This window comes from Fopius arisanus, unplaced genomic scaffold (assembly GCF_000806365.1).
Source record: "Fopius arisanus strain USDA-PBARC FA_bdor unplaced genomic scaffold, ASM80636v1 scaffold00013, whole genome shotgun sequence".
Classification (NCBI taxonomy): Eukaryota; Metazoa; Arthropoda; class Insecta; order Hymenoptera; family Braconidae; genus Fopius; species Fopius arisanus.
The window spans coordinates 1,089,901-1,160,764 of NW_011887752.1; the positions used below are offsets into that span (position 1 = coordinate 1,089,901).

At 37.0% G+C, this 70,864-nt stretch overlaps 7 protein-coding genes across 10 annotated transcripts; 1 reads left to right on the forward strand and 6 right to left on the reverse strand.

Annotated features, from left to right (window-relative positions):
- The first annotated feature begins 2,501 nt into the window (after positions 1-2,501).
- Positions 2,502-8,127, forward strand: slf (C-type lectin domain-containing protein slf). Of its 2 annotated transcripts, none has more exons than XM_011299194.1 (4): positions 2,502-2,604; positions 2,686-2,821; positions 6,929-7,108; positions 7,534-8,127. In XM_011299194.1, exons 2-4 carry the CDS (start codon positions 2,692-2,694, stop codon positions 7,914-7,916), a joined length of 693 nt encoding a protein of 230 aa, XP_011297496.1. In that variant the 5' UTR covers positions 2,502-2,604; positions 2,686-2,691; the 3' UTR covers positions 7,917-8,127. The 2 variants fall into 2 exon arrangements, with proteins under 2 accessions (XP_011297496.1, XP_011297495.1); XM_011299193.1 differs by having other exon boundaries at positions 2,692-2,821.
- A 47-nt stretch (positions 8,128-8,174) lies between these two features.
- Positions 8,175-12,810, reverse strand: l(2)37Cd (general transcription factor IIIC subunit l(2)37Cd). Its single transcript, XM_011299195.1, has 6 exons — positions 12,600-12,810; positions 12,300-12,467; positions 11,253-11,862; positions 10,126-10,703; positions 8,451-8,634; positions 8,175-8,384 (listed from the first exon to the last, which is right to left on the reverse strand). Exons 1-6 carry the CDS (start codon positions 12,717-12,719, stop codon positions 8,224-8,226), a joined length of 1,821 nt encoding a protein of 606 aa, XP_011297497.1. The 5' UTR covers positions 12,720-12,810; the 3' UTR covers positions 8,175-8,223.
- Positions 12,811-14,021: 1,211 nt separating this feature from the next.
- tkv (thickveins) lies at positions 14,022-21,541 on the reverse strand. The gene is made up of 4 exons (XM_011299196.1): positions 21,076-21,541; positions 16,226-17,225; positions 15,465-15,780; positions 14,022-15,023 (listed from the first exon to the last, which is right to left on the reverse strand). Exons 1-4 carry the CDS (start codon positions 21,170-21,172, stop codon positions 14,895-14,897), a joined length of 1,542 nt encoding a protein of 513 aa, XP_011297498.1. The 5' UTR covers positions 21,173-21,541; the 3' UTR covers positions 14,022-14,894.
- A 9,087-nt stretch (positions 21,542-30,628) lies between these two features.
- LOC105263164 (60S ribosomal protein L34) lies at positions 30,629-32,602 on the reverse strand. Its single transcript, XM_011299197.1, has 4 exons — positions 32,567-32,602; positions 32,332-32,403; positions 31,611-31,808; positions 30,629-30,759 (listed from the first exon to the last, which is right to left on the reverse strand). Exons 2-4 carry the CDS (start codon positions 32,394-32,396, stop codon positions 30,663-30,665), a joined length of 360 nt encoding a protein of 119 aa, XP_011297499.1. The 5' UTR covers positions 32,397-32,403; positions 32,567-32,602; the 3' UTR covers positions 30,629-30,662.
- A 753-nt stretch (positions 32,603-33,355) lies between these two features.
- LOC105263167 (serine/threonine-protein kinase 16) lies at positions 33,356-37,001 on the reverse strand. Its single transcript, XM_011299202.1, has 4 exons — positions 36,768-37,001; positions 35,175-35,409; positions 34,605-35,099; positions 33,356-34,067 (listed from the first exon to the last, which is right to left on the reverse strand). Exons 1-4 carry the CDS (start codon positions 36,875-36,877, stop codon positions 33,951-33,953), a joined length of 957 nt encoding a protein of 318 aa, XP_011297504.1. The 5' UTR covers positions 36,878-37,001; the 3' UTR covers positions 33,356-33,950.
- Positions 37,002-37,111: 110 nt separating this feature from the next.
- Positions 37,112-45,926, reverse strand: LOC105263166 (odorant receptor 13a-like). Of its 2 annotated transcripts, XM_011299201.1 has the most exons (7): positions 45,368-45,926; positions 44,581-44,797; positions 40,652-40,764; positions 40,498-40,597; positions 40,332-40,442; positions 39,602-39,757; positions 37,112-37,626 (listed from the first exon to the last, which is right to left on the reverse strand). In XM_011299201.1, the coding sequence occupies exons 1-7, from the start codon at positions 45,868-45,870 to the stop codon at positions 37,564-37,566; spliced, it is 1,263 nt and encodes a 420-aa protein (XP_011297503.1). In that variant the 5' UTR covers positions 45,871-45,926; the 3' UTR covers positions 37,112-37,563. The 2 variants fall into 2 exon arrangements, with proteins under 2 accessions (XP_011297503.1, XP_011297502.1); XM_011299200.1 differs by having other exon boundaries at positions 37,112-39,757.
- Positions 45,927-50,028: 4,102 nt separating this feature from the next.
- Positions 50,029-57,833, reverse strand: LOC105263165 (odorant receptor 94a-like). Of its 2 annotated transcripts, XM_011299198.1 has the most exons (12): positions 57,218-57,833; positions 56,935-57,154; positions 56,763-56,872; positions 56,608-56,707; positions 56,434-56,544; positions 56,211-56,366; positions 51,906-52,051; positions 51,641-51,803; positions 51,251-51,504; positions 50,766-50,979; positions 50,438-50,701; positions 50,029-50,112 (listed from the first exon to the last, which is right to left on the reverse strand). In XM_011299198.1, the coding sequence occupies exons 1-7, from the start codon at positions 57,709-57,711 to the stop codon at positions 52,001-52,003; spliced, it is 1,242 nt and encodes a 413-aa protein (XP_011297500.1). In that variant the 5' UTR covers positions 57,712-57,833; the 3' UTR covers positions 50,029-50,112; positions 50,438-50,701; positions 50,766-50,979; positions 51,251-51,504; positions 51,641-51,803; positions 51,906-52,000. The 2 variants fall into 2 exon arrangements, with proteins under 2 accessions (XP_011297500.1, XP_011297501.1); XM_011299199.1 differs by lacking the exons at positions 50,029-50,112; positions 50,438-50,701; positions 50,766-50,979; ... (1 more) ...; positions 51,641-51,803; positions 51,906-52,051 and having other exon boundaries at positions 56,253-56,366; positions 56,418-56,544.
- Between the last annotated feature and the right edge of the window lie 13,031 nt (positions 57,834-70,864).

The window sequence follows — 70,864 nt, forward strand, 5'->3', positions numbered from 1 at the left end:
TTAATAACTAATGTTCTGGCTCATCCAGGCCTCTAAAAATTTAACTGAGTAATTTTTGCATTAAAATCTATCTGTATATAAGTTTTCATCAAAATCTCATCGTTGCTTCGATATACTGAAATACTACCTTAAGGCGATTATTAAGGAGCCATTGCCGATATTCTCTCATTCTTAAAGTTTTTGAAATAAATTGTTGGAAAACCGTGGATCAGATTGTCCTGAAAAAAATGCCGTTGTTTATTGGTGCCCCGAATCAATGACTCACAAATTTCCATTTTTGATAATGTTTTGTGAATTTTTGCAAAGGTTCAGTGAGAACGTAGAAAAATTCTGCCAAAAGTAATGAAACATCGTGAGACATTGAATCATAATAAAACTTGAAAACAGTAGATTTCGCGTGATTCTCGCGTGAATCGCGGATTACGGGCCCAATGACATAAAATAGTGTACGAAACACGTGCCTTATGGATTATTGACTCGTGGGACTCGCTATTGGCTCGTGTTACAACCCTCCGACGAGCCAAGAAATCCATTACGCACTTGTTACGTAATATAGTATTTTTCGCGTGAATTTTATCGAGCGTTCCTCAGAAATTTGGAAAAAACTTGAAAAATGAGAAGATATCAGCAATAACTTCTTAGAATAGTATTGTATTTTTATTTTGTGTTTAAGGGTGAATAAGGAGAAAATCAATTCAACAAATATTAAGGCCCACGGAGAAAATACCAGGCGCGTAATTCAATGTTGCCTTTTAAGACGGATGAAAAAGGGGGCTGAGATAATTGCGAAAACGAAGAAACGAGATTTGCGGGTATTGCAAGGTCGACGACGCGCCTCAACGGATGAATATTCGTCACGTGCCTCATTTTGAATATCGATTTAATCAAGCCGGCTTTTTAATCGATAAATACGCGAAGATGTTGATTAATTCAGAAATAAATCAAGTGGTTGTCGAAACTAACGAATTCGTACTGTTGAAATGATTTATTTGCAGTATGGTTTAGTGCTGATTTTTGGTAAATTTCACGATATTTGTCCAGGCGATTAAATTGTTGACATTAGCTGATACTCTCATGAATTTTTATTCTATGTGTCGCGGAGGTGAAAGTGATATGCAAAATGATGATTCTCAGGAGGAAATAATGAATGTTCGTTCTCTCATTGACCCCATTGAGTAATTATGCGGATGAGGGATGAAGCGAGGCTGCTCTGAATTCTCCAAGGATGATTCCACCTGTGGGAATGGACAAAGTCGAATGAGTTAATGAAATTCTTCGGTTATTTTCTCGTAAGGGTGTGCAGAGAAGATGTCTCTCAAGGGAAAATACCATTTTCAGAATGTCTTGATTTAAAAATGACAACAAAAAGCTATAGATTTCTCTGGAAATTCTTGTGAATTTCTGGTGGAACTCCATAGAAATTCTATGAGCATTTTATTCAAATTTTAATGATTCCCCGTTTATATTCTAGTCGGATTTTCGGCTGATTTTATTCAATTTTCATAAAAACAAGTGATTTTTTTATTTTTTATGTGTTTTATTTGTTCGTGTTGATCGTCAGTGGATTATTATACTACAATGGAGAAAGTTAATAGATTTCTAGTTTTTTTATGTGAATATTGTTTTGGGATTTTTTATGTAAAATTCGGAGAATTCTGATCCTGTTGTGCAACAATAAACAAAATACAGCGGAGAAAACATGAACATTCCACACGAAATTCTTAATTATTTATTGATTTATCAATTACCAACGTTTTCTGAATATTAATAATTTTTTCCTCGACGTGAAACTCAAAAAAAAATTATTTCTATCGATGAAAGATAGCAGTCGATGAATTTATTGATGGGAATTTCGGAAAAAGATTTTGGTAAATATTTGTCCAATCACTTGTCCCAATTGAATTCACGTGGCATGGATAATTTTTCTTCCGATGACAAAGACAAAAGACAAAAAGTAACTGGAATTCTCTGATAATTTGGTGGTGAGGGTGTCTGCACCTGGAGTTATGTCACCTGGTTGCCGTGTCCGGCGCCAGGTACCACAGTCCCGGGATCTCGAAGATCCCATCTGATAAACTTCTCAACTATCACAGAGAGATGAATCAATACCGAAGAAATCAGGTTTTGAAAGCCTTGAGATAAACATCCTCGGCACAGCGACTAATCCAAGTACTTTGAGGCCGTTAGACGATGAAAAATATTTTTTTCCATCGACAGATACCCTTTCTATTGGAAAAAAAATTGCTCAACTGCCCAGTAGTGAGTTTATAGAGCCATAAAGTAGCAATTATCCAAAGTCTTGCAGTTTGGGATCTGTGAAATAATGAAAACCATTTTTTCTCTTTCCATTCTGATACGCATCAAAGACATCAGACGCCTGTTACCCTGAGGCGGCCCATTGGGGCCCCATGGATGCTGCCCATTCTGCCCCACCACCAGGTACCCCACGACACGTCTATATAACCAGACGTTCTCCAAAGCCTCGCCTCATTATTCCCTCGGGTGGATTTTCTCTTGTGTTCTCGACTGACGAGAGATCATTTTTATTTTCTGTTATTTTCACCAGTTTTTTTCCCTCAATTTGTTGATTTTTTAAATACCAAGGTGAGTTCGACTGGCTTTTCCTAACACAATTGTGGTGATTTATTCAAAACTCGTGGTGAGATTCTAGTTTGAAAATTGGAGTTTCAGATGAAGCTGGCCTTAGTGGTCGTACTGGCTGTTGCCTCTTGTGTTCAAGCTGCTGTTAAGGATGCTAGACCCCACAGCAATCGTCCTGGAAGATTTCTCTCGTTGCCTGTTGCTCAAAAATGCGCCAATCGTAAGTTTTCAACTTGCTCAATCCATTAATAACTATAACTATAAAAGCAAAAATTATTAACAGTTCTCATGATACTTCACGATACGTATGTCTTCAAAAATTCCCCAATTCCATAGAAACGAAAAAATCATTTTATTTGTAACAATTTTATTCAGCCTTATCTCTTCAATCAAATTAAAGAATCACTCCTTTTTATTGAATAACCACTTATTCAACACATTCTCAACAATAATTGAGCTCGCGTTCAATTATTCAGCTGACACCTTTGGAGATGAAACAAGTCCATTCAAGTATTAGAAGCCGAGACTAGCCTCCGGAGTTTCACACTTTCGTATCGGTGTCATGAGCTTGGAAGACGTGAAAAAAAAAATCACGACGTGCCCCATGCAGTTGTACGCGTACGTTAATGGTTATTTTTATTCTCATTGATTATAAAAAGATTGGAATCTACAACAAGTAAAGAAAAATGATGGATTACGTTGTGGCATGGATAATCATTTGAGACATTGAGCAGCTGAAGGTCAGAAAAATAATCAAACAAATCCGATGGTAGATGCCATCGAAAGCGCCTCAAGAATATTCTCCTGGTGTTGTAACACTTTCCCCCATTGAATTCAGACCACGAAGCGAATCCAATGTATATTCACGTAACCCGTATTACCATAACACGAAACCGATTGAACCGTTGATTCAAGCGTTTAAGGTTTTATCATTAAAACCAAACAGCCAATGATCAGTCAAAGAAAGAAAAAATTGTTCTTTTCTATGGATTTTGAGACGCTCCAAATGTACTAAAATGTCTCATATGTCTCACAAGTCTCATAGATAATGTTAACGTCAACGACATATCAAAAAATATCAAACATGAGAACGACTCGAGTAAAAACCGCTCACGTCTGATAGCTCTCGTAAACGCGAATCAAATTCAGACTGATAAATTCAGTAAGTCTCATGCATTCGAGTGATAACTTCTCCAATCACTCTCTCACCTTAATATTCACTACGGAATCTTCATTGATTTTGAGACATAAATCTCGTAAATCTCGTGCACTCACCTGAAAAGGTGAATGAATTGAATTGAATTTTATTATGAAACCTCAACAGTCTGAGAGATGAGACTTATTAATGCCTAAAAATAGAGTTAAAATTGTATCACAATAGCTATCAATAATTATTAATTATGAGAAGACCTACGAAACAAATCTCTCAACTCTCAACTGTTTGAGCCTCTTAACACTAAGGAAACCTGAATACACCTGAGCTCTAATGAATAATTCATGTACCGTCGTGAATTTGAAGGAACGATGAAACATTGGGAACGGAGATATTACTGCTGTGAAATTATTTGTCAGTGTGAATAAACAATAGAAGAAAGTAGTAAAATCATTATTTACGCTGTAAAAAAATGGTTGTTTGTTGGTGGCCAATTGAAGAGTGAAAGTTCTATGGTCGTTTGACCTATCCATCTCCCTTGACTTTATTCATCCTCGTGCAATTATTTTGTAACAATTATTATCACATTATGCCTTACGAAAATTACCAATGTGAATCGCATCTCCAGGCATCACAAACTTTCTAAAAACTGTCCACATAAAGATTCGTTGGCTCTTTTCTTTTTATTTCTCTCACTGTCGTGGATTTTTTTGTTTCAAGGTGGAATTCCCCTGGTTTCTCAATGCTTTTTTATATATTAAAAATGGAAACGGAGGAAATAGTAAATATTTTAACCTTTGGGATGACGGATCGTGTGGTTTTGTGGAGACATGACTAGTCACGATTATCATTACCTTTTTTTTTTCTCTTTGGGGAACGACTTTCAATGTAAATAATCTTGACCTTTTGCGTCATCGAATTCTTCAGGTTTTCGGTGTTTTTAACATTGTTTACGGATGCTTCGGGAATAGAAATTTGTGGGATGTCGCGGAGGCTGTTAAATTCGTCATAAATCAGTTGAATCCATGGTCGTTGTTAAAAAGGCGGAACTCGGAGAGCTCGGGTTTTGCTTTTATGGATTTGGTTAGGAGTCGATAAAAGCTTTGGTTGAATAGGTAAATGGTAATTTCACCTGGTATTTAATAAAAACGTGAGAGAAACGCTTGATGGATAGCCAGTATTTTTCACAGGCCGTGGGAGTTTTAGTGTTCTCTCAGTACAACTCCTTCTCGTACCTTTTGCGCTACCCAGTCTCTTTAAAACGTCCTCATCCAGAATTGTTTCGTAATTCACCTTACGACTTTGTTCACGGCACCGAGTTACGGATGTACCGTCCCAGACTCCGCAATCAACTTCACTAATGATCTTACATGCATTACCTTTCCCTTCGATCTTTAAAATATCCATTTTTCTCTTCTCATCGTTCCACATAAAACTCAATACAATGTCCTTTTTATTAATTCAAATTCAAATCACCGATATTACCAATCTCTCTCACATCCTCATCCAAAATATATGCTCATAATTACATGTGACATATATATGACATTGCATTTGTGCCCCTAAAAATATATATCTCATGTATATGTCAGATACAGTCCAATAATATAATTGCAGTGCATATAATGTATATTATAATTTTATTTTGCATTTTTTTTCAATTTCATTTCACCTTTTTTGCAGTGTAACCAATTTTTTTTTTCTGAAAAAGAGATTTCACAATGTAATAGTGAAGATTATTACCTGGCGAGGTAGTTTACGATGACCAATTGCTCACTGGCGAAACATATTTCCGTGCCTGTAGAATTTTGGAATAGTTGAATAGTTGAGAAGCTGAATTTTTGCTGTTTTGTTTTTCTTTCGGGTTGAAATGTCGAAAGAATTTGAGGAGTGAATTTACGATCAATTTAGTCGATTGGGTCAGACATTGTTATTCGAGATTGCGCCAACGCACAAGTATTAACGGAAGAGAATCCAAGTCGACAGAAATTTTTAGACAAAAGGAAGTACATAAAATGAGGGATTAATGGAAAATTAACGAAGAATACAATGAGGGGATTCTAATCTCTTTGTTGAGGCTTGCCTGGGATTTTTTATCGCTGATCTACAAGGATCTCTGTGAACTCTGCAGTCACTCTCGCTGTTTTACGAAATTATTTTTCTGGTTAAAGACAATACTTATGGAAAAATTTCATAGAAAAACTAAGTGAATGCATTAAACAATTCTATTGAAATTTTGGTTACTGTACATCATATTTAAACGATTCTACTAAAATATTGAAATTGCAAAAAGGCATTAGAATTTGATTTTGCCCAGCAACTTCTTCTATTGAGATATTTTCTACAGAATTTCGTCCACCCAAATTAATCAATTTTAGCTCTTTTATTTTTTTTACGAAAAAAGAAGTTAGTATAAAATATCTGCGTAGAATAAATTGAATAGAAAAATGTAATTCCATTGCCTACAGAATATTTTTGATTGAGCATTTAGAGAGAATCCATTGAATTTTCTAGTAAAATTGGTGCATTTTTGAATTTATTTTATTGGTGCATGAATTTTTTAGAATTTCATGGATAAACTTACGACCGAGTTCTTCAGCTATCAACGCTTGCATGATGGAGATGGAGAATTTCGCAATGGAACATCTCCTCACGGTGGCAATCATCGATAAGTTGAGAAGAAAAAAAAAGTAAAAAACAAGACAGTTGACATTTTCGAGTTGAATATCTCCGTGTGTAACCGATGCTTACTGTTGTTTCCAAGTTTTTTTCTTTATTTTTCTCAGGCAACTCCGCCGATTTGTTTAATTTATTCATTTATTCATTTATCCTTCTTTGAGTGACAAATGTCTCTGATTTATATTGACCGCACTTTCTTATGGAGATGTCATGAATTTTGTTGAAACACTTCTGACGTTAATTAGACAGTAATTAAGTAATTACTCGAGATGGTTTTTCGAGTAATTTATTTTTTTTCCTACGGTCATTTTTAAACGGCCAGTCGGAGAGAATGGGTTTCTATTTCAACATGCTGACGACCTGTGACCTATACGGGCTGATGAATTGTCGTTAATAGATAATTCGATGTTGTAAAGTGATTCCTTGCATTTTACTGTTAATTCGTTCCAGACAATCATTGAATCTATTATTTTAATTGGCTAATCCATTTTTTAGGGCCGAAGGAGTTCAATTACAAAGGACACAACTACTTCCTGAGCAGTCATGTGCCCGTTCATGCCAATGCTAAAGTTGACTGGTTGGACGCCCGAAACATCTGCAGAGAGTACTGCATGGACCTCGTGTCCATCGAGACACAGGATGAGAATAATATGATCTTCAAGCTTATTCAACAAAGTAAATTATTTTTTTACATTCAAAAATATTTGCCGTTTTGTTCAACCCAAGAATTAATCAAGGCCAGGGACAGAACAAATTCCATTGAAACCCCAAAGAATTGTTCAACTGCGAATATTCACGTTTGGAAAGTTCGAAGGAACGATTTGCGAATTTTTAGAAACAGATTAATCGAAAAAACAAACGATTGAAACTACGATGTGGGCTATACAACCCAGCGCCGCCATCTTGGGAGCCTCTCTGGACAACAAGATGACGGATAAATAGTCGTCCACCTCGCAGTTTTAAAACTTAATTACAATTGATTATCTCCTCCAGGAGAAATGAAATTGGTTGTATCAGACTGCGAAGATGTGAAGAATTGTGAAGCCTTAATTTTCGCATGTGATAAGAAATAAATTAATTGGTAATTATGAATTTTCTAGACGACGTGCCTTACATCTGGACCTCAGGCCGTCTCTGCGATTTCAAAGGCTGCGAAAATCGTCGCGATCTTGAGCCAAAGTCCCTCTACGGTTGGTTCTGGTCAGCTAATCGTGAGAAGATGGCGCCAACTAACCAGACCCCAGCCGGATGGGGCTACAACCCCTGGTCTCAAACGGGACACAAAAAACAACGTCAACCCGACAATGCCGAATTCGATATCAATGGCACCACCGAATCTTGTCTATCTGTACTCAATAATGTTTATAATGATGGTATCGCTTGGCACGATGTTGCTTGTTATCACGAGAAGCCATTCGTCTGCGAAGACTCGCAGGAGTTACTCTCTTACATTGCCAGCACCAATCGTGGAATTCGTTTGTAATTTTTTCTGTGAAAAGTGCCAAGAAAAATTAATGGTCTTTCCTTTCGAAAACCATTGCTTTTGAGAAAATTGGTTTTTCATTTGAAACAGAATAATTTCCACATAAATTTCATATAAATTTTATAGATTATACGATAACTACAGATGACTATTTTTAAATAAATTAATCACAATTTTTGATATCTTAAGCGTTATTAAAAGTTGAAAAGAAGCTCTGGTTTTCTTTACTTTAATGACATGTTTAGGTCTGTTGACGTGAATAATATATTAATTGAATGTGTCGAATGTTTATTGGTGGCTTCGTTGATCAAGTGTCTTGCCAGTCTGGGTCAGATTCATTTGAGGAATTGCTGGATCGTTTCTTTTCTATTGTCTTGCTCGCCACCAATTTTCGTCGTTTATCGCCTCTGCTGAAAGGTAGTTTCATGCTCAATCTGCTTCTTCGTTTTCTGGGAAGAGTTGTTGGATCTGAAAAAATATAATTATTTTATATTTTCTCCAGCGATGTCAAGTGAAAATACACAAATCACTCACGGTCTTCAGGAATGTTCATTTTCTTTCTCAGAAGAGTTTTCACTTGTCGATTTATTATCTCCCTGCACTGGTCCCCAAATCCACTTGGAAGCCATCCTCTTTTCTCATGACATTTGCTACCTGGTGATGGGTCTGGTAGTTTATTTAGCATAGCCTGTATTTCTTCGCAGTAAACATCGCAGTACTGGAAATGGAATGGTTCAAATTAGGAAATTTTACTTCTCAAACACAAATAATAATATTGTATGCATGTGACTTTTTACTAAATTAAGACCTGGATAGATCATCGATAAATGTATGGTTTCCGGATAAAAAGGTGAGCAAATCCTTAATTAGGTGACGGAAACTGATCCAATCAAATAAAAAACATCCAGAATGGTTTGTTGGACCTGAACTAGATATTTACCGGATGACTTATCAAACGCGGTCTTTTGTTTAAATTCAATCTTGTTAGCTTAAAATATATTAGAGTTTAGGATCAAATTTGCCTTGCAGTAACCACTCGGATGGTTATTCATAATTTACCGCCCTTCAATAATTTTTCCTCTTTTTTCCATCGTGTTTTTATAACCATTCGGGTGGTCGCCGCAACCCACATTTGATTCCAAATTTTAATATACTGTTCGAAAATGACCCTTGACATTTCTAATGGAAAAATGAAATTTTCAACAATGGCACAATGACATTCAATTTGACACTGAAAAACCGTGAAAGTGAGGAAAATTCAGGCAATCATTTCCCTGAATCAATATATTGATAATTCTATTATATTTAAAATGACATTTGCACGATGAGCATGTAAACTCAGGTCTTCATTGGAAACTCGATTATCATTCAACACGAAAAACACACATTTCTTGAATTCGCAAGATAAATGGAAAATTTAATGGACGTTGTTAATTGAAATTGGGTTAAAATTACGTACGTATGGCATCAGACAACTCGTATTTCGAATGGATTTATAATTGCTAGTGTGACATCAGAGGCGCGCGCGGAACGCACATGCTATAGGGGACGATTTTTATTATCTGTGAGTATATAGTCGGTTCCCTCCCATCGAAAAGATTAATCTGTTGAAGCAATTCTAACAAGTAGCAGGATGTTAAATAGTTACTGATCATTCTTTTTTTTTATTTTAACTGTCTAATTTATATTTTCTTTCCTGATCTTTGATAATTGTCATGTATTTTTTGAAAGTGCAAGTTTTCTCATTGACGAATACTGTTGAAATAAATTGGTATTTGGGAAATCATTTACATGGAAAATACATCAATGATCCGTATCATTTGAAAGCTTATTATTCAAGCGTTCAGATAGTTGGGAATATTTGACAAGTTTCGTTTTGAACTACAAGAATCACAATATATATCCTTAACACAGAGAATGGACGCGACACGTTTTTATCGTGAAAAGAAAATAAGCTTCCAAATGCATCACTTTTTAATGGCACGGGTACTGAAAATTTGGCCGAATGGAAAACCTCTACGATAAGATGATATACCTATTTCATGTTTTGAACCTTGAACCATTCAAATCCTGCTTTCGTGAGCTTTGAAAGCTTCGTCAGTTTTATATGGAATACATGTCATTTATATATAAGAGAGGGAAGCATTGAGGACTGAAAATATCGAGTGAATGAGGTGGACAATGATTTTTTCAATAAGAATAAATTTACCTGATAAAACATCTGCCTCGACGGTGGGATAGTTCCCTCACGGTAAATGTAAACATTATCGTTCTTGGTCTCTTCCTTGGCCACTTCCTCCTCCAGCTCCATAGTCCCCAGGACAGCAGGCTTGGGTCTAGCAGGATTAGCAGCTTTGTAAGGCAGACTGTAGCTCATATTGCGTTTTTTACCCTTGATATTCTGCTCGAGCCCGTGCATTGACTTGAGTCGATAATCCAGGGTCTGATATTTTCTCGCAGTGGGATCTTTCCTCGGATCGTATCCCAATTTAATCCACATGATCCTCCAAGGTCCACTAAGAAAATAGTACGCGTACGATGGCAGCAGAATTTTTAATTGTTCATTTGTGTAATTAGTTTTGTAGAGAATTGCATTCCTCGACCAAATCGGCCTCTCCTCGAAGAGGGCTCTCATCGTCTCCAGGTGATTGTCGTTCAGAAACTTCACCTTCATCGCTATCTCGATACCTTTGGGAGGGTGCGTAGGAATTGTTGCGGTCACGAAGTGAATGAAGTTGGCTAGACCCGCTCGACGCTTTCTCGTTTTTCCAATGATATTTTCTTGCCCTGAATTTAAATCCAATTGCATTTTCTTAACATTCATGGAGAATTGTTTTTTAAGTTTCAATTTTTTAAATTATTTTGCAAACTTTACGCATATTTTTAGGCGCAATCATTTTGGGCAAAAAGTTGGAATACTGATGCATAAAGTATGCATAATCTTACTTCATATTATACTGTAAAATTGACTCAAATAGAATATTGATGAATGAATTTAAAAAACAATTCAAATTTTCAAATTTAATTCCTGGAAAACTGCTCAGTATTACTGAAATTAGATTGAATTATGTAGAACTTTGCTAGAGAACTCTTAGCTGAGCCAATTGTACCTGTGAAAATGGCAATGTTTATTGTCAACTAATGAAAAAGTATGCGCTGCTATGCGGGATTCCTGCATTAATTGATTATAAATGATATGTATGAAAGCTTTCTTCTATATGGCTGAAACTTTTTGTAAAACTCTTTTCTAGGGATAAATTTCGAAGAAAATGTAATGAAACTAAATGAAGTGGTCAGAAAATTTCCAAAGATATGACATTAATTTCGAATACCCACCAGGTTCTTTGGTCTCAGCCTTCAATGGTAACTGCTGAACGTTGTCCATTCTGCTGAAAGCAGCCGGTGGAAAAAAATAAGGAACTTTCTTCTCCAACCACTTGTACGGAGGAATTCCTACAGGATGAATGCTCTCATAGATAGACTCGTTCCTTCCAGAATCCCTCGTACTTCTGGCTACTGGCAGGTACTGAAAGTCACAGAGACTGGTGAACCTGAACTCTGTATCCACTCTCCCCATAATCTTCAGCTTCGGGAGACGGTAATTTTGGTTCCCAGAGAGATCCTCGTATTTGGATTTATCAATCCTACAGTTATTTCTAGGATTGGATTCTCCGGGATCAATGGAGGAGCTCCGAAGGTCCTTTGTGATGTCTTCAATTGAATCCTCGAGCCTCGTGATGTCCTTGGGCATCGCTGATGCGTGGTTTCTCCAGGCTTGAGAAGCTTTCTCCTGATTTTCCCCCGTTACATTATCAACTCTTGATTTTTTCACGCGAATTCTCAGGAGAAAACCTGAAACCTGGTGGCGATCCCCACAGGCTGGCTTACAAAACCCATCTGAAGGACGGAATCGAAGCTCCAGGCGTCGGTTCGATGTTGTCACTGCCTGAAACATATTTTTTATGTTGAAAATATACGTATTTACTATAGAGAAAGTAAATCCAGTGTGATGATGAGTATTTTTTTTAATAACGTAGAAACGATTTGTGCCAGGAAAAAAAATCCTGAGAACTTTACTACACATCGACACATCTCGAAATGCCCAGTAAAAAAAACGTTCGCTAAAGTTCTATTATTATATGATTAAATTATTTTAAAAAAAGAAACAAAGAAAACTGGAAGCAATATAGGAAATTTATCATAAGCATTCCCAAAAATATCTAAAAAATCATTGATTTTACAATGTCTTGAAATTTTCTATAAAGAGTTCCTTTTGATTCTTTCCCTTTCTCTTGCCATCGACTTATTGCCAAGAAACGAGAGAAATGCGAAGAATCCTAGAAATCACTCAGTTCTTCATTATTTATGAGGGCAATTGCTCACGGTGGAAATACCCGAGAGCCCTCCAAGTGTCTCCATAGCCTTGTCTACATTAATAACATTCCCAGGATACCGAATGCAGGTATATTTTTTATTTAATTTGTGCCCTCCGGGATAAACTGTTTCGTTCTCCTCGTCGTCTTCCTCGGCATTCTCTCCCTCCACCTTTTCCTGAAAGAAGATAAAAACTTTATTAAACCTTACTTTCTCCAAAAAAAACTTCCACAATGCTCGAGTGCACCCTAAGCCCTGGAAACAACACGTAATTTAATAAATCTTCTATAACCCTTAATTTTTACTCACGTGTTGACTGTTGTCATCATCAGACTCTCCACTTTGGGTTTTAAACTCATTCATTTCAAAATCCTTGTCCGTGGGATCATTATCACACGTCACCGAGCAATCACTTGATTCTCCTTCCATTCTATCTCCTCGAAACGATTAAAAATCACCTCTAAATCCGTAATTACCTCAGTTTCTCCATCAGAGAGTATTTCAAACTTTATTCGAGGTTATGAACACCACAACATGTAACACGTGACCAGAATAAATTCAAACGACCGTTTCAGAATGAAATTTAAAAATACTCGGTATTTACCAATTTCCGGTACGCGAAACAAATTTATAATAAAAATTCCATCTGATTAGTTATAATGAGAAGATATTAATGATTGAATTACGAAAATAAAGATGACCGTTTGATCATTGGATAATTTTATTGGTTTTTATCATTAGAAGTTGGAAATTGTAAAGGTAAAATTGTATTATCTCAATCTATTTCTACGGTTGTTCGGGATAAATCAATCATTAAGCACGAATTGACTAATCTAAGTTTTAAAAAATCGATAAAAATCAAAGTAATACAAATTGAATTCAAAGAATGCCTTAGTATCGATCGATTGGGGAAATTATCGACTTACGATAGAAACTCCTTAACTTTTTTAAGTTACTAAAATGTTCGTCAAAAGGAGTTTTTCATATTTTCTTCTGAAGTCAATGATTTTTTTTATGTAAATTAATATTAAATGAAATTATTTCCGACACGAATTTAAACTATCTTATGGAGTCATTCTCGACAATTACGTCGTCACAAAATTTACTTCCCGTAAATAATTCTTTTTCTCAATGCATTGTCCGTGTTTTGCGAGACCGTTTATTTTTCGAAGCTTGCCAATGAGGTTCGCGCGCAGCTGTTTTTGTTTGAGCTCAACAAAATGGCAGCGCGACATGTATCAGACAAGAGCAGACGCCGGGAGCTTGAATTGCAATTGAAATTTCGCGAAAGCTGTAAGTTTGAGTGTAATGATTCTTTGTCAATTGATCGACACTGAATAGTCATATGGACATCTGGGATTTATTCATGAGAACAACGTCGGAGGCCATACAATTTCGTGTTTAACACAATACTCGGATGACCGCCGGCTAACAAATGGCACCCGAATGAGAGAGCATGTGTCCAATAGAGACGGATGCCGTGTGTCAATTTGTGTATTTTAATTACTCAATAATCTGCAAAGTCCAGTGATGATGGAGCACTGGGGTATCGAGTGATGTTAAACCAGTGACTGCGAACGTCTGTACTATCTCAGGATCTTATTAGTCGAAAGCTTTGAGTAAATGGTAAATGATATTGCATATTTAATTATTAACAGGAATTTGTTGTGCAATATTTTGATGGAGACTCATCGTTTTTTTTGGAGATTGGGATTGAAATGAGGACACGAATTGTTTGAAAAAATTTATATTCTTTAATACTCGTTAAAAATATAATTTGATTATTCTCGGTTCCAAGTATCCATCGTTCATTGATTTGTCCATATTTTCAATGCGTTGTTCAACTATTGTGTATGTCACTATTCATGTCGAGCTCATTAATTTAGCGTAATCAATTTTTCTATGTCTATAAATACAAAAAGATGGTTCTCTCCTTTGTTAAGAAAGAAGAAAATTATTAACATAATTAACAACTGCCAATCGAGTAATTGGCATTTATAGGCTCGAAAGGAAAACTCGGACCGTTAATTCAATCAATCGTAATTATCTCGCAACAATTAACCAAAATTGTTCTAATTTTCACGTCACATTCTCATTATTCATTTACAGATATGCCAAACTATTACTTTCTCGTTCCCAAAACTGAGAAAATAAAATTTAATTCTCAATTAGAAATTCAATTCAGTCATCAAGTGGTAAAAATCCAAAAACAATGTAGATTTCCTTGGTAGAAACGGATATTTCCACACCCCTCAAATAACTCAGCACCTAACACCCTTTTTTACCACTCGTCTACCGAATTATTTATTTACAATCGTCTTCTCAATTCAAAAGAGAACAATTTCATGATATCCATTGCCTTATTATCACACCCAACATCTCAGATCACTCATTCCTATTTTTTCCCTTTATTATGGATTTTTTTTTCTCATAAATCTTCAGTCTTCTTCTGGCTGCAGTCTGTTATTAACCTTATGTACACCGGGGAAATCGAGGAGGGGCTATTTACACGGGGAGTGTTCAACAGACCGAAAAATTATCTCTCAGGAATTATGTACAGTAGTAAGAATTAATGATAATTGATGGATTTTCTATCGTCGAGGACTAAACTATTTTGATGGCATTGTCAATATGTAGCTTTGACATTGACTTCTTCACTCGCAAGGCTGTCAGACGAACTGCTGGATTACCGTGCCAGCATTCAGTCATTATTTTACTCAAGGCGAAGAGAATCTGAAAATTAAATTTTTCATTATCAACTGGTGATAAGGCATCAATATGACGTTTTCTTTCTTTTATTCTCTACAATGTAATGAAATGCAATTCAATAATTAAAATTCTGTAATTTAATTTATGAGACTCCGAATGCACATGTATATGCTCCATGAGAAATTTCTTGTTCACTATACAGGACAGTACATGCGCGCCGACGAAAGATGAAGTATGAGTAGAAATGAGTATAAGTCATGACCAATGAATTAACAGTGAGGAATGAAAGTGACCGATTTTAGGCTTCAACTTTCGGGTTTCGATTCGATTTGATATGAATATCCATCTCTCTTTTACATAGGATTTACTTCTCGAATTTTTATTACAATATTTCTCTATTGGAGAAGAGAATAAATAGGGGGTTCCCCTCGTTATAACATCGAGGGATAATTTTGTGATACTTACTGGATCATTTTCCCATCTGATAGGTACAACAGGTCGTAACCTCTTGACACACACAGCCAATCTCATGTCCTCGAAATCAGGATCACTCGGGACCACATCGTGGTAGGGCAAGGCATAGGGCTCAGCGGTTGAGACTCGTCCCCCGGTAACGCACCTCCTGCAGATCTCCCACAGAACTAGCCCCACCGAATACATATCTGCCATTTTGAAGGCATCAAATGACGATGTATTTAAGCTCTCGTCTAGCACCTCCGGTGCCATGTATCGCCTGGTGCCAACTCTCGTGTTGGGGGCAATATCTATTTCTCCGCTCTCACTAGAACGAATATTCACAATTCACAATTAATAAAGATAAATGGGTGGTGCCAGATGGTATGACCCTAGTGGGTCTTTTACCAACCCTTTCCCAGTACCTACGCGATACCCCAACCTAATTCCCTACCCGCGCTTTCATCTAGCTACCTTATAACTAATTTCCACAGGCACTGGGTTCGTTTTCCGACGATGGAAAATTTTTCACCATCGGGACTCGAACCTGCGCTACCGGGACGCTTTGGTCATAGGGCCAGCACCGTGACGACTAGCCCAAAGACGTCCTCTCAATTCACAATTAATATTTTCAAAGAAGTAAAATTGTCCACAGAACAAGTTGTACGATATTGGCCCTTATTTCTGTCCCCTAACGAGTTTTCCTCAAAATGTTAAAGCCCGTGAGTTAGAGAGACTAGGACGCCCATTCTTAACCTAAATCTTCTCCTCACCTTATAAATCTAACAGCCAGACCAAAGTCCGCAATAGCGCATTCTCCGTTCCTCTTCACCAGAATATTCCTGCTCTTGATATCTCTGTGAGCAATAGCAGGCTTGCCTCTCGTACCAAAAATCTCAGTATGGAGATGAGCAATTCCACTGGCAATGCTCAGGCAAATAGCGAGTAAGCTCGGTTGATCAAGAACAGTCGTCTGGAGATAATCATGAAGGGAACCCCTCTCATGATAATCCGTGATCAGCAGCATCTGGGTCCAAGAGCCAGTTCCCTTAATATCAGCAGCGATGAATCCGAGGATATTGTCGTGCCTCATGAGGACAGTCTGATAGATCTCTGTCTCTCTGAACCAAGAGGCCTCCTCCAGAGTAAAGAATACCTTTACAGCTACCTTTTCACCTCTCCACCTTGCTAGCCACACCTCTCCATACCGACCCTTTCCCACGCACTGGGACAACGCCAGTTGCTTGGCAATTGTTCTCTGGACTAAAAGAGGAAGACCTGATCCTGATCCACTGCTCTGATCAATTAAGTCCTTCAAAGTTCCCGACGATGGTACCAGACAGGGACCCCGCTCCTTCCTCCTATACCTTCTATAGATGATGATCATAGCGATAGAGAACACGATAAGGCATATGGAGAGACACGCTGCGAGGACAATCAGAGGTGCCCCTGAGGCCAATGCAATTGGATCCGGCGCCGGGGTCGGGCGCTGCGTATACTCTGGGAAGATGTCCTTGTTGCATAGGTTCGTATTGTTGCAGCAAATGATCGTTTTTGATCTTAGGTGCGGCACAAGGTTGCCCTTGCACTGCATGAAGCCTTGCTCGTCGGGTGGCAGACAACCGAATGAAAACTCCGGCACCCACTCCCCGAGTTCACGGTCAAATACTTCCTCGACAGCCGAGAAACAGTGGCCACCGGGGCGACCCTCACACGTGCCATTCTGACGATCATCCGGACAGTGTCCGTCGCAGTAGCATGTGATGCCTGCCACTGAAAAACAAATTGCATGTCAGATTTTGTTGTCTTTTAATTTATGTTCTCATTCTCCGTGGAAATAAAGCTTAAAAGGGCTGAAACATAAACGTATGCGAAAGAGGGGCTTCATGTCTACATGGGTCAGTATCGGCTTAGTCAGTTCATCATACATTTAATAATTAAGTGAACATAAACGAATCATTGCCACGAGCGAAGTTTGCGACTGAACGGTTCTTTATACGTGACACGTAATTTGACTTGCCCAATTTTGGGAATTTCATTAGAATGATTTTTTTAACAATCCTTAGGAGCACTGAGCATTAAGCTGCTTGAAACCAGGCGAAAAATATTCTCACGATGACAAATATTTTTATCAAACGATATCGTTTTAAAATCAAACGAATGAGTATTTACGTCTTTCCCCTTGCCATGTATAGCCTATTTGGGTTTTTACATTGTATTTTTGCGGCATTACGGGCCAACTTCCTCTCCAACCGTCTCGCATTCACCCCAGGAGCTGTATGCCATGAACAGACTCTTCTGGTGACCAAAGGAAATCTAGGTCGGCATGGCGTCCATCAATGCAGCTTCATCAGGGAATAATATTACTTCAGTTCGACGGTTTCCGAAAGATTAAAAATTCGATTGCCCTAAGCGGGGGTCGAACGTGCGCCTCACGGGTCCCGTCGCCTGGCTGAGCGATTTAACCAATTCGACCTCCATAGTCGATTTCTAACGAAGGAATATGTTATTTGTATATTTCTAAATGAGAGAATGTTTGAAATAACTAATAAAACAATCTTGTTGAATTATAATATTGATTGTAATTTTCTGATTAATTAAGCGGAAATATTGAGACATGCGAAATTTTTGCGAAATTTCCATGATTTTTTGAAAAATATTCCTTATATAGTTATCGGTTTATTAGAAATCGATTTATTTCTTGGTTATGAATGGCGCGGGAAGTACGCATGCGCACCGGTCACGTATAGACGGTGCGGGGAATCCCCTCTGTGATAACGAAATTAGAGAGACTCGAATGGATTAGAATATTAAGTGAGAATTATCCGGGTAATTGCTCGCTGCGGGAATATCCGACGTGGGCGGACCCTCCGGCATCCTACGGTGATCCGGACACAGAACTAGTGATAAAAAAGGACACAGGGTGCGGCGAACAGGTTCAGATAATCGTGGGGGTTGCTCTTCCGGTTCGTCTCAACAATCCTCATCTCCATATCTGGTGAATCGATAAATCATGTTTGAAATAAATCATAAATTCCAAGAACTATTAATAATTTTTCGGGACAATTAAAATTTGCAATGATCAGTGTTTTCTATTTGCCATGTGGAAATGAGGAATTGACCTACTACAAGATCCTAAATGCCTTCCACTCGCGCTCAGTTTTGAAAATATTCTAGCGTTCCGCGTCCGTTACGGAACTCTAACAATAAGCACGCTATTATCGTTATGTACAAGTATGTGTTCCGAGAATTTATCTCGGGTTACAACGAAACGTCGACGGTTTCTCTCGGATTTACCGTGTGATTTGGGGGTCAAAATCAAATTACTCCGATGATTACAGATAATTTTATTGATAATGGCAATGATTGCGTGAATGTAAAAATAGAAAATTATGTTTTTTTTCGTGATTGATGGAATGAGGAGAAAAATAATTTACAGTAGATTTATATGGATTGCTTGCATGGCATACTCGACTCGAGTTGGCAAAAGTGCAAATCGATGGAAAGGTAAAACGCCATGAATAGTAGTACCTGAAAACACCCCTCTGCGTGCCTTGTAACCCCACTGGCTTTTCCTGGAATACCACCAGCTAAAGTGCATAACCTGGTGATGTCGCTATATCGCAATATCGAGGGCGATGTAATAACCCTCCACATATTATTCCTTCATTTATTTACCACGACGAAACCCGGCCGCAGAATGTCCGTTTACGACGTTATAAAAAGTAAATCGGAAAAATTATTGTCAACAGAATCATTAAGCTCCAAGTAATCAAAGACTTTTTCGTTGATCTTTACTTTCGAAATTTCTGCCATCTCGCCCTTTTATTTATCCACCTTTTTCATTCGAATATCGAAATCGTTTTTTATCGGTACCGATAAATTCTATTTTTAGATATTGAAAGAATTATTAATAGTCCGATTAGGACTTTATCGCCGGTGATATAATTTTATAATTGAATCGGTAGGGAAAAATGCCGTTTCCGTTCACTTTTTGCAATCAGAAAAAGTGTAAAAATGCAGGAATCGATAGGAGAATGTTTATAATTGAAATAAAAATGATCTGATGGAAATTCCATGAGGGTTTTCTCCAATGTTTATGTTATTATGAGAGAGACACGCGATCACTGGCGCCGAGAGTAAATCTCATGCGTACGATTGACGAGGAAATCAATTTTGAAGGATGAAAAAAAAACTGAAATGAGATAAAAATTGTGGCTACGTGACTGAAGTTCGATCGGTAAAGCCCTTTCTCGGTTAGTGGTTTTGCTCGCGCCAATGGGGGGAATTTCTACCGATGTCGATCAAGTAAGACCTGTTCGTACATTATGGAAGCAACTCAGACAACACGATAGATTGTAAAATGCATCGATGACTCCTTAATTGCATATTTCTTGAGATTGAAAAACAGTTGATTGTGCCAGATCATTGGTTCATGCTGTAAGAGTAGTTTGATCCGATCCTTTCAAAATGCTCAGTCAATTTTGTGAATTAAAAAAAGGTCTTATCCTTTTCTCTGTCTAAATTTACTTGTTCTGACGATATCAACACGATGATTGTTGGAAAAGAATAGCGGCTGTAAGAATTGAAGGATGATATCCGATTGAGTAAATATTTGGATCAAGTCAGCTAATGAGTGTAAGACGACAAGACGCAAACGCATTTCGTGGAGAATCGCGTGTTGGTTCCTGCCAGTGTCAATATGACATACTAGAAATTATGCGAGCAGCAATGATATATTCATGTCTTTTTTCCGCATTTAAAAATTACTTAATTTTACTGAAAGTTCTAATACATCAATTCTTCATTAATTTAATTCGTTTTTTTCGCTAAAAAATAATCAAATGTGCTCCATCTGCATATTTACACATGCTTGTCAATTTTTTTTCTTCATCCAACAAAAACTTCTCAAGTGCCTCAGACACGTGAAGAGTGACTGCTCGTCCATTTCCCTTTGAACCCTAAATCCGCAACAATTTATTATCGAAAATTTCCACTAAAACTAGAACAACTTGTAAAAATAAAATGAAAATTGTTTTCGAATTCCCTCGATATTTTTATCGTTCAGACCTCGAGATTTATCACCGGTGATGCTGCACTCTGGAATTTCCGAGAAAAAAAAAACCTCGCAGGAATTACGTATGTTTAAATGGTTTATTAAATCCTATTTAGATGGAGAGCTGCTACTCCCCTCTCCTAACCCTAATTACCCTTAATCCTTGAGGACCCTTTTCAACCTCTCCAACAGTTTAACCTCAAAATTCCTTCAAAGGACTCCCCCTTTCTTTCTGGAATTAGAAAAAAAAACGACAATTTGGCCTGACAATTGCTCAAACTTGAGGTCAACCCCTAACCCCTCGAAAAATTCAATCGCCCCCGAATGCGACAAGAACGCATGTGTTACCCCATAAAAAGTGCCAGCCCTGTCACAGGATTCACACTCGATTTAATTTCTCACTGATACCTAATCACATGTGCAGAATCGTCCCCTCCCCCCATACATTTCCCATTCTCTCCTGCCTCCAGAAAAAAATCACCGGAACTCCCTTAAGTTTTGTCTATCCCTGCGCCCTTGCTTCCTAAAAGTACCAAGGAAGTGAAAATAAAGTGCAATTTTACTCACCCCCAATATTTCTCGCGACGATAAAAAAAACACTGAGCCATACCAGGCCGTATTTACATTGGCGCCTTCCCGTTTTTACGGTGAGCGCAGCAGCCATTTTCTACACTCGAGAACACATACTTCACTGTGACGTAGTGGTTAAAGCGACGAGGAGTAGTGCCTTCTGAACCTCAAACCTTTCACCTCGGGTGTTTCCGGCGATGAGGAGTGGGGATTTCGTGGCTGAGATAGATAGAGTGGGGGTAGGGTTCGGATGAGATCGGAATGGATTGTGCGACGGACCACGAGAGAAGAGAAGGAGTCAAGAGGAGTGAAGAGGAATGGTAAGTATGGTGGGGCTACGAGGGAATATGAGACGGAATATGAAGACGAAGGACTGGAGGGTAAGTAACGGAGACAGGCTGAGGTAAGCACATGAAGGAGGAGAGGGATGAATGAGAGGCGGACGGGGGCGTCAGCTATGGTGGTTTAGAGTGAGTCGGTGCCCTGCGGGCGCCACCGTGCCGCGACGATCCTTCGCCTCTCTTCTCGATATACTTGTTTTTTACTTTTTCGTTTATTCTTCTTAACACACTGGGCGACTTGTACCCTAACGTTGTCCGACGCCAGCTAACCGACGAGCGGCGGCAGTCGGTCGGAGCCGAGATGCCCCTTTTCTTTCCGTTTCTTATTTATATTATAAGGATTCTGTTTTTTCCTCCGAATACTCTCGCTGAGGTTGCGGAGACGAGTATTGAGAAACTTTTGCCGATTGGGGTTGAATGAGCATGCGTAGGGTGAACGCATGCGTTCAAGGGGTTGGGGCTTACCGACTCACTTCTCCGAGGGGGTAGATGGGGTTACCTCTGACTTCTACATTTTCCGAGGTTTCAATTCGAAAATCTGGGGCTTTTTATTCCTCGACGCTGATGTTATGTGAGGATTATGAAAATTCAATAGGAATTTGTAATTCGAATTGCAACATCATTTTATATTTTTAGAGATGATCGACAGTTTCGTGGGAAACGAAATCTGCTTGAAGTGTGCGAGACAGAAAAAAAAATGATGAATGTAATCTGGGAGATTAAATGAAGGGTGACAGTCGGTCTGGTGGCGCCGCTGATTGACCTCCGAAATTAATGGAAAATATTTTAATTACTGAAGCTGAAGGAAAATGGAAATGGGTCATGGGATTCGTACAATGACTTTCCAGGTACTGCTCACATCTAGGACAAAAGTGTTTGTCATTATCCTCACGCCTGCTGTCATCACAGCAATTGATTGCTGGAAAGAAATCCCTGATGCTGGTAATCAACTGGAGATGAGTTCTATCGATAAATTGTTATCATTAATGGGGAAGACAATGCAACCACTTCATTATACCTGAAGTGCGGAAAAAATCATTAAGCATTTTTTAGCAGTCATAGATAATTTAGAATTTTTTTGTTTATAGGAATGTAATGGCTATCATCGATATTGTCGTTAATAAGTCCTCATTCGACAACTACTGGGTCTCGATGTCGTCGAGGGGGAGATGATTATCTTGATTCGTGTTGACGAGTGTCTATATTATTTATAGAAACCAGAAAAGGAAATAATCGAAAATGGATATGTTTAGAATTCATTCGCTGCTTTTGCACGCATTACTCGTGCAGTCGTCGGATTTACCAGTGAACTAGGCGTCAACATGATCCTCAGTTTAGATTAAATTGAGTGGAACATTTAAAGCGTTTTTAAACCCCAAATCAGCATGAGAGGTGTTTCAGCGATATTTTTTTCCGCTCTCGATGTCGGGTTTTTATTTTTTCAACACCGAGTACGGGGAATTTTGAGGGGCCCGGCAGTAACGTGAACCCTTATGCAGTTCGAAACATAATACGTTCTATAAATTTTAAAGCTTCAAGTGAAGGACTTTCCCCCAAGATGTTCCTTTTTTGAAACATGACAAGCGGATCGAAAAATCCATTTTTCAAAATTGCCAAACAAATGATATAATATATAAAGAAATTTTATGGTAGAAATGTTTTTCACATTTGAAATAATACGACTTCAGCCAATTTAAGGTATTGGGTTATGGAGATCGAAATAAACAAACACTTAAAGTATTCTGAAGACTGGGAATTATTATTAAAAATTATGAGTCTAGACAGTCAAGGGATACTTTTCGGAACGAACACTTACAACGAACTAATACATTACTTGTGAGGCCCAGGTTAAGCTCCTTTCCAGAGGGCAATATAATTTCTCCTTCTACCCTTACTTTTTTCTGTCTTGACCCTCTCTGGTCACCAGATGTATTTTGGGAAAAACTCGCACCGAGGAATTCCCTCCAGGACTTTCCCCTCTTTTGTTATAACATGAACGAAAGGTCCCACAGCAACAAAGAAATAAATATTTCCTAAATCCGGAAATATAAAAACTTTGGAAGAGTGAATTTTGAACTCGGGGAAAACCTCGATATCCAACATGGGATATTTCAAGATTTACGTTTTATCGTTTGAACAACAACATGAGATAAATTGAGATTGGATAATTAAAAGATTCATTACCAGTTTTTTTTTTTTATAAAAGGAGTTTTTGGAATTGGGTTGTAGGGGTATTCAGGTATCCGTGAGTGGTAATTTATTGGCCAGCTTGAAATTAACCCCGGGGTCTTTTAAGAACTCTTGGCGGCACACAACCAGAAGTAATTTGTACAATGGTCACAACTTGTATTATCCGTGACGAGGTGAGCATTTAAAATCCCCGATCGCTCATTCGCTCGCTAAATTTGCATTTTCATGCGCTCGGAATTGACACGACACTTCCAAATGCACAAATTGCAGATATTCCAGATTGGACAAGGGGGTCAGAGGACAAAGGGGTTTAATTAAAAATGGTTTTTCCATTTTATTTTGAATAATGTCGGAGTGGACGGAGGGTCTAGACACAATTGATCAAGGTATTATAGTTCTTTTGAAATGAGAAGAGCCATCTGACTACGTGAGGCAATCATTCGCACCTCTGAATCTCCTCCGCCCTCTTGGCCGCCACGGTCGCCTCCAGACACCTCCAGGTATCCTGGGCGCGTCGATCCCTTACTTTTCGACAAAAAGCCTCGCTGCGGGACAGTTAATCAGGATTTAATGGCCAAGTCCTCACGACAATGTTAAGCCGGATATGGATTACCTCTATGATCGATGATTATTTATATCGGAACCTCGTTGAATCGTGTGGAACCTCGTGCTATACAAGTCTCTAATATGATTTTTTCAGAATCATCGTCTATACCGTGAGAAGAAAAAATCAAGTGTTATCTCACTGTTGGCTAGTCATGATGACTTTTGAGAGATTGGCATTGGATTTGGTTTAGGAGAAATAGAATTTCTCAGGACAATCCGATTTTTCGCGACGCAGTTTCGTTGGAAAATTCTCCGTTTATCATGAAATTCTAATTCTAAAAATATTATGTGTTATATAATTCATCATTATCTTCGGAACTTCAGACGTTTCATATGCTAATTCTCGTAACATTCGACAAGAAAAACTCAGAAGTTTTTGCGTTTGTTTTGTATTACAGCATCAGGAAAAAAAGTCGTGGAATTTATAGTCAGACAAAATTCCACGAGAATATTGATATAGAAAAATCGAAATCTAGAAATTTTTTCCTATGAAATATCCCATATTGAATCAGTTCTAAATAGGGATAAAAATTCAACAAAAAATGAATCATTTTGATGAAGTCACTCATAAGTTGTAGTGATTTTATAAAAATTAACGAAATTTTTAGTTCAATGTGCCGCTCAAATTTTTGGTGCTAAAATTTTACATGAATTTTTCAAAAAATAACCATTAAGTAATTACATATTTAACTGTACCAGACAATTTTGAATCGTGACAAACCTGGAAATTTCTGTAAAGCTGAAATATGGAAAAAAAATGAAATAGCGTCTTGAGAACATTTTTCACGAAATTGTTTTACGAAAAAAAATCAAATAAATGAAATAAGAGTGCCAACTAATATTTTTCAATATTGTTGTTACTGGAGCCTCAGGCGTCACACAAAGGATCCGAGAACAGGACAAAATAATGAGGGAAAAAAAAATGAGAACGAGAAAAAGCTACAAAGGAAAATAAAGCCGAGAGGTTTTTGAAGGAGAGAATCGAGTCTTGTTGTGTTCTGTTCAGTGTGTCGAGGCACGAAATCTCGGATCTATTCAACGCGCATTCGTAACGTCCAGTGGAAGGCATATTTCATGTGGTTGGAACGTAGGAGAGAGACCATAAAAGAGCAAAATCGGGGAATGAGAAGAGGGGCCTTAACGCGCCGTGCCAGAGGAGGCTCCCAATGGTACCAGTTTACCCCGACGAAAATCTTCGGATCTCCTATTCATCGGATTACCAGGGCTGTATTTACTTTTCCAACTAGTAATTTACGTTTTTTTTCCACTTTCAAATCCACCATTTTTATTTGAAAATGGAAAATCTATCCCTCAGGATCAAATTATCCCGCCGAATCCTAGAGCAATCCCATGATTTGCAAATTAAAAAAAAATGCAAAATTAGACCATTTCGGTTTTTGGAAAAAAATATTAAATTTAATTATATAAAATTGATGATTTTTAGAACAGACTGAGTCATTGTCATCTCAGATGTTACAACAGGTTATTGCAAAATTATTCAGGTGAAATGAAGAGTGTCATAATTTTTCGCCGCATAGCTTCGCTTGTGAAAATCATTTTTTTCATACTTATAGTATCTATATAAAATTTTTTTGTATCTCTTAATTAAACATTTTCATAAAATTAGAAAAATGTTCTACATGAATAAAAAATTGAAAACATTAATATACAATATGTTAATAATCAAAAAAATGAAATTATTGTATTGTATCTTGTTTAAATTTCATTTTTTACATTACATTTTATCAACTGAACTCAATTTATTACGTATATACTTCCATTCTAGAATGTAAAAACATGCAGGAAAAGGATATTGAATATATTGTTATAGATTTTATTCATGGAATGCATTTTGCAATGCTAATGTCAAACAAATCGAGGAAAAAACGATCACACCTGAGGGATAGGATAATAATATCAATTATTTACATTCCTCCAATGATTTCAGTGCATGCAATATAGACTAGGATGCATAGGGACATTAACCCACTTGTTTTTCCTGATTTATTTTTGTGGTTTGTTGTTTTATTTTTGTTTGTTTTGTTTTGTCTTTTTTCAGATTTTTTTTTCATGTTTCGGGGGAAATCTTGTGCAGCGACTTCAGACTGATGAGCAATGCCATCGGTTCACCTCTGCTTCACACCTGACCGGAGAAACCATAAAAATCCACGTTATCGAGGGACCGAGATAATTCGAGCGTTCAGCATTAATATGCATAATTGCGTTATCGCAAACTCGGGTGGGCCGCCCGGATATTACCCTTTGACTTCCAACGAATCAATTACTAAATTGTCAAGAAAAAAACAAAAATTGAGATAACTATGTCGTCAAATGACCCCAGGCTTCTCTTTCATTTTTTACCCTACGATACCTTCACCCTCTGTTTCCCGTCTACAAACCGGTATTTGAAAATTTATTTTCACTTTGATTGCCAGTGAAAAATCGAATTCAATAAAAATGGAGGAACCGTCAGAAAGAGAAATCTCATTTTTCAAGTAATTTTTCACTTGAATTTGATTTTTCGTGTGTTAATATTGGTTTTTTTTTTACCGAGACGTTGATTTTTTAGAAATTTTCCCACCCTTCATGATTATTCAAGCACCCACTTCTGCCGAGTGGCGAGACCCCGAGCTCAAGAGCCCTCATTTCTTTTTTAAAACGAATAACCGAGATTAGTCGGTCGGGAGTTACATTGGATAATCAATCGTAATTGTCTAGTTAGACGTTCCCCAGAGGACCATTTGTCCGCTCGTTATTTAATTCAACGAATCATCGGGCTCCACAGACCAGTGAATGAACGAGAGTTAAATCTCCATCTCCACTTGTTCATTCATTTCTCCATTAACAACGGAAGAAATGAGTGAGGAGTGCACTGAGAAAAAACATTTCTCACTACCAAGAAAAATCTCTCTATTCTAATACCATTCTCGGTGCTAACTAGGCATTTGTTCCGAATAAGTGAGTGTTCACTTGATTCAAGTGAACACTTCTGCTTCTCATGCAGGTGTCGGTAAATTTTGCTATTGTGTAAAGGTGGATCGATGTCTTAGAGTTGAGGGAAAAATTCTGGAAAATGAAAATTTTCATGTTCTTCAATGTAAACAATAAAATAAACAATTGTCCAATAGGCGCGAGTTTTGTTCAATAGTCGGAATAGTTTTAATGAAAATATGTAAATGTGAATTAAAAACTATATGGGATATTCTGAGTGAACTCAACCATCGAGGTTCACACCCTTATCCCCTGTACACATCATTAGATGGCTATTTAATTTTTTTTTTATTTTTTGACCAGTCAGCTTTTAAGAGCGTAACTCCCGTAAATATTCAAGGATTTAGAAATTATTTTTTTCAGTATTTTCGTTTTTCCTTATCGCCGATTCAATCAGCATGGCTATATATTTTTTTGTATATCACGTTCCACGAGATGACATCATAAATGAATAAAACATACGGCTTTTTCCCACTTGGAACTGATTATTATTATTATTATTTGATTCAGTGAATCTGTGGTACCAAAAAGGTAACTTTCACAACAGGAAATCGTGGTTAAGTTATCTTTGGTAATGTTTTGTGCATTTTCGCAAAAATTTACTGAGAGCTGATGAAATTTCGTGTGATATTGAATAAATATAGAACTTGAATATCGGTATATTTTTTGCCTCAATTTTATCAACCGTTTCTTAGAAATTTGTAAAAAGCTTGACAAATAATGAGAAGATATCGATATGATGATTTTATTGCACTGAAAATTATTTCGAGTAACTCACGCTGTGCGTGAGTTATTTGCGAGTTATTTGCGAGTTCTTTGCTATACCAGTGAAAAAATAGAATATTTATCGATACGATTGCGAGAAAGTGTTTCTGGGCTCGTGAGGGGCTTGAGTGATATAATCCCATCAGTCAAAGATCACTTTTCTGCAGGCCATGCGCAAAATTTCGCTTTACACACAGCGTATTGAAAATACTATTGTTTGATAAATAATTAATGAGATTAATGTCTACGATTAGAAGTGCTACGCAAAAAGTCAATTGGCATTTTCATAATTTTCCGTAATTTTTCACAGAAATTTCAGATAAAAATGACGGAACGCTCCGAATAAATTCCGCAAAATTTTCATCAAACACATTTAGCTGTGGAATTAGGGTAAAGATGGGTAATTTTTAGTGAATATTTCTCTCCGTGTACAGCCCTGGATTTTGGGGTCTTGGTGTGGCGATAGTTGAGAGGGAATGAGGGACGGAGGAGGGAGTTTAGGAGGAACGAGGGGATATATAACAAAGATTCATCAGGACCGGTTCAGTCTCTCTGGTCCCTTTTTTACATTCCCCTGGGGTTTTGGCGTCAGGATACCTTCCCCCCGTTGCGACCCGGGTGTGAAAACCGACACCCCACCTACTTGTTATTTTGTCAAACGGCCCACAGTAAATTATAGCAGTCAATGCTTATTATGAGCTATGAGCCCGCAGCAACTATTTGACAATTTATTGAAAAATTATTGATCTTTCTCAAACTATTCCACTGACTTTGCAACAGATATATTATATCCGTTGTAATATTAAAATTTTAATTTTACGAAATTTGTTCCTTCTTTTCTCAGCGAAAAAATATAATAAAAAGAGCATAACTCAGGTTTTTATCATTAAAACTTTGATTTTTGTCACTTCATGATGAAAATCTGTTAATCATTATTGATGATGTTTTTATATGGTCTGTTGTCGGTTAAAAAAATAAAAAGCTGAAGTAAAGCTAAATTTTTCAATTTTTGATTTGTAGATGAAACAATGATATGATAAAGAATGTTTATCCTGGTAATTGCTTAATGAAAGTTTATCGAAAACCGGGAACAGTTTACATGAAGATTAAATGTACGATACTGTTTCATCGTCTCCTTAAAATATATAATAAATCAAATTCAATAATTTTTAAATAAAAAATTGATCATTACGTGTTTTATCAATAAAAAATATCAAAAGTCGAAGTGAAATTGAAGAATTTAGTGTTATTCTGATGAGTAGATGGGAAAATCCTATATATGGAAAATGATTTTTATCTTGGTAATTCTTCAATAAACATTGATAAAAAAACGGAAAACAATTTGCATGAAGATGCAATTTACGATAGCGAGTAGAAGGAATGTAGATGGTTATCAATGCAAGGAATTATTGGATGGAGATTCTTCGGCATTCGAATGCAAACGTCGGGTAATTCAAGAGCAATCGAAGTCGAATTTGAAGGACTGGATCCGAGAATTCAACCGCAATACATATCTCTTGTAATTTTCTTGCGCCCGTCGTGCGAAATTGCACGTGGAAAAAACAATCAAAAGCCCTAAGGCCTCCCCCCTCCTTTCGAGACTTGTGCAAAAAAATCTCGTGTGGAGAAAAGAGAAACACGAGAAATGTGATCCTCACAATGTAAAATTCGTCGTGACATTCTCACTTTTGCCGGCCAAATTCGACGAGTTCCCGGCATTCTCTCTCTGTCGTCTCCCTCACTCACTACTTTTCTTTTCCTATTTTTTTCCTTTGTCGCATTTTTCGAAGCTAAATTAAAGAATTTCTTTTTCTTTTTCAGTTGCGCTCTGTTAAATAGCTGAATATGAGTTTTTAACACTAGAACATTTTTTTCTTTTAATTTTTATATTAAACTTTGAAAAATAATGATTATATTATTAATAAGATAACATAAATAATATATCAGTATTATTAAAAGATGGTAAAAAAATTGAAGTACGGGTTGCATATCGAAGATGATTGTGCAATTATTTTTAAAGAAAATTGCAAAATTTGTTTGTGGTTGAAAAATTGTTGTAGGTTTGCGCACTGATTTTCTTTGATTCGAGATTAGATTTCTAATTCAAGCCGGAGAATTTTCCCCGACTCCCAAGTATCTAACGTGCCCAGAGTGCGAATTGTCCGCTCGATACTAACAAATAAGGCGCTTGTTAAGAGCAAAAATCACCTTTTTCCAGCGATTGTAGCTCTCGTTATGGTTTCACGGTAGGCAAGAACTCGGGAATGGAAGAAACGAGGGAACAGTCTCATGTTGTATCTCAACCGTTACCATAGATGGTGACTGACATTCTTTTTACTTTATACGGAAGAAACTCGTGGAAGCACAAGACCATTTAATAGCCGAATGTTGAAGTAAGATAATTCGAATTTAATGTTTCTCAATCGTCGATAATGAAACCATCAAAGGACTCTTCGAAACTCATTAAATTTTCAACAAAAAACCCTCCCGTTTCTCCATTAAATCAATTGCATGGACATTTTACAAATAAATAAATGCCCTTGTTTAGCGTTTTTTTTAATCATTTCGAGTACTAGGCGAATTATTTATATGTAGCTTCCCAGGGATGGAATTTGGTGAAGGAATTCATGTAAAATATTTGAGTATGTTTTTTTCAATTTTTTTATTAATTAATTATAGTGGGGTAGTAAGTTACTTCTCGACTTTCTTCGTTTTCGTCGAAGCTTGTTGTGCCCTCATTACCTTCACCACGATTTTCTGCTCCTCGATGAGGAAAGCGCGAACGATTCTGAAAGAATTATCAATATTGTTATTATTTTCTGAATTAATTAACAAAAAAAAAAATACAAAAAGCGTAGATTCAGATATAAAAATTTTGCATAAAAGTTCCGAGTATGAAGTCTCAATAAAAGATATTTGGTGAATACATTAATTTCATTTGAGTAAATGCCGAATCATCTTGATTTTGCAATTCTTTCAGTAGATTTCATTTTTTTTGTATTTAGTAATTTTCTATGACATCCTTGATTCAGAAAATGAACTCAAAGGTTTCTGAGAATGAGAGGAATTCTGCTCTTCGATTCTGTTTCTAAAAACTTCTAAAAACATTCAACAAAAAACTTCATCTTTTTTGAAAAATTCTGTTAAAACTCCATACTAATTTTATTGGGATTCTATTAGAATTGACTGCAATGAACGTTAGAATTCCGTTTTTTTCGGTATTTCCATTGGATATTTCATATCAAAAACCTATTAATTCACATTTTTTAATAAAAATGTTGGAGCATTAATTTTCTAAAAGGATCCGTTCGGATTGTGTGATTCCAAATTAAACAAACTACAACGTTGAGAAAATTCGTACCTAATGATTTTAATGGAAAAAATATTCGAAAAACAAAAACAAAATATATTTACTTCTTTCAATTCAATATCCAACAGAATTAGCCCCGAAAAACGATTAGAGTATCAAAAATTCGTTTGAATTCTGCCAGAATTCCAATTCTAATCGAAATTTAAGTGATTTTTTTGGAGGAAGGAGTAGGTTCCTCCATTGATCCTCTTCATATATCGATTGAAACGATTTGAAAAATCAAACAATTCATGAGAATGATATTCAAAGGTGCTGGAAAGCTCGTGTACCTCTCTTTTACGCATTTGTGGCAGAGAACACCACCGTAGACTCGTTTTACAGTCTTCTTACGTCGACACATACGAGAACGTTCCATCGGTCTTGCTGGCTGGATACCCCTGAGTTTGTCTTTGCACTGACCACATCTTGGGATCTTCTTGGGCTTCTTCAAGTACTGATACACAAGCTTGCCGCCTGGAGTACGTACCCTGGAATAAACCAATAACTTTAATAACAGAAATACTTTGATTCACCAAATCTTCAAATTCGTCATGTTATCTAAAGATTTAAAAAGATTTAAACAATTAGGCGAGTAAGACAAAAACTTTGAAGCAATTTTTTTTGTGAGAGGTGGCATTTCCCGCAAAAAAAAGAAATTAACTTTGTCTCGGAAATTAATAATCACCGAAACACTAATCAAATTAACGTGACTGATGTTCACATATAAAACCACTAAAATTGGCGAGCCACAGGAAATTAAAAAGAACATCTGGAAAAATTAAAATTCTCAATTCAATAATTGAAAATTTGATATTCATGATTGTTATTTTAGACTGTTGACCCTACCCTGTTGACACGTGAAGGTGTACCCCAGGAAAACATAACCTCTCTGACTTCAAAAAATCACTTTCAAAACTCGACCACAAACCCTGAAGGAATTCGCCCGATCAAAATAAAAAAAGATTCGCTCTCTAGGTGATTTATAATAATAAATAAATAAAAAATAATTACACTCGTCTTCGATTGCTCTTCGTGTTGTACGACAGACGTCGTCGGTAGGTGAGTCGCTGCACCATTTTATTTCTGTAAAAAAGAATAGATCCATCACTCAATAATCCACAAATACGTCCGCAACAATCACAATGAAGAATTCGTTAACAATATTCAATAGCTATTTTCTCCAACAACACTAGGATTGCATATTAGTGAAATGATTTATAATTATTAAACACAAATTGACACAGACCTGTATCAGAGCAAAAACGGAAAAGGAAGCGATCGATGTACGCGCCATCAAACAACTTAATTTTGAATTATTTCGACAGAATGGCCAACATGAAATGTTGACAATCTTTTTTTTTTGAATTCTACGAAAAATTCATTTCGGAAGCTATTAATTTTAGGAGAAAATATATTTTTAAAGATTGGTGGTGGGTGAAAAATGTAATTAGCTACAAAAAGGGAGTATTATTTTTTTGGAGAAATTGATCATTTTTGAGATAAATTCATAATTATGAAAAGCGGAAAATGCGATTTATCACTTCGTTATGGAATTAATTTTTATAGGGTTGGGTACGTGTGATACAAAAACTTGTCATTCAAAATGACTTTGTCCAACGATTCTATACTACAACGAAAACTCATTATCCAAAATGCATTCTCACCACCATCAAAATCCTCCAATTTCTTTGAAAATGAAAAACTAAAATATACTACACCGAATTAAATTAACATTTTGAAGGAACAAGATAATTTTTTAATTTCAAAGCCGTTTAGTTATCAATTGGACGGATCAAAAATGAACCGAAATAATAGTTTTGTAGAAGACAATTGAGTTTAGGAGGAAATATTAGAGAAGCTTTGTTGTCCGAAATGTAATGAGTTGCAAACAAGTTCTTTAGTGTTTTCATCTTCAAAGTTGATAGTTCTTTAGATAATTCGAATGAATAATTACAAAAACGGAGCATTCGAGATATCTAGCTTGTTCACTTCACTGTCGATTTTTGCATATAGTGTGTAATTGAAACAATGACTATTTAATTCATATTCACTTTTTTATTTCCGATGGTATAAATCCCTCTGATTTCTTTAACAATACTCGTACTCCATATTAAAATATTTCTTTTACAATAACTGATAATTCATAGGAATGTTGAGTTACATTAATAAATGCTTCGAATATATAATCTACACCGATAATTGCCAAATGTTTCTCTTCAATCGTTACGAAGAGTCGATTAATCGTTTAATCAGTCGCTAATACACGTGTGTTGAATTATCTATACAATATACAATAAATGCAGATGGATTCGTTGCACATTATAATTCTCTTTACAAAATATTAATGATTTTGGTCGGAATGTGGAAAGAATATCTTTCCATTAATTACGTACTTTTACAAATAGAGTAAGTGATCTAATAATTGTGGCATTAATGCAATCAGTGGATAATTGAAAACAAAATAATTTAAAGCGCAATTCAACATCGAAATTATAACCCTCAGCGATGAAATTTTCAAATGCGTTTGATAGATCCACTGAAGAATTATCCATGCCATGAATAAAATTAATTTCTTTCTATTAATTTTCTACATATGTGTAATAGTAAATAATAAAAAATGTTGTTGCTGATCAAACACGTCCCTCGATTTTCGCTATTCCGTCGTGAATACTTTCAATTACACTATAAATATAGGGTCTCTCCATGGGATTCGTCTTTAACATCGAGAGAATCAAATTCTGCATTTCCTGAAACACGAAAGTCATCATTTTCAGTTGGTTCTAGAATTAATGACAATTTTTTAAATGAATATAATTCTCATTTTGGTTTTTTGGAGGGAAATATTGAAAAAATTACAGTATTAAAATTGTCTTAAAGTTTATCTTGATAATCCTAACTCTTTTTGCTTTCGTACTTTTTCCATGCTCAATTTAGCTCGAAAATTTGAAAATTAAAAATATATGAAGGATGTGCTATATATCGAACGTAATCTTTGTTTTGAATTTTATTTTGTTGCCACGCCTTATTTATTTTTCCAATTTGAAATCCAAATGTAGAAATATTTTACACTAACAACATGAAAGTTGAACCAAAAATTAGATTCGATTGATAGTACATGTGGGCTGTAAACTTAATCTAGGTAATTCTGACCTTTTCTCATTTAATTTGGTTTTCCTGGAATTTACTTGAAAAATTCAAACATTAAAAATATATGAATGTAAAATGTCCAATACAATTATGGGAGTGCCTAAAACGCTTGAAATTTAACAAACCAACGTTTCTACCTCACTATAAGGTGCGTTTTCGGGAAAAGTGACATTAGCACTGATCACAGCAAGAGCGACGCTGTCTCCTCGTTCATAAACAGCATCAAATGGTGATTTAAAATAGCAAAGGGCGTAGAGAATACATCCGAGGGCCCAGATATCAGTTCTCTCATCTACCATACAGTAGCTTTCGACGTTGAAAAGTTCTGGTGCTCTGTAGGGCATTGAGCACCTCTCGGCAGCTACATCCTGAAGGGACTGAGCATCCTGAGCCCCACAAACCTTGACCCTAGCTGGAGCAACAGAGCCCAGGTCCATTATCACTGGGGTCATGCCATCTCCCATTACAATATTCGCCGTCTTGAGGTCTCTGTGTGCCAGGGGCTCAGGTTTTACCTCGTGGAAGGCTCTAACACCCTCGCAAATCTGAAGAAATAGATTGAGAATCTCCAGGGGAGTGAGGTAATTTGAGTTCTTGGATCTTCTCTCTAATTCTTGGGCCAGTGTTCCCCTCTAGGGAACAGATATCAGGCATTATTATTGTGATTACTGGTTTGGATTTCTAGACTGTTGGATTGTTATTCTTACGTGATAGTAAGGCAGAACCAGCAGGACTTCTCCTGTTGAGTTGATGAGGGGATCGGCGAGTCCGTTTTGAGCTGAATCAATTAGAGGAATAATATTTGGATGCCTCAGCATTGAGTGGCACTCGATCTCTTTGGCGGCCGCATGCTGATCCTCAGGCCCATGACAAATTATCTTTTTTATCGCATATTTCTTGTGACTCTCGATATCTTCCACTAGATAAACTGTGCTGAAGCCCCTAATAAAAAAGAATTCCAGATTACGAGAATTAACCAAGAAATGTATGTGAAATAAATTAATGCAAAAACCGAGTGTTCTTTGAGGAATTACTCTAAATTTCTATAGGGAGAGAAAAATTCATCATTTTGACTGGCACATTACAGAACAGGCACGTAATTTTTACTGAATTTCTCTCTCAGTGTATTGAGAAGTTTCACTAAAATTATATTCAAAAATGCCATTTGTTTCTACACAATTTTGATAAAAGATTATAGTCCTATTTTTCGTTTTATCAAGAGTTGATAAATTTAGGTTTTATGTAGAATTTCCTGGGCGTAAATATTCCAACTTTTTTCCTCGCTATTGCTACTCATTTCTGATAGTAAAAACTTGGAAAAAAAAGTAGGAAAAATCATGCCAAAGAATTCTCATAGAAAAAATGCCGGACGCAAAAGTGATCTGTAGGTCTTTTTTTAGTAAGTGGCTATTTTAATGATTTTATGTAAAAAAATCTGGTTTAAAAGAAAACGTTGAAAAAAAAAAACAGAAATGACATCCTGAGCCTGAATGACATCAGCAATAAAAATTTTAAAATCAAACTAACTCAAACGGAAAAAAAGATAACGAAAAAGTACAACATTTAAAAAACACAATCGAGAAAAGCGTTTAAAAAACCAAGAAAATGCTTATCCTTTCTGTTTTCATTTTCACTTTATTCTTATTATCATTGAATATTAAATGTGAATATCCTCCGAATCAATTTTGCCGAGATATTTGTTATCATTGTGTTTTTCCCGAAAATTCCCGTTTTTAAAATTTTTTGGCAAATTATTGATGAGATTGTTTCAAAAAAATATAAGCGTTTTGTCATTATTCAATGGCTCAAGAAGTTTCGTCGTGTTGTAATCATTTTCACGCATTTTCCCCACAGTTTTGGGATTCTTTTCAAAAGTTTAGAAAAAATACAGAAAAATGTTGGCACACCTCGAAACTTGGAGGGTCATTAAATAATAACAAAACGCAAAAACGCTGTATTCTTTCACGTCAACCCCATCGTAAGTTTGAAAAAAAACTTTACTTTTGGCTATTTTTTGCGAGCAATACCCATTATTGTTACGAATTTTTCGAACGTGCTACTATTTAACATTGGCTAATGGGTTATAGAATTCTTCTAAAAACTAAATGGCATTTTTTAATGGAACTCGAACACAAAATTCATTTTTATAGAATCCGAATGGAACTTCAGAGTTTGTCAGAGAAAAACAAAGGTTTCTCTATTCAACTTTTCCTTGAAAGTTCAAACCTCTTAATAAATTGGTGAAAATCTGTATGTTCGAGATTAATTTGGAGAATTTTTTAGTCAATTAATACACATACCCTTCTCCAAGATGTTCCAAAACCCTGTACTTGGTGGAGTTGACAGTAATTGTTTCCTTGGAGCACAAGCACCCCATTCTAAGTATCAGACTCAGTCCCAGACTATTCATGATCACCTCATTCTCTCATTAATGCCCCATTAATTAATTCACACGGATTATTCACAAATTAAGAGGAAGAAAAATAAGGAGACTGCTTGGCATACGTCAAAAATACTAAAAATGATAGTACAGTCTAACCTAAAATATGATAAGTACTTTAACGCCGATTGGAAACGCGGCGGAGATGCTGCCCTTATCATTCCGAGTTACACTTGTTACACTGGAGTTATTGCCAATATCTTCCAATTTTTCAACATTTTTTTTACAAATTTTTCACAAATGGTTGATAACATAGACGTGAACAAATATACCTATATTTTAAATTTTATTATCATTCTATGTCTGATCAAGTTTCATCACTGTGGAAAAACGTTCCTACGATCTCAGTAAGAAACTTGAGCAAAAATTCTCAAAACATTACCATAAGTTTAGAAAAAGACAGGTACGATTACGAAAATTTGTGAGTCATTGAAGAGTGATAAAACTTAAAAACGCCAATAGCGCCTTAAATTATGTTTGAAAGGATTACAATACAGTATCAATTCTCTATTTTATTAAATTCTGTGTGAATTCCATTGAATTGGATTCTGTTCAATTCATCAGATCATTTATTGCTATATATGAGTACTCAGAAAATAATGTATCATTCATAATTGCATTCCAGGAGTCAATCGGAGGTATTCACGTGCCTTTTCTCAATCGGCCATTCCAGATAGATTATTTATGATCGCGAAGAATCTCGCAGCGCCAACGGCAATCTGCGAATAGCCATTTGTGAATTTTAAATTATTGAAATGCAGGTGCAAATTAATAAATCAATGACAAGATGCAATAATGGTATATTTCGTCACTAGGCCGTTATAAATGTTTAGGAACGCGACTTCGCCTGAGACTGTAGGTTCACAATTGCCAGAAAAGTGGTTTTCGGCCGAGTGACGAAGGATTTTTTTTGACAGTGACTGCACACACGGTCTATGATTGAATACCATAGGCGTATGGCTTTTCTACCACGGATCTATGGCTTTTATCGACCATCACCGCAAGTAAATCATGGTCCATGGTAAGTTTTGCTATGCCTCCATGCACTGTGCCATGGACACATGGATGAGAACCATAGACGCATGGTAAAAAATACCATACACTTAACGGTCGTTATGCGTTCATGGCACACGGCTATATGCATGGTGATTTCCACCATACACCCAACCGATTACTGGGTGTATGGCAATTAGAAATATGGCTTTACATCTGTTTTTATTGGTACAAATAGCACATATGTATCAAATCGTATACCTCACTTCAATTCTGGTTCTTTTCTCTCTCAAAGAGCAATTTAAATATTCAAGTCCCTTAATGGAGGTACAAATAAATTGAAAAATGTATTGCCGGTATAAACATTCACAGTGAAATTTCTCACCTCCAACTATTTCCGGAAGACCGTAAAGCTTTGGATAACAATACAACAATAAAAGCATTCCCAAGTAATGTACATATGTGCAATTTGTACCAATAAAAAAAATGTAAAGTCATAGTTCTGATTGCTATACACCCAGTAATCGGTTAGGTGTATAGTAGAAATCACCATGCACATAGTGTTTTTTACCATCTATTGATGGTTCTCATCCATGTGTCCATGGCCATGTACCCAGTGCCATGGACGCATTGCAAAACTTACCATAGACCATGATTTACTTGTGGAGATGGTCGATAAAAGCCATAGATCCATGGTAGAAAAAATGTCATACGTCTATGGTATTCAACAATACACTCTGTGTGTAGACACTGCCTTGTTTCTGTCATTCAGTCCGCATGCAGGGTTTTACGACCGTGTAGTATATTTTCACAAAAAAAATGCAGGTAGCCATCACCAGTCACTTTAGCTGGCCATCGGTGCAGGTAATTTAGGTGTTCGGGTGTTTCGAAAACATTTATTTGAGTGTATGCTTATCGTATTTCCTGTATCCCTCCTCATTCTGTTTTCTTAAATAATAGCTGATCGCCATCTTAATTGTCTTCTTGTAATTTCGAGGGTTTTACGCATCATACGGTAAGATTATTGTAATTGAAAGCAATCTAAGGATATTAAAGAATTTTTAAGGGAAAAATATGTTGCAATTGTTCTGGTTGTGCCTTTTACGGAATGATTTAAATTGCCCTGCACCTGTCCTCTACTCGCCCTTTAAAGTGATGGCTGACGGCCACCTAAATTTTTAGCTTTTTAATTCGGAAATTTCTACCAATTATTGGCTGACATAATTATAATTTATTCTTCTTCAAAAAAATGTTTACAATATTCAAAAAATTATCAGAGGGATTTTCGGTAAATGTGTAGTTTAGGCCCACTAAAAATATTTTTATTGCTCAAGGGGGAGGGAGGCACAGACATAGTCGCCAAACTTCGTATTTTTACGTTTCAGATCATTCTACATCATTTCCAATAAAAATGAGAAAATGTCAAAATTGAACGATTGCAAAGCTTTCATTCGAAAGCAAAAACAGAAGAAAAAATATTATACTTATAGACGCGATAATCCAGATGATCCGATCAGGCCTTAAATATATGCTTAGGATTAAATTGCTTTCGACTGCGAAAGACAACCGATCGTAAGTTAGTCGTTTCCTAGGTCTGTTTTTCTCAGCATATCATAAATCTCTCTCGGGCAGTTTTTGTACAACAATGAAGAATCTTTGCTCAAATATGCTAATAATTTTTATTCGAATAATTGGACCTACTTGCGTTAATAGATTCAAATCAACACTGAAGAATCCGTAAATGCGGAATGGTAAGGCTTCTTGAGCACGCATGGTGATGAGGCGGACAGAGTGACGAAAATATCGGGTTTTGTCTACCCATTGGCATGTGTAGGCAGCGATTGCTGTCAATTCAGCCTAGAAAACATTTATTTTCGGTGAGTTCCCTCCGAAAACCAATTTCTTCAACCACCGACAATTGATTTTTCCACTTCAAATGATGATAAAGTATATAAAAGTGCAGCAAAATGTCGAGATTAAATTATACACCTCCGTTTATGTATGGCATAAGTTTAGATTATCCTATGAATTTAAGTCATATTTCGTGTTTGGCAATTTATTACCGGTTCATTTTTTAATAGATTCGTTACAAATTGATGATTAAATTGGACCGAAAAAATTCACTGCTTTTTAGTTCTACTAGAATAAAATAATGATGAATCATGTAATTTTGCATTTTTCATTTCATGACTTAAACAAAAATAGTTTTTACTTTTTGACAATTATTAAAAATTGAAATTAAAAAACATAGGTATATATGTATGTATATATAATATATTCGTGACATCACTAAATACTGTTAAATAGATTTTAAGAAAAGTCACTGAATTTTCTAAAGAGGAATGAATTACTTTTACTTTTAATTATAATTATTGATTATCTAATGACTTAAATTAGATGGTAAAATATGAAAAATGAGAGGGACCCTTACCCATTCGACAAGATCATTGGCATAAACACAGTAAATAGCAGGTTGGATCATTGCTATGATAGTATGTACGGCACATTTATTAACTCCAGCCAAATTCTGCTGCATAAGCTCCTGAAAATAATGTATAAATCAATTTCACAATTACCAACAATATCCATAATCGTACTTCCTGAAGATTGATGATACATATGCAGATATTGACACTCGTCACCAGCATAAGAACCAGCAGTATGGGGCTGAATATCTTTTGAAATTTGTCCGACAATCTGAAATCCATTGAGCATTTGACATTTGTCTAAGTAATAAAGCGTGCATCTCACAGTAATAAATGAGCATGACGTTTGCCCATTGAATTCAATTGTTCTACTGGCGTGTATTGAATTGTTGCGGGGTCATCTCCAGATCCAACTGCTATTAAGTCATCGTGTAAAATCTGGAATTGAAAAATCCACGATGATTTCAATTTGAAATATCAGAAAGTCATCTATTTATTGAAATATCAAATAATATAAAGTATTTCATAACCAATTAATCGGTTTTTTCTTTTTATAAAAATTATATCTTGAATGTTTTCTTATTTTTCCGATAGCTCGAATTCTATTCATCGAATTTTCAATTATTAGGCGGTACAATCTGCGATTTTTTACAGTATCTATGAATTTTTTTAGGAGATTCGCTTTCATAATCTGTAGACGCACATAATGACGTAATAAACGTTCGATTAAAATTTTTTTTCCCATCAATTCTTACCGCCCCAATTGATTTTTTGAATCGTCACTTGACACTACTTCGTCTTGAATTTATTCTACATTCGACTTTTTTCTCTTTTAGAAATTTTGCAAATTCCTTCGACAACACTCGACAATTGAAATCGATTATATATCCAAGGAATATGCAATAGAGAGGGTGCCCCATTTGAAACAATGCACCCAAATATCTTATAAGATAGGGTTCCGAAAAGGAAATTTGATGCATACATTTTTTTTAGCCATTTCAAGACCATACTTACAAGCTACAAACTGCAAGCGCTAGAAGCTTTTTCAAAATGGCAATTGCATTTTTTACTGCAACTCGAGTCGAAAAATTGGTCATTCCCAATGTTTTCTGTCTCTTCATAGACCACTACCTCTTTTGTTCCAAGGCGTTTGTTCGAATTTTTCAAGAACCGTATATTAATGGGCAAATTTGGTCTTGAGTTATAAATTACAATAATGAGAATTTAAAACACACTATTTAACATTAACTTAAAGTCTTTAAAATTGACTATAACTATAATGACTAGAATTCAAATTTTAATTAAATAAAATTTGAAACTTACTCATCATAATCGTAGATTGAGATTATAAATTTCCCGAAGCCCAGTGCAACGCGGACAATGTTTTATCAGCGGATCGAAGTAACTAGCGCTATCGCAGGACCGACTGTCCTGGTCCGGGTCTGCCGTAATCTTTCGACTTGAGAACTTCAAAGAAGCCTCAGCTTCTAAAAGCTGACCAGATGACAATGCTTCAACACATTCAAACAGTTTTCTGATGGAAAACTGGACTCAGGTGGTACCGTGGGACTGCTTACGAAAGTCCAGTTCTATTCTGTCGAATATACATACGTGGCCCTGGCTCATATTTCACCCCGAGCCCCGTCAAGGAGGAGTAAAATCTTTTCACGTCACAGCCCACTCTGGGATTGGCGGCAATAATCGCATAAATAGTTGAAGTTTCTTTTTTGAGAAAAAAAAAAATACATAAAGAAAATTGAAAAGGGCAACAATTTCAGAGTATATCAATTTAATTTTTTTAACGTTTTTTTCCAAGAAATTCATTAAAAAACAAAATTTTCCGAAACAAAGAAACTGAGTGGCCAAGTTTTAAAAAATTTATGGCTATTTGAAAATAAAAACCATTTTTTGGAAAATTTATAACTTTTTTGGGTTAGGTAACAAATTTTGAAAAAAATCTGAGAAACTTTTCTCATGGGATAGGAAAAGGTTGAAAACTTTTAGCCAGATCGAAAGGGGTCGGGTTCAAAAGTGGTCGATTTGTCATAGGATACCCCATACATTCTACTTTAGATGCAAGTGTTTCCATTTCAATGAGTTAACGATTCACTATGTAAGTTTTTAAATGAATCTCATTATTTTTTTTGTCGTGAAGCTACAATGTACCTTCATATTTACATTTATTTACATATCTGTTCAAACCGTACCAGCCTCACACATTGCTCGGCTTAGCAACACAATTCCATACCAATGACGTATAGCGCACCATCCTTGTCGCAGGACATCTTCGATATAATCCGCGCTAATTCAAGCACCTTCGACCTAACGAATATTATTGACGTTATATATTATTTCTAAACGTCAAATCGAGTGTTCTAATCTTATGAATTCTCCCAACGTACATCGAATCCCACATTTTGTTCTTAGAATCGCGCGAAGAACCGTAGAAGCGGGGCATTTCAACCAATGGGAATTTTACTGTAATAATAATTTCACTAATACTGTGATAGTAGTAATGATTTCATAATGTAAATTTCATTCCCGGAGCAGTAAAATGGTTTTTTCCAGACTACTCAGGAAATCGAGTAGCAATCTGGACAAGAGGCTCGCCAAGGTCCGTGTTCTACCATTTTCCGACTCCTGAATCGAGTCTCACGCATGTTCGCGGCATACAAAAGCGCCTTGAACGATAATAGTATATTATACACCCACCCGGGAGAAAATGCTTTTCGACCGTGGTGCATATGCTACTTTATGTCCCAAGGGATAAAAATCGAATCGAGCGAAGCGAGGCTAGGATCGCGTTTTTTGCTCTGGGACATAAAAGTGATAACAACGCCGGAGATAATAGATATTAGATCCTGAACCTCAAAGGCAATTCCAATCAATTGAATGCAATAGAATTTCTTCGAACAAGTTTCTGCTAATCAAATATTCTTCTGACTTGAATTTAAAGCGGATTCTCGTTTGAGAATTTCAGACATTTCATTGGCTCAAACAAATATACTTCGCAAAACAATGTCTTTTTTTTTTAGTGTAGATGAATTACAAATTGCAACTCCGTTTTCATAAAGTGATGTTAATCGTTGGCATGATGGGAACATGCAGAAAGGCTGAGCTCCACTCCTCAATGGGATAATCAATGAGAATTTTTGTCATGAAATTGTTTTTTCTGATTTTGTTTTGTGAAGTTCCCTTAGTTGAGGTGTTTCTATAACTATTGCAACACGCAAATCAAATCATTCATATATCTCTTTGAATGATATTTATTGTTTTTTGAGGGGGTGCAATGGTTAATTATGATTCAATCGAATTTTCTACAAATTATAGCAGATTGTTATAATTTTTTGTGTTGTCCCACGCTAAAAATTAGACTTTCGCCATGTATAGAACTTGAAGAATAAAGACTTATCGTATGTCAGTTGATAGATTTCATTGAGTTCTTCAAATATGACGCCGAAAACTTTTCAGGTGTTTATCACGAACGACTTCCGAGTGTTTATCACGGAAGCTTTTTCACAATAATAAATTTTTTCCTGGTCAAAAACCATAAAACTTTAACAAAATATTATTTGAAATACTATAAGACGATCGATTGATCGCTTATCAACTATCAGCCAAATCATATCGACCAGATGACGAAGAGTTGAGCGACAGATCGATTATTTTATGGACATTCAAATAACGATCTACGAAAATTTCAGGGTATTTGAACTTAATCATAAATGAGTGAAAACAATTCATTAGTCACAGTGACTGAAATCATTACAATTCGATATTCCGTTTGTTGTTGAAGAAATTATGCATAAAATACATTGAGTATCTAGAGCAAGTATTAGTATCGAAACGATAAAATCTAGCTAACGCAAGCGAAGCGCGTTTCCACCCTAGTATTTCCAAAAATTGCATGCCACTTGGCCTCCTTACAAGACATTTGTATGTATTGTTTCAAATGGGATACCCTGCATATTCGTATAAAATAGAATATGTGACTGTATACTATATAAAAAAATTCACTGCATCCTATCACCAACCAAAGTCGATTTTCTTCATTTGTGGAGTATTCTGACCGAATTTGTGAAATTTCAAAAGGAAAAAATTGTTTCGTGCTGTTGAAAAAATCTGAAAGCATACAAAAGATAAGTTTTCAATATTGTCAACTGCAGAAAAAATCAGGACAAATTTTCAAGCAAGTGAGAGTAAGCGATTGGTTCTGGAATACCTTACATATATTTGATCGTTTACCAGATTTACTTGATATTGTGCGGCCAAGTGAGTCGCCAATTGCAGGAATATCATATCAGCACCTATCCAAGATGCTGAGACGTTAACAAATACCACTGTTTCCGCCGTGATATGAACGATGTATTTGTAAAAATTATCAAGTTTCCATGGATATATTGCTTGGAAAACTGTTTGACTCATATCATAAGTCTCGTTTTTGCCAGATATAACATGTGTAAGTAGCAAACTATGAAAACATTCATTGATAAATGAACAGTGCACCGAATATTTAGTGGCCGCTCTAAATAACACAGCGTAAAAATATTACATCGCAATATTGCTGTATTAAAAGCTTGAGGTTTAATCAATAAATAAAAGGTACATAAATTGAATCCATCTGAGAGGAGGAAGCGAAGCTGAAAAACTAAGTAATCTTAAAATAACGATTGTTCCTGAAACTTCTAGGGGAACAACGATAAGAAATAAGCAACAATATTATGGTGGAAAATATCGTAATGATAAATATTATCGGAAATAATATGATACCGTCAACATATCACAGTGGGGAATGGTATTGATGAAAATATCGCATACTCAAATATCGTAATTCAAAGCTTTATGGTCTGATGTTTTTATCTTTCATTCGATATTTTTTCTGCATGCGCGATATATTAATTAGGGGTTTTCGCACTTGGTAGTCCGCCAAATTAACCACTTAACAATTCGAACAATTAGTGTAATATCCTTATTCCGTGCCATTCAGAACGGTAGCCAAATATTTCTATCAATATAACAAAAGTTTTTCTCTCATTCATACAGAAAAGGCCTAACTGAGTAAGTAATCGCTAGAAGAATAATGAGTGTAGCATAAACTTGCGTGAAGAACTTGGCTCTTTTGACTTTCTTCACGATAACATCAGCGACGTTACGAGCCAATTGCTTCTGCCACAACTGTCGTATCTCCGCTATCAGTATCAGTAAATCATTACGAGAATGATACACGAAGAATCCCTGCGCCATGACAATAACACCACTCAGTACAGCAGTTGTCACCTCCAACGCGTAATAGACATCCGTTTCCCAGAAGCCCAAGACACTCCGAAATTCTGAGAAGTTGGCGAAAAATGTGGGAAAGAGCCAGAATATGTAGTATAGGGCTTTCATGTCCCAAATTTTTCGCTTGGATTTTGAAAAAATCTCATTTATAGTGAAAACTCCAAGTGCCCGAAGAGTTACACGACAGACATTGAAGAGCCTCGCAAAGTCTATTGGAGAATCAGTTTCGGGTAGAGGGACGGGATGTTCGGATTTGTCGAACATCTTTATGGGGAATAATACTTGGAAAAACCTCAGGGTTCAAGCTCAGACGATGAGGTCTGATTCATTTCTGATGTGAGACTGACGAAGTTTTCTCCACTAACCTGTGCTAATGCATAAATAATAGAGACTTTGACGATAGCCCATCATTTTATGAATTCGTTATGATGGATTCATCAGAATTGGATGGTTTCTAATGAAGAAATCATGATACCTCATCGATGATTCAGGAATGGTGGGGCTCTCGGTGGGTGGCGGCAGACGTCCAGTCTCCAAAGGCCGTTCATCGTCGAAGTTTCTCCAGACCGTAACTTTTTCTTTTCCTACAGCTGTTATCGATTTCTCAGATATATTATGTGAGTGCAGAGTCAGTATCGATTAGTTCGTTTTAAGAATGAGTTTACCTCCAGCGTTCATTTGTTGCTTCACTGAAGGAAAAAATTTACCTTGCTGAACGACATGTTCTGCTGGATAACATTTTTTCGCCTTAAGAAAATTGTTTTCCAGGAGGCAATTTCCTCCAGTGAAAGCTTAACTATTTCTGCTTGAAAATTTAGCAATAAGATCCACACCCTTTTTGAGTGAATTCTAAGAACTCGCATATCACGTTGAACAACAATGTATTAGTATTGGAATATGGGTGCAAGTGCTCTTTATTTCAGGTATGTTTCATCTTTATTAGCACGACGAAGGCACGTCTTTACTAGAGGAGAATTGCCAAGGGACTAACTAGGACGACAAAGGGAAAATTCTAACGGGGAAAGCCAAGAATAAAAGTTATGGTTTACGACATGAGAGGACGCAGTCCTTCTTTAAATTTCAATACATGTTTTTCATCAAGCCGTTCCATAGCGCGGAAAAGAACCGATTGCAAACTAGTCTTTTTCTGGGATTGTTTTCTCCGTAAATTTTTATTGAGTAGCTTTGGTACAGCAATGGAGATTCTGAAAATCTAAATCTCTGTTGACACTGGCTCCATTATTGACAATGCAATTCATTTGTTTGACATAGTTCATTATTAAGCAGAAGATAATGGCGAGTTCTCAGCTAATAGATTAATTAGGATTAGTGTCAGAGCAACATATATTTAATGGGCCATGGATCATCAAGAACATCTTACCGACTTTCCCGGAAATTTTTTTCTTACCATGCAATGAACTATTTTTCTTGGCAAAGGGCTTAGATTATTTGACTCGATAATTTCAGTATCTGGTTATTCATCCACTGGTAAAATTGAAGGAAGAGGAGAATAAAGTCTTTTGTGAGAATTCCACATTAACAGAAAATTTGGTAAATGTCTGGAACAGGTCTACCAAGAAATAATAAACCGAATTTCGGGTTTGAAGTGACGGGCTCTTTAACATCGCCGCGTCCCCGCCGTGGCCCTGCGTAACGCAAGGAGTATAAAAAAATGCGCGTAACTTCTGTTCTAATTGTTTCCGGAGACTCATTCTCAATGATTCGGAAGCACGAAGAAAAAAGCCTTAAATCTAGATACGCGCCGAAAAAATCGGATCGGTGGACTAGATAATGGGTAATAAAAAGGTATATATTTAACGAACAATTTTTTCACCGTAATACCATACTATAGTTCATTTATTGGAATCACTGCTTGCCATCACTGCTCTCATAAGTTTGCAAAAATGGATATATTGATTCCAATTTCTGTGTTCAAGCTGTCTTATACACTGAGAAAAAATTCTACCACAAATTAGCGTGCTATTCACCAACCCATGGGACCAAACGTGGTCAACAAAAAATTCGAATGACCCACCCGAAAAATTCGGATGTGGCACCCTAATTTTTGAAGCACTTACGCTACTTTTCTGTGAGACTCCTTTAAAAATTGGGGCGCCACATCCGAATTTTCCGTTGACCACGGTTTGGTCCCATGGGTTGGTGAATAGCACACTAATTTTTGAATGGACTCACACGAAATAATGATGTATTTTTCTCTCCGTGTATATCACGTACAGTGTTCAAAATCGTCCCATAATATGTCGATTGAAATTTGTGTTGAAAATTTGTATGTAAACGATAGCGTGTCCTTGTGAATGGTTGTTTGTGTGTGAAATTATCCCCCCTTTTTTTTATATTTCGGCCCTTTCTGCCCTGTTCTGGGCTATTTGACCCTATCCCATCCTATCCATGCGGCGTGCATCCTACACTGTACTGTATTCACTCTTCTATAGAACATAGGAGTGACATGGGAAACCACAAGAAAAACCATGTCGGTACAAACGGTTGCTCTATTAGCAACCTTCGGACCACCGGTGCCTGAAAAATTCGATTCAACGGGGAATCAAACTCACAACTTTCAGAATACTAGGCTCGCATCTAGCCACTGAGCTACCGACGTCGGTGAAATTATCCCTTTGATGAATTGTTCATGTAATTTATTTGTCCTATAATGAGATCTGGCTTCAACTGTTCCGTAATAAACTGGAGTAATGAATTCCTGTGTTCATTTAAGGTAGAATCTTACTATATTGATGGATGACTAATTGTGATAACCATCGACAGAAATGAGGCTGAGACAAAGACAAGTTAATAGAATCCTAGTTTGAAGAGAACTTCAACAGTGATTCATAAGAATTCTTTAGAGAAAGTTGTAGGTTTTTCTAACAACATTTCTGGTCTTTTATCAATATATTATAAATATTGTGAATCTACTGTGAAGAATCTCAAAATTCTGAAAGCAATTCTTCTCTGCACTCACAATCATCAGCTGCAGATGCTTTTTAAAACTTTTGCTCTGGTTCTTTTAAGTACATTGGAATGCTGCATTCCCCATCAACTGAGCCCGAGGAATAACTTTATACATATACAATATTTCCCAGCGTTTTGATGTGACCATTTGTGCTGATGCTTATCGCCTCAGTTAGATTATTGGTAAATTTGCAGTAACTAGCAGGCTGGATCAGCTGGAGGGAGGTGTGTACTAGACATTTGACGATGTCAACCGTATTAGAATTTATGATTTCCTGAAAGCTTCATCCATTAGGAAATACTGATATACTTGGATATTGATCTTCATATAGTGTCACCTTTTTAAGGCTTAAAAGGCATATGCAAATATTAGCACCTGTGACGACCATCAAACAGAACAGTATTGGACTGAAGATTTTTTTCAGCTTCAGAGACAATCTAGACACGGCCGGATCATTAGTATTAGCTCTAATAAATGTAATTTTTAATATTTGCATTAGCTTCGCCACCTATTTTTTTTTTAAGAAAAAAGCGAAAATGTTCTAATTTTCGCAGGTATCCGAACAACAAACTGAATTCCAGAGGATGGAAAACGTAAGGGTTGGTGGCAGGTTCGAAACTCTCGAAAGTTAACGCCTGAAATCTGTTCACACTTATTCCTCACTGTTCATTCATTGGAGACGACTTATCACGACATACTCATTCCCACTCGTACGTCATCTTTCATTGGCGCACATGTACTGTCCTGTGCACGAAATTTCTCATGGAAAATGTACATGGCGTCAATTCTGCGCCGTATCTTAATTTACTTCAAGACAAGATCTTTCAAAATTTGTCATACCTGAGAAGTTCAGAGCCTGACTGACTTATCAGTAATACCAAGAAATTTCATATGAATGTGTTGTGTTTAAACATGCTAAGGTACTTCTATAAAATTTCAGGAGCAATCTTCTAACAGTATAATCTTGCGGATTAATAATCTGTGATGGAAGACATATTGTCCCATGTGTGCAAGTGTGCGTTCTGACTCTTGTTAAGATAAATAGAAATGTTACATTGTACAGTACTGAGACTTACGTAACTGACATGACACGTATTTCACTGAAATTTTGAAAAAATCAGGGGTGAGCGAGCTAATTTCAATATTTATCAACGCGAGTCTTTTCTTACCATAACAGACGACTGTGTCGTTGGCCGATGATATCCAGCTGTAGGCTCACAGAAGAATTAGTAGAAGGGGACTGGCCGGTGAAGACGATTTCCATGAGATTGCTCCTTAGGATCTAGTAGATTAGGATTGTCACCTGAACAAGGATCACGGATTGGTTGGTGCATGGCATCATACCTGATACTGTAGAAACAAATAAGTTGCCACTTGAAGAAAGACCATGTCAGCACCAGTTCGCCATGCAGCTACATTGATAAATAGTAGTCATTCGACTGTACTACATGCCCAGTATCATGCAAATGTATTCGTCGCAAAAAGATATGTCGCTGGATAGGTAGTTTGACTCAAGTGTCATTCTCGGCATTGAGCTAGAGGGAAAAATATTAAAATGGAAAATTCTGATAAGGTGTATTTTTTCCTAAATTGAACATATAAAAATGGCCGAATGGTAAAGCTGCCTCCCAGAAAAATAACAAAGGCACTATAGATCTTCGTCAGTGACTAGGCACTTCTAGCCTTTTTAACTACATCGTCTTCAATAACGTAGGTCAGCTGTTTATTCCATAATTCATATACCTGACTCATCAAATGCAGTAATTCGTGTCTTGAAAAATACAGGACAAATCGTTGAATCATAACGACTACACTACTGATGACTACAGTGCATATTTCCATCGTCACAAAAATGTCTACCTTGCAGAAGTGCAGAACACTGTATATTTCACCCGAGAGAATTTGAATTTGAGGGACTATGCCAAAGATGTAGTAGATTTCTCTGAGATCGGAAACTCTTCGTTTGGATTTTGAGAAAATTGAGTCCACACCGATTATACCAGCCAGACGCAGGGCAATCCGGCAGACATGGAATAGTTTCCCAAAATCGGAGGAGTCAGTGCGTTTATTGATTCATGGGAATGTTTTCTCCTCAACAATTTCCTCGAACTGGAAATCCTTCAACTGATTTCATCCCGATTAAAACGTTGTATCGAGCAGGGAATTCCACAACTGATTTTATCCCTACCTTTCGCGCATCCCTACCCTAGAGTGCATCCCCTTGGTCACTCTATGCATATGAATAATGCTCTGGTTGCGCAGAAGGAGCTCGTTATCTGTGAATCTGTAATGACATCTCAGAATAGAAGAATAGCAGCGTATTTCGATGTAATACATAATGCATATCTCAGTAATCAATAATGCAGCGGCTCTCTCCAACTGTCTTGCAATACGCTATTCACCTGCAAGTCATCGTTTAGTTGATATTGTTTTCTTGTGACCCATATTTTCCCGATGAAACTGAAACGGATCGAAAACTCTAGCCTCGACTCTAGCACATTTAAAACATGAGGGGTCGGATGACAAATGGATTAGGACAGGATTAGGAAAGGAAGAAATGGTTAAAGGTTCTGCATGTCCTGAACATTCAACATAACCCGAGGGTGACAGTGGTGCATTTCTAATGTGGAATGTTTTCTGTAATTCTGTAAATAGTTACACGTGGTATCTTACCGTGTTTTCTCATTAATTGAAAAGTTCTTTGGCCACGTGAAAAATTGATGCTACCACAGGCATTAGTTCGTGACTACCTACTTTGCAACATAGCGGCTCACAACATCGAAGCAACACAATCTGTTGTAAACTTTCCACTATCATCTAATCAGTGTACAGTGGTTATTCCGTGCTCTTTGTTCCGTTTCATTATGAGGAAAATCAGGATTCACGGGTCCTTGGAAGGCTCTGCCAGTTCGTCCACATTAATGGTTCTATTTTATCAGCATTCAAAGTGTAGACCCCAACTCACGAAGGCATAAACACACGAGAATTCATTTACGCCAGATCAATTCATATACTTTTAGAATTTATATACTTTTAGAAAATATAATGAATTCACGAATTTACCGAATCGCTATTTACTGGCGCCATGACACCATCTCCATTGAGCTTGTTAAAAGCCCCTCAATTACAGGTGAAAATGATTTCTGAACTGGTTGGTTGAACTATTTTAATGGTGGCATCGTTCGACAGAGCGCACCTTTGTTGTAAATGGGATTGCGTCGTCATTCTGGGAAGATCCACTCAGTGTATTGAGTATGTAGAATCATGAAGAAAATTTCAGTTTGCTCTCGGAAAGTGGTGAAATTATTATACTCAATAATTCCTGTACCTATTTAGCTATTCAATCAAATCAGAGCAGCGGACAGCTTCATACAGTGGTTTATGACATTTACAGATACTCTTTGTGATTATTGCTTCTTTGACTTATGATACGCTGTTAACCAGTGCGAAGAAACTTGCAGCAGTACTCCCAATCTGAAAACATTTATACATTAATTTCATATATTTCCATGATTTATATGGTTCATTCAGATGTAACCCGTATACAGTTGAAAAATTTCATAAAAAAATACAATTCTATTTCTTTGTTAATATTTAGCCAAAGCCCGACCACCCAACGGTATTCTGATCTTTTTTTATATTATACTTCATTATCTATAAAGACACGTTAATGAAAATTTCAACCCTTGAATCGGTGGGTGCCAATGAGAAATTGATTTCTGAAAACCATGCACAGCAACATGTGTTGTCGATCCGCTTATGCGAGTATTATTGTGACGGCGTGCACTTCGATCAAAGTAACTGGTACTTTAAATACTCAATCTTGTGAAAGAAAACTGATCGCGATATTTTCAAAAATACATAGATTTTATCGCCGGCAAGAAAAATTATGGTACCGGGCATAATAAGCGAGAAATTTGTGATTGATTTTTGATAGGATCTGTGTGGCCGCCATTACGATTTTAAAATATTGGCAACGTTGCTTCTACAGCTGGCTAATGTCGGCAAGGTTCATGGTAATGAAACAGTAATGGTGGGGCACTTTCAACGGCTTTCTGTACTCATTGCTTGCGCTTTGAAGTTATGAATCTTCTTTGATCGTGGATATTAGATGAAGTTTCATTTCCACTCATTTTGACACTTGGCCATTGACGTTAGAGCATACATCCTTATTCTTACCCACTTCGCACGACGTACCATTTTGATTTTAGGAGTACGACGTACTGGTATCGTACCTGTACCATATGATGACGACATTGGTATGGTATTTATGTCATAGGTGCTTGAAATCACGCCATTCTAACCTCGCTTTGGTCGATAGAATCGCGAAGAACGGATGCAATGATATAAAATAGTATACACAATACCCGCGTTATGGATTTTTTGACTTGTGGGATTGTAAAACGCGCTTTCGGCTCGTGTTACAACTCTTACAACTCTCCCACGAGCCAAAAAATCCATGACGCACTCGTTGCGTAATATACTACATAATACTCTACCTATAGTAGAGTACGTTGTACCGCTCCAAGCCATTATGAAATGTGGTACTTAAAACCCATACTAGTACGGCGTACTGGTATCGTACGCATTCGCGAAAGACGTATGTGCATATATGTAAGTATGTCGTACTGGTATCATATCCATTCGAAATGCAAGTATAGCGTACTGTTATAATACTGATGAGATAGGTATGAGCCTATTAATAAGAATACGCCATAAATGATTACTCGGGGTGGGGTTTATGCAGATTAAACTTTACACTATTCACGTTTCTTTACAACAAATATTGCTACAAAAAATAATATAGGCTTTCAACTAGTAACTAACTCGAGAGTGGGGGGTAAGGTTAACTCCCTTGCGGCTACGCGAAATCAAAAAGGGGTGACCCCAAACCTGCAAAAGGGGAGAAGTGAGGGGGGGGGGGCGACTGGAAAATTAATATATGATAAGGGGCTTAACTGACACCCAAAAGAAAATGAATTTAATGGAGGCGCACCGTTGGGGAAAAATTATATTAAGGGGCCGGGACACTCGTTGGGGCGGGGAATAAAAATGGGGCACTCCAGGGGAATGGTGTCGCAGTAATCCTCTCGGTTTTCCTCGAGGTTTCTTCTCCTTCCTTCCTTTTTCAGGCTCTCTCTAAAGATCTTCTCCAAACACCCCCTTTTTTGGGGCAGGGACTCGTGGGGTAGCGGTGGCACGGGTAATGGCTGCCAATCATCCTGATTTCTTCTTCTCCGGTTATCACCGATAATCGGAGCCAATCGGATGCACTCGTCAGTGGGTGTTCTCCTCTTAATAATGAGAGCGGGGGGCTCTGCCGATGGATGTCCTTTTCCCTTCCGGGTCACGTGGTGCGTTTCTTCGTGGGGGGTGTTCTCTCTCCCACCTATCCTCTTCTTCCTCAGCGGTGAGTGAGTGTAGGAATGAGGGGAAATGGGGACGGGGGTAAGGAATATGTGGGGATGGGTTGCCCAACGGTGACAAAAAAGAGTAACTTAAACCTAACTTAACCTACGAAAAATAGAATGGATTAATTAAGGGCACCCCAAAGGATGCGCCTGACTTCTGCGAAACAAAGCTTAAAAAGAAATATGTTTTTTAAACTATCAAATTGGAGAAAAATCTGATAATAATCGAATGATTTCTCCGATATTTGAACTGTCCACTGGTGCGGTGAATTTCTATTCAAACGTTGTCCGATTGCGAATTCCGTAAATCATACATCGATTGAGTATTAAGCATAGCCGAAAACATCCAGATGAGCTCGGTCATGAACATAAACGTCGGGTACAGTGAATTCAGAACATGGCCCGTCGTGAACGGGAATAACTTCGAATTAATGCCGAATTGAACAATCACAATGTCATCAGCATTAAGTTAGTTCCTATAGAGCTTGTGGCTCCTGAAAATGAAGATGCAATGGAGGCCCACGTAATTGCTATTCCCACACTTTCATTGCGAAACGGCTGATTTAACGACTAAGAATGAGCCTCAAGATTCAAATGTCTCTAGCACGCCAAATGATTTGAATCTCCCATGCGCGCCAAACGATGTTGATTATCCCCACTGAGCCCGAAGTGCTGAACGATTTGAATGTCTCAGACGCGCCAGAGGCACAAGACGAATCGGATGAAATTGATTTGTTTTCTCAAAAGTTGGCTACTATGTTCGTTAGAAGCAACTGTTCTATCAGCAGATGAATAAGGTTCTTGCTACACTTTGCACTCATTCTTGTTTCAAACGATTATCTATTGACTGTCGCTCAATGCTCACTACACCGCGCAATTCGACGGAACTTATATATGTAACTGGTGAGGAATATCTTCACATATGAATGCACTGAGCCATTCTGTCAATTTTTCAGCGAACTGCTAATGAGATAATTTCTGATTTTTTGCAAATGCATTTTATTACCGATGGAGCTACCTTGGACGCTCAAACTAACATTCAAATCTGCCCTATATTCAAATTTGAATAGCGAATATTCCCCATTGCAAACCAGAAATCGTCGGTGTATGGTGAGGTTCTTCAAAATCAACTGATACTCATGAATTCTTCAATTCTTTTGTCAACGATTTTTCAGAAGTAAACAATAATGGAGTTATTGTTTATAATGATAAATTATATTTCGTTTACATTCGCTTTCCCATTGCTGACGCCCCGGCTCGTGTTCTCATTGTAGTACATCTCGGTCACACTGGTGCTCATTCTTGTTCAAAATGTTGAATTAAAGGGGCCTCAATTCGAAGAATTAACGTCTTCGACGGTGAACGGTATGCAATGAGAAGAGCAGGCAATATATTATTTAACAACAGAGGGAGAAGAATAAAAAGTATAATCCTCAAGCATCTGCTGATGAGTCTATCAATTGATCGAAGAAGGACAGAAATGCGCAAAAACAACTGAATCAAATTTATGGCTGTTGTAATAGCAACCTAAAAACCAGTGGATAAAATTTATTTCGTCGTGTAGTTTGAGTTTGAGTCTCGTCGCATGCAAAATCGGAACTTGTCACTTCGGTTTTTCCAGGATCGATAGTGCTACTGCCGTGGTTAGGGACAACTAATAAATCATGATAATGAAAACTTTTTTTTCACTTTGCGTTAGTTAATTTAATGAGTGTATCAGTACTCCATCATATGCCGAGCATTTACTGTTCACTTTGTTATTCTTTTTAATTACCAGCTTTTCTCAATGGCCGTGAAATGTTTGATTCTGGGAAGAATTTCAATAAAAAACAAATGTTATTAACACTTTAGGCTATAAATAATGAAATCAGACTATCAATTGGCTGTGCCCATTGCGCTAATCCAGGCACCGATAATCGGGCTGAAGTTATCCAAAAATCGACAAAACATAGGGCCGGTCTATTTCCCAAGCTTAAGAAATGTTGGTGTTGAGGTTGGCCCCATCTATAGATCAATTCGACCATCCTACGTGATTAGTACGAACCCCACAAAGTCAAGACATCTGACCTAGTCAAGATATTGGGCACTTTTCGTGAAGATACTATACAGATTTACCATAATATTAACATTAATTTATTAATATTTGTAAAAAGAATTCTGATAAAACTTTTGGTTTTCGTACAAATTTTTTCAACGTGTCAATCGATGAACATTAAATCTACCTGCGTTAATTGATTCAAATTCACAGTGAAGAATCCCCAAATTCTGAAGGCGATCCCTTTTTGCGCATTCAAGGTCATTAGTTGTAATTGCTTCTTGAAGTTTTTGCTCTTGTTAATCCAATTGCACTGGAATGCAGCATTTCCAATCAACTCGGCCTGAGGAATTAACCTTCATTACTATATCCTGAGCGATTTCAATGTGATTACTTGTAATGAGTTTCACCGATTCATTCAAATCATTTGCGTATTTACAGTAGATGGCAGGTTGAATTAGCGTAAGAGAGGTGTGGATGAGACATTTGATAATTCCAGCGGTATTACTGCTCAAGATCTCCTGAAAGTGTTATCAATTACGAAATACGGATATGTTTGACTTTTCCTCCGCACACGACCACACCTTTTCAAGGCTCAAAACACATATGCAAATATTGGCACCTGTGACGATCATCAGACAGAACAATATTGGACTGAAAATCTGTTTTAATTTCAGGGACAGCCTAGAAAAGAACGTATTATCATCATATCCTCAAATGAACGTGATTCTGCTCTTACAGTATCAATTGACTGTGTCGCTGGCCGATGGAACTCAACTGCTGGATCAGAGAAGAATCAGTTGGGGCAAAGTCTTCGGTGATCATTTCCGTGAGACTTTTACACAGGATCTAGCAAACCAAGATTATCCTTTGAGCAAAGATCAGGGATTGATTGATAAGTAAATTGGTACCTCATACTGCAAAGACAGGTGAGTCGCCAGCTGGAGAAACACCATGTCAGCACCAGTCCACCATGCAGCTACACTGACAAACAGCAGTAGTTCAACAGTAATGCATGCTAGATATTTTCCTACTGTATCCGTTGCGAAAGGATACATCGCGGGGTAAGCGGTTTGGCTTAAGTCATACGTATCATTCTCGGTACTAGTGATAAACTGGATGAAAATTGAGCTGCAGGAAAAACTTTATTATGAAAAATTCCAATTAGGTGTTTTGTTAATAAGTTGAACGTACAAGAACGGTCGGAGCGTGAAGCTACTCCCCAGAAAAACAACCAAGGCAGCGTAGACCTTCGTCAAGGATTGGGCTTTTCTAGCCTTTTTGACTATATTGTTTTCAATACTCATTAATTGTTTGTCCCATAGTTCGCATACCTGACTGATCAAATTCAGTAATTCCCGCCTGGACAAGTACATGATAAAACCCTGGGTTATGACGACTAGACTGCTGAGGATGACAGTGCATATCTCCAACCCTACGTAGATGTCGGTTCTCCAGCAATGAACAAAGCTGCGAACTTCACACGACGTACTGAGAATCGGAGGTAGTATTCCGACAACGTAGTAAATTCCTCTCAGATCAGAAACTCTTCTTTCAGATTTTGAAAACATCGAATCCACGCCGATGATACCGGCTAAGCGCAGGGCAACACGACAAACATTGAATAGTTTCTCGAAATAAACGGAGTCGTTATTTGTATTGACTGAAGTCTGTTTTCTTCTCCCCATGATCTATTGCTGTAATAGGTCAGTTTTGATAAATTTTTCTATGGAAATTGTCCTCAAGATTTGCTGATCACCGATCGTCGGTGTCAGGAAATTGAGTGAAGGTGATGCCATTACGCTCATAGCATGCGATGTTCAAGGGGGAATCCCTCAACTGATATAATTTCTAGCTTATCACGCATTTCCCTCAGATATTCGACGCACATGAATGATGAATTAGTAGGGTGGGAGGGACTCGTTAATCCATGAATCTGTAATGAGCTCTCGGAAGGGAAATAAGCAGCAAAGTTCTCCGCAATACATAATATATTACTTAGTAGTGAATAATTCGGCGGTGAATTGCCACTGAATCGAGGAGCGATAGTCCGCTGCATTCGATCATTCAGTCAAGTTCCTTTAATGTAGTTCTAAAAGCACTAGCGGTAGTTGCAAGCGGTGAACCGGGTTGAGTCGAACGAAGTAAATTAAACGGAATTGAATAACTGCTGTGAATTTGTGCAAACTTATTAATTAATTTTATTTGATTTTGGATAAACTGTTGGTAGTAATAGGTTCACCGCTTGCAGTTGTTTTTTTTCAACGTCTATATTATTTTCTCAAATTTGCGTGGGTTGTTTGAGTTTATTCGATCTTATGGTAATCTGCAATGGGTGGTATAGATTAGAGAAGTACTGAGTAATATGAAATGTTTTTATTTAGAATTAATTTATTATTTATTTTTGTCTGAATTATTATCTGTATCTTGAATTGTGTCATTTACTGTTTACTAATATTGGATAATAATATAAATTAAATTGTTGATTCTGAGTATCTCTGTTGCTGTTTTTAGTTGGGAAAGCTAGGTCCACTTTGCATTCTCTTCAAATTATTATTCTTTCGTTTATGCCGACATAGCTCGTTTGGAAGTAGAGTTGTAACTGGCCACCTATTGAATATGGTCTTTAGTTTGAGGTTAATGCTGTTAACCTAGAAGACATAAAAGCTTAAGATAGAAATAAATAAAAAATGTATTACAGAAACCATTCAAATCCTCCTTATTAAGAAAATCGTTGCCACTGTCGGTGAGACGATGATTTTAGCTCTTTAAGCCCTCTATTCTTTGGTCGCAAATACACACGTTGCACCATTTCAGAGCTAATGAAAATAACTTTATAGTGGTTATTTTTCAATTCCTATATTTCGGTCGATATGGATGTTATGACATTTTTAAACATCACAATGGATGTAAACTTTGTCACGTTACGCTCGCAGATTTTTGGTAAATAATTTTTTCAGCATTTCAACTAATGATACGCAACGTGTATCCTTATCATGAAAGCAGAGATATGTAAATGAAGTTCGCCTGAGTCGAAACTCGTAAGACTGATTCCTTATTGGTCAACTCGAATCCGAAGTCGAAATTCGAATTCGGCGCACGGAGTGCGCAGTAGATCTCGTGTAATATTATTCGGAAGCTAGCAAATTTCATTTCAGCATTCTTTTTATCATGTTCCGATTTCTGAACATTTAAAGACGAAAATGACATGTCCTGTATCCCACGCAGAAATTGTCACTTGCATACAGTTGTTATAATGGTCACTTGCATGGCGTAACCTTGACATTAGGTTGCAAGTTTACGATATATTCGGGTGAACGTAGTTCGGGTAACGTTAGTAACCTTAAGATCGGTTTCTGCAGTAGCTTTCTAAATATTTTATAATATTTTATAGAATATCCTAAAATGTGGCATGCGCAATATTTTATCAATATAGAAATGAAAATATACACATATCTTCCGATGGATCTTTTGATACGACTGAGTCCAAATGAGTTGAGGCATGCAGTTCACCCTTAAACCAAGGTTATTTCATTGCATCGCCATGCACTTACTAGCGCGGATGATGACGACTTACCAAATGATGTACCGACAATATTGTCTGTTTTGCCTATTGAAGATTATATCCAGTCCACGTAGACGGGTAGTTCGAACTTTGCATATGCGCGGCAGGGATAGGCTTGTGTTGAGGTAACAGAACATTGTAGAGACAATCTTGCATATGCAAGGAAAGATTAGGGTTATATTAAGCTAATGCATCAAACCAGTTGCTACTTTACAGATTCAGAATAGAAATAGGGTGGTCGCAACCTTGCATTTTTCAATCTGACAAGATCTGCCTTATCTCAATATTCAAACTTGCAGAACTCACAGATATTTCTATCTAAGTCAGACTACGAGTTAGATCACATTTTTTTTCGAAAATTACGTCATCGCGGCCGGCCACAATGACATAGAATAACATCATAGCCACGGCAAAAAAAGTGATTCTGACTCATGTGCGTTATATCCTCGCGTTCGGCTCAGAGTATAAAGCCGCATTCGTCAGATTCACTTTTTCTGGACTAGGCGTGAAAAATACTATTATTCGAAGAAAAAATATTCAGTCGAGAAATGATGCATTTATTCTAAAGATAATAATAATTCACTCCTAGGAAACGTGGAATTCCTCAAATCAAATCTAGCTGAGTGAGTTTACTCACAAGTTTTTTTTTTCAACTCCAAAAAATTTCAATATTGAAATTACTTGAGTTGGTTTGCCTTGTTTATTTATTACTCATCATTTTTTGGAAAAGTACAAAATCTTTTGACAAAAGTGTGTTTTCTCTGTGGGAAATATTGATTACTTGGAAATTTTGAAGTACGGGTTTCTTCATACATGTAAGGCGTATAGTCGTTCCGAGAAGCGCTCGCAAAAATTGAGATATTTTAACTGGAAATGTGCAATCTTCCTCTCATGATACTAACGTTTATACTGAATATTACCAAAGAAGTAACTTCGGTTTTGTTCGGCTCGACTGGTGGGGAACACGGCCACAAGTGGGGATTTCGGAGAGTGGGGGTTATGGCCGAGATTACTCCTCTGACAATATTCACTATAGTATTGAATTGGGGCTCAATCAAATCATTAGTAGCGGAGAAATTCACCTGTCTAATATATGTGATAACTTCAAAATGACACCACCCATATAGCTTTACTTTCTCAAAATTATTTTTTTCTCGATGTTCTTTATCAAAACTAATCGTTCATTGTCATTTCTATAGCACAATTTGAATCCCAGGTTTTCATATATTTTAGGCTAACAAGATTGAATCCAAACTATAGATCATGTTAGATAGATACAGTCCATGTGGTTTTTTCTCCGATATTAATCCTTCCTATTTTCAATAAAAACGCAATTACATACGTTATACCCTCGAGAGACAATTTCAGTACAATGATGAACTCATTTTCTAGAAAAATTGACTTAAATCGTTTTACCTCTAAACTACTGAATTAGCTTCGTTCATGGTCTGTACGACATCAACTACTCACGTCAGTGGTTGAAACTTTATTCTCATCTAAAGGTTTTCACAAAATATCGTCTTGTTACTTTTTATGATGGGCTTTTGGGCGTGGACCGAATCATGAGAGATTGTTTATCAACGCAAAAAATCTCGCCGCATTTGCTGCAATCTGCGAATGACTATGTAGTCATTTTACTGATTTATATTATTCTGGTGATCGCACCTGTGTCAGCTGTGTCAGGTCAACGTTGAAAAATCCGAAGGTCCGAAAGTTTAGACCTTTCTGCGCACACATGGCCACGAGTCGCACTGATTTTTGGAAATTTTGGGACTGACCCACCCAAGCGCATTCATATGCTGCAGTTGTCGTTTCCTCAACCTAGAAGAATCCATAAGTTAGCTCGAAAACTACGGGAATAAATTAATGTTACACGACACAAATGGAGAGAAATGCTCAATAATTATTATGAATCTCTTCATAACACGGGAACGTAAATAAGTCGTTAAAGAACATTTTCCGGAATCGGTCCAGAACGTTCGGTAATTTCTGTCTAAATTTTCAGTGAATAATTACGATACCATCACGTAACTTTTCTTTGTAACTTCCGTAATGGTTAAGGGAACTAAAGTTCCATCCTTTTTATTAAAAATGCCTCTCCTTTCAATGAAAACCCATAAGAAAAATCGTGTATATATGAACTATATGGGGCATTCCATGTCAACCCGTGAAATTTCAACCCTCATGGTTTCAGATTTATTTGCAAATTCATCGTTATGAAATTTTTATATTTTTTAATTTCTTCAACTAAAAACTGTCTTTTTTTGACTCAATAATTTTTTGTGTAACTCACATCACTGCACCCCGTAAATGAGGTCTCAAAAAAAAAGTTGAAAATTCGATTGAAGCAAAACGGTTGATTAAAAATTAAAAAGAAAAAGTATGTGGTATTATATTTACGTGGTGAGTAAATGAATCATATATACGTGTTTATGTATATGGATACGTATCTTAGCGAAAGAGCACATATAAATCACATACAATTATTTGCACATATATATATATATTTGAATATTCACCAACTACACAATAATTTATAAAATATATCCGTCGAGCACTTTAAACACTGAGTTTCAACGTCTTGACTAAGAGTAAATTCTCAATTCAAAACTCAATTCTTTCAATTCCCCATGAAATGGTAATTAAAGATATGAATCAGTCTTTGCTGACTGTATTATTATAGATCCAATCTTCTTTTCATTCGTCTTTTAAAATAATTTTGACTGTCTTGATTCGCTCCTCAATACTTTAAACCGATTGGCTCTTCTTTCATCTTTATTTCAGTGTCTCATTCTTTCTCAAAGAATTTGTAACTTTGTATTTTTCAGAAACATCTTGGACATCAATCGTGAGAAGGGAAGAAAGTAAGTACATGGTCCAGGACGTCAAAGGTTAAAGGTCGATTGCAAATGTAAAAAGAAAGAGATCTGAACAATGTCAATTGACAATCAGGAGATTCATCTATTTGCGAAGCTTCCTATGCCGCTCGAAACCTGCTAGTGTAAAACTTCTGCGAGAAGCATGTATCAAGTCAGGAAGAGCACAATTAAATAACACCATAAATAATTAAATAAATATATGATGTACGACGACGAATGAATGAATGAAGTATATTCTTATATAATTGTAGACCCCCTTTTGGATTGAACCCGGTGTATCGCATATATTATGAGTGTATTCACTCATTTTCTTCTAGGCACGAAAATAAAACATCTTGTCTAATAACATTTTTCGTTGGTGAATGCTTTGAATAGTTGAACAACCTTGCATATTTTAAACCCGAAATTCAATAAATTTTAGTGATGTATGAAAAATTGAGATTTGATGAAAAAATTGACCAGTGCAATGATGATGACTTTAGTGAAATTCGTTTATTTTAGTGGAGAAATTACTCAAAATTTTCTGGGTGGCCATTAATGTTCAACATTGTCGAACAATTTTGAACTGTATGGGGCGATTCTAAATTTTCAATGCCATAAATACATGAACTTTTGAGAACGCCCGGCGAGATTCATCGACGTTTTTAATTCTGAGGTCCATTCTTGTAGAAAATGTAGAAAATACCAATGATATTTAGAGTCCCATTCTACGCGAATTCTGTCGGTAAATCTGAAAATTTTGTCGCCTTTAGGCCTACAATTTTCGTGGCTTCAATAAAAGCGTCAAGACTTTTTAGCCATTAAATTTAAGGAACGAGAGACCGTACCGCGTGCCAGCGCGCCTCTATTAAACGATTTCTGTACAGGAGTTACGACTTTGTAATCTCCCGTCACTTTAAGCGGACGAACAAGGAATCGTGGCTTCATGATTTCGAGATTTTCGAGATAATCGATTGTGTCAAACGTGTCCCTTTTAGAATAGGATATTTTCAACAGGGAACGAATCGACAAGATTATATGAGATACATAAGCAGTGTTGCCATATAATCACTAAAGGTTAGATTAACAAAAGTTAAGTGGTAAATTAAGGAATAATTAGAAATAAATGAAGAATGGTTCACAATATTTGATCAAAGAAATTACCAAAAAAAACCTATTTAACAATGAATAATCGGAGAAAGAGATTACTTGCCGAGAGAAAGAGATCGTTTGAAAAAAGTTGCTAGCTTGAAGAACGTACTTGGATAAATATATCCTTAATAAAACTTCTTTCTTTCAGCATATACCCTTTCGGGCGTTTACGCGACACGCATCCTGAAGTTGATATCCACTATTCTTATCAGAGAAAAATTATTCTCAACTGACGAGATGACGTAATTCTTAGCGACATGAACACTGAGAAATCTTCTCAGCTGAGACAACGACTTTTTTATGTGTTCGAGAAAAAATCTATCTTCATAAAAAAACATTAACAAAAAATCAGATATCGTACACGAAAATACTGCAGATACTTACTCTCTCAACGAGTTCATCAGCATATATGCAGTAAATGGCTGGTTGAATCATCGTAACGGCAGTATGTACAACACATTTGTTGACCTCTGCATAATTCCGGTGAGCAAGTGCCTGAAATTAACAGCAATATAATACATAAAGAAAAAAAGAGTTTTTTTCAGAAGTGCGTCTTTACTTATATCATACTCAAAATTCATACTCAAAAATGTCGGAGACAAACAATATCTTGCACTCAAAGAAAAACCTTTTGTAGAGGGATTCAGTATACTGAATTGACAACAAAAAAAGCGCGTTCTCGGAATAAGTCGAGTAGTTTTTACATTGAAACGTTTTTGATTTGAGAAAAGAAAGCTTCTGAGTAAATTTACTCAGCAGAACTCGGTTTGAAGAATGATATTTAGTATAAATAAATTACCACCATCTTGGGAACAAACGCATAATTTTTTGACAGAAGTTTGTCTTTTCTCAGAGTAGGATATAATTGTCCGTTAATTTTCGTCTCATGACTGAATTGATACAGGTAGAGATGTGCTTGTCGAAAAACTCCTGATATTTTGGAAAAGCTCTGAATCACTTGGCTAATGTTTTTTCTATCTGGGTACAAAATATCGGTATGTTGGAAATTTTTGAGTATGAGTCTCTTAATGTAAGTAAAGACGTACTGCTTAATAAAGTTTTTCCAAACTGGTGCGTAGCGTCCAGATAATTGCGGTTCCCAGGCCGTGTGCCTGTAAAAATTTTGTTCAAGCCACGTTATGGAAAACATATCATCCGCCCACATGTGTGTGTGTGGATGTCGATGTCGCGAGTGAAGACGAATGATCTGTTTTTCATCTCTAAATCTTACAATAATTATTTGGGTAACTGTTCTCAATACCATCCCCCAACATTTTCCGGACTTATCATGTACGAATTAGGCTCCACCTTTTGAATTTATGCACCTCAAGATACCACATCTTGTATAATGTATGCTTGCGTAGGTGTATGAGACATACACTTCCTTTCCGTTGAATAGGATTTTACAATGAATTGTGAAATAGGTGTTTCTAGCAGCCAGGCTGCGTTTTTTTTCTTAAATTCCTCCCAAACTCCTCATCTAAATGGTCAATGCGTTATGATTCTCATCCCCCTGGTTGTGGTGGAAAAAATCACAAAAACACCCTCAAAAAACGGTTTTTCCGAAATAACTTAAAAACGGCTCAAGATACGAGGTAAGAGGTAATAAATATAATTGTACATCATGAAATTCGATACAAAAAAAGTTCTCAGCATTTCACCCTTATTTCGCATTATTCACCCCTCAGAATTATTGAAAGGCTCGGAGTGGGAACAAAATTGACAAAATATCATCAAAACTTCAACTTCAGCCATCTTTCCTGCATCCCCAATTTTTCTCACCCCGCTTGAAATTAATTTCCCCGAACTTCTAACCTAAAGTCAAAATCAACTTCTTATCTAATCAGTGAAATTTTTATTTTTTTTTCTTAAATTCTTTCTACAGGATTCTTAACATTTTTTGTTCGAAACTTTTTTTTGTATCGATCACGAATATTAGGTAAAATTCGATTTTCGATTTCTACCCCCCCAAGAAGGCTCGGATCGAGAACCCCAGCAAGAGATTTCGCAGTTGAATTGGTTATCGAAAGTTCTCCAAACAAGAGATGATAATATTTATGACATTTGAAATAAGGATTAGTGAGTTTCAAATAAAGTCATTTTCTTAAAATGTTTTGTTCTTTTTAGTATCAAAATGGATGCTGATGTGGTCTGCCATCTCTATTTGGAGTAGATGAAAGAATCTACAAAAACAGTGACACTAGGTGAAATTTATCTAGAAAAATTAATTGGAAAGATCAGAGGAGATGACTTTTGGCAGAAATAGGAAGAGGGAGAATGTATACGGGTACACGATGTATGTACGAAGAAATATTCAGCGAAACCTGAAAAACCAACACCAACAGAGAAACTACGCTCAGAATCCCATAGTGGCACACCATTGTCAACCTCACAGCCGGAGTCCTGTGAAATAGAAATTTCTGCTCCATCGAGGCCTTCCATCTCACAAACAGAAGCATGTACTTCTCAATCATCGACACAAACTCAAATATTTATTAGCGAGTTCAATTTTCAAGATCTTTGTTTTCTTTGTGGCCAATCCCTATATCCCTATCATGAAGAGATCCGACAGGTACGGGACTACTTATTGAAGAATAGGTTAGTAACAATTGTCAAAACCAGGGACGATAAACTTGCTGATGAAGTTACTAGTAGATTGCGAGGAATTTTCTCACTTGTCGATGTGAAAGAGGCCTATCATAATTCTGTGATAACAGATTCAAGATCTTGACATCAATCGGTATGTTCCTGATCCTCAGAATGAACAAGCATTTCGCAACCTCACCGCTTACATCGAAAACTCTCCCAATTTGGATTTTAAGTTGAAAGAATTGTGCGATGTCATGGGCGATGATTCGATGACTGATACAGTATTATTGAGAGAATTAAACGAGAAGTATGGAGATCACATTTTTATCGGTCGTCATCCGGGAAGGTCAACAAAAATATTTTATAAACGATTCGATATGATAAAAATATGTAATGACTGGTTTACCCATGATGGAAATGTTACTGATCATCAACAAACAATCATTCTTAACATAGCAGTCGATATACTCCGCGAGATAATTCTAAGTGCAACCTTCAATACTCAATTATATTCTCCACCGGTTCAATTTCTGGAGACTGTCTCAACACTCATTCCGTCAAATCTTCAGGGTTTCCTCGGCAGGTTATTGTCTAAAGGCGATCCGGATAAAGAAGCTGCAAAACGAGGTGTCAGAGATTCCATCGCCCATGCTATTGTTTCTGCACGTCGCCCAAGGACGTTTATATCAAATTTGCAATTGGCAATTGGTAGATATATTTATAGAAAAACCGGCTCAAAATTAGTCACCGATACATTAAGCAAATTAGGTTTGTGTGCTTCCTATCATGAGATAAAACTTTTGGAGGTGAGCAGTATCATGGATCCTGAGAAGATGAATATTGAGGGGAATTGTTTTGAACAGTTCGTTGTCTATAACACAGATCATAATGTGGAGACACTAGATGGGCCTGAAACATTTAATTGCATGAGAAGAATCGCTGTATACACTCTAGAAGACAACATTTCATCTGAAGGAGGTGTGAAGAAATTGCATAAAATGCCTGCGGCTGAAGTAATAGCCTCTCAGAGAAGAATTCTTTTTGTTCCATATGGATTTCCTAATCAAAATTAAATCAATGACTTTACGCATCTGCTCATTACAAATCTGCTCCTTCTCTCGTGTACGTCGGTGTGGCTGTCGCGCTCAAGTGTGAGTGATTCCCCTTCGAGCCAGAAGGAGGCGGGATCAAGTTCCACGTTCGACCATGGGCGCGAGAGAGAAGGCATAGTATTTCTCTCCCACTCTCTCGCATCACTCCGCGGCAATGTTTTTAGCGTTATCTTATAAACAATTGGGTTTTTGGGATTTTTCCGTCTATTATTATTTGCTGAAAATTGAATTTGCAACTAAATAATCTCATGCAAAAATCACATGAGCCCAATTGTTTATTTAATATTAGCAATAAACAGTTTGATGGTTTTTAAACATTATAAAAAAACGATGGGCCCTACGACATTTTTCCATCAGATAGTTTTTGTTGCAAATTCGATTTGCGACAAAAAATAATCGATGGAAAAATCCTATTCTTTCTGAATTTCTTGTGGAAATGGTGCGTTTTACTCCCATGGAATACGCGGATATGGTGGCCATTTATGGTGCTACGGGTGGAAATGGTGCGGAAGCTGGCCGTATTTATGCGTTTCAGAAATGCCTTTCAACGGCTGAGGGAGCGTAACATCCTCCCAAGGCACGGCGAAGGGCGTCCAGGATGTGCGGATCGGGTACATCTGGAAGAGGCGATTCTCCAGAGTGTCGAAGTGTCTCCGGAGCTGTCGGTCCGGGGAATTGCGTTATCTTTAGGCGCTGCCACTTCGACGGTGCACCGGGTGATGAGGGTGGAGGGTTTAAAACCCTGGAAACTTACTCCGGTGCAGGAGCTAAAGCCAGAAGACCTGCCGAATCGTGTGAACTTCTGCCAATGGCTCCTTCACAGAAGCCGCGATCCAGGATTTATGCGCAACGTATGGTGGACTGACGAGAAGATTCTCGTAAGAATGGGGATTATCAACCAGCACAATGAGCATCATTGGGCTTTTGAAAATCCCCGTCTTACGAAAGAAACGAATTTCCAGTTTCTTGGGAACAGCATGAATACCTGGGGAGGGATCATTGGTGACGAAGTTCACATTCATCACCTTCCAGGACGTCTCGACGTAAGTATTTTTTATTTAGTTACAATAAGGATTTTTTTTATATTTAAATTTTATTTGTTTATGTTTCAGAGTGGCAATTACTTGGGATTTCTCCGAGATCGCCTGATAACTGTCGTCGGGGACGGTCCTGCGGACAATGCTGTCTCGTCCCAACACGACGGAGCTCCAGCCCATACGTCTGTTGCCGTAGTCGACCAACTGGACAAGTGGTTCCCAGATCGCTGGATCGGGAACAGGAGCGACCGGGACAGGGGTCAACGCCGACAACCACCAGTTGCGTGGCCTCCGCGTTCTCCAGATCTCACTCCGCTGGATTTTTTCTTGTGGGGGACTCTGGACGCGCGGATTTACGAGCACTATCCAGCGACTCAGGAGGAAGTGGTAGTAGCTCTGCTGCACGCTGCTATTGCAGCCATCACCCTTGAAGAGCTTGAAGGCATGAGGAGGAATCTCCTGAAGAGGGCCAGGCTCTGCCTTACAATATTGATGCAGGTGGAGGACACGTCGAAAACCTGCTATAGGAAATGCCTCCCTCTTTCCAACCTTCTCCGGATGGACACACCAAAATCGGCCCTCTTCAGGGCCACCAAGTCATTTCAAACGTGGATCCATTTCCTTTTCCCTGCCTTCCAGTCATTCGGAATTTTCTCCGAATATTACACTCTCCTTCAATTATTTAATAAACAATAGGGTTTCGGGGATTTTTCCATCGATTATTTTTTGTTGCAAATCGAATTTGCAACAAAAACCATCTAATGGGAAAATGTCGTAGGGCCCATCGTTTTTTTTATAACGTTTAAAAATCATCAAACTGAATTTAAGACTTTTGAATTTTTGAATTTGAACTTATTAGCGGATGTCTCATATTGGTTGCGCAGCTTATTGAATAAGCACGCAATTCAGAGGTAAAGTCTGAAACTTGATGGTTTTCACAGAGCTTTGACAGTTTTAAGACATTGATTCGTATTTCTGTTTTTTTTTTTATTGAATTTGCATTTAACGGATCCGCCTATATTTTCAAATCAAGTCAATCGGAATATCAACGCTATTGATATTTAATTTGACCCATCCTAGTAAATCCAGTTGAGAGTCCGACTATCGAAATGTTCCACGTCTTGACAGTAAGTTAAGAGTTTGTCGATGGTTGAGGTGACAGGGTGAATGCGTGGTGGGGGCTACACTCAACTGTCAACAGCCGATGATGGTTTATTTTTGTGTATCATTGGCAGTTGAATCTATGTGATGGTCAATTGAGAGTTGGATGATGAGTCAAAATGTTCCACGATTTGACGGTAAGTTGAGAGTTTATTAATAGTTGGGGTAACTACGTTCAACATATCAACTGCCGATGATAGACAAAAATCTTGTAAATGAAAAAATGCAAGAGATGATTTTTTAATCGAAATCGTACAAGCATTACCCCAACGTTACCCAGGGTTCGCGACGGGGATGCATTTGGTTGAATCCCATAAAGATCATGTTTGATCGGATCTCCACGTTCAATTAGTTGAGACCGACTCTAATTTCGTTGTGATCCCTTTTAGTTACGTTGTTGATTGCCGTCTGGTCCAGGTATCGAATGAATTTTATCAAAAGATGATATCGATCACAGTTACCCCTATTTGTCAGCGAAGAGGCGTGAATTTAAGCCAAATTTTACCTCCTGAAGGTTTATAATGCATATGCAGATGTTAGCGCTTGTCACCAGCATGAGGACCAGTAATATGGGGCTGAATATTCGATGGAATTTCTTGGACAATCTGAAAAGCAGAAAATTATGGTCTGTACCAATTACCGGCGAAGTATCTCACAGCAATAAATGGGTGTGCCGTTTGCCGATAGAATCCAATTGGTGAATCAACGCGTTATTACTCGCTGTAGATGAACCATTTTGAGTTGCGAGCGTCATAAGTTCATCGTTCAGTATCTGGTACATGGACGAGATAATTAACTATTATTCTATTATTGTACTGAGAAACTTAGTTACTTCCTGATTTTTAGAAAAAATTCCTTTTTTTTTGGTAATGAAAATCAATCAGGAAGAGATCCTCCGAATAAATTCCTTCCTCCTTCATATGCAAAGGAATTCAGAAGGCCAGTAATTAGTAGACTGGAATTAACGTAATTATGCCAAAAGTAAAGGGTAATTTTTGGTAGTCAGTGATTGACTTAAATTTTCAGAAGAACATTAATTTATTTTACGTAAGATAATTAAAATCTTGAGAATTTTTAAAATTGCAGGAATTTTTTCAGCGTATGAGAGATTTTTTTTGTCTGAATAATTTGATGTGGTACTTGATATTGCAGAGACAAATGCGTCGCTAATTGTAGAAAAACCATGTCGGCAGCTATCCACCATGCACCTACGCTGATAAATATGAGAAATTCTACGGAAATACATATGACGTATTTATTCAAGCTGTCGATTCGGAATGGGTAGATTGCGGGGTAGGCTGTTTGGCTCAAGTCATACGTCTCATTCTTGCTGGTTACGATGTGTCCTAGTAGCAGACTGCGTTAAG

Coding starts and splice junctions, on each gene's coding strand:
- slf (XM_011299194.1), top strand. CDS start 2,692: ATGAAGCTGGCCTTAGTGGTCGTACTGGCTGTTGCCTCTTGTGTTCAA. Junction 2,822..6,928: donor TGCTCAAAAATGCGCCAATC/GTAAGTTTTCAA, acceptor TCCATTTTTTAG/GGCCGAAGGAGTTCAATTAC. Junction 7,109..7,533: donor CTTCAAGCTTATTCAACAAA/GTAAATTATTTT, acceptor TGAATTTTCTAG/ACGACGTGCCTTACATCTGG.
- tkv (XM_011299196.1), bottom strand. CDS start 21,172: ATGGCTGCTGCGCTCACCGTAAAAACGGGAAGGCGCCAATGTAAATAC. Junction 17,226..21,075: donor CGTCGCGAGAAATATTGGGG/GTGAGTAAAATT, acceptor TTTGTTTTTCAG/TGGCAGGCATCACATGCTAC. Junction 15,781..16,225: donor CTGGCTGTTAGATTTATAAG/GTGAGGAGAAGA, acceptor TATTCGTTCTAG/TGAGAGCGGAGAAATAGATA.
- LOC105263164 (XM_011299197.1), bottom strand. CDS start 32,396: ATGGTGCAGCGACTCACCTACCGACGACGTCTGTCGTACAACACGAAG. Junction 31,809..32,331: donor AAGAGCAATCGAAGACGAGT/GTAATTATTTTT, acceptor GGTTTATTCCAG/GGTACGTACTCCAGGCGGCA. Junction 30,760..31,610: donor CACAAATGCGTAAAAGAGAG/GTACACGAGCTT, acceptor TAATTCTTTCAG/AATCGTTCGCGCTTTCCTCA.
- LOC105263167 (XM_011299202.1), bottom strand. CDS start 36,877: ATGAATAGTCTGGGACTGAGTCTGATACTTAGAATGGGGTGCTTGTGC. Junction 35,410..36,767: donor TTGGAACATCTTGGAGAAGG/GTATGTGTATTA, acceptor CTTTTTTATTAG/GGGCTTCAGCACAGTTTATC. Junction 35,100..35,174: donor TGGTTCTGCCTTACTATCAC/GTAAGAATAACA, acceptor TCTGTTCCCTAG/AGGGGAACACTGGCCCAAGA.
- LOC105263166 (XM_011299200.1), bottom strand. CDS start 45,870: ATGTTCGACAAATCCGAACATCCCGTCCCTCTACCCGAAACTGATTCT. Junction 40,765..44,580: donor ACTTGGCCGCACAATATCAA/GTAAATCTGGTA, acceptor TTTCAATTCCAG/ATTTTACACGATGACTTAAT. Junction 40,598..40,651: donor CGTCATGCTCATTTATTACT/GTGAGATGCACG, acceptor AATGGATTTCAG/ATTGTCGGACAAATTTCAAA.
- LOC105263165 (XM_011299198.1), bottom strand. CDS start 57,711: ATGGGGAGAAGAAAACAGACTTCAGTCAATACAAATAACGACTCCGTT. Junction 56,708..56,762: donor CGACACAGTCAATTGATACT/GTAAGAGCAGAA, acceptor GTTCTTTTCTAG/GCTGTCCCTGAAATTAAAAC. Junction 56,545..56,607: donor GTGTTTTGAGCCTTGAAAAG/GTGTGGTCGTGT, acceptor TAACACTTTCAG/GAGATCTTGAGCAGTAATAC.